Source organism: Pyrus communis, chromosome 11 (genome assembly GCF_041283825.1).
Source record: "Pyrus communis isolate YQ-2024b chromosome 11, ASM4128382v1, whole genome shotgun sequence".
Taxonomy (NCBI): Eukaryota; Viridiplantae; Streptophyta; class Magnoliopsida; order Rosales; family Rosaceae; genus Pyrus; species Pyrus communis.
In genome coordinates this window covers 21,962,016-22,032,248 of record NC_142575.1, presented here as the reverse complement: position 1 = coordinate 22,032,248, position 70,233 = coordinate 21,962,016, and the positions used below count along the sequence as shown (strand labels likewise).

The window sequence follows — 70,233 nt, the reverse complement described above, 5'->3', positions numbered from 1 at the left end:
AAGATGACCTGCATCCTCAAGTATTTCAAAGGCATATTTTCGCTGTGAGAGGGTGATCCCCTTGCTAGAACGAGCAATTTCAATGCCCAAGAAATATCTTAATTGGCCAAGGTCTTTCAACTTGAATTGCTTCACAAGAAAAGACTTGGTATCTTCAATTGCTTGTATGTTATTTCCTGCCAAGATAATATCATCAACATAGACAAGGAGGGCAGTGAATTTACCATCATGGTTTCGGACGAACAATGAATAATCTGCCTTGGATTGTTGATAACCGGCCTTTCTAAGAGCACAAGAGAGTTTGATAAACCATTGACGAGAGGCTTGCTTAAGCCCATACAAAGATTTATGAAGTTTACAAACTCGTGTCTCCCCCTTTCGCCCGAAACCAGGAGGCAAGGACATGTAGACATCTTCTTCAAGATCACCATGGAGGAAAGCGTTATTAACATCAAGCTGGTGGAGGTGCCATTGTTGGACCGAGGCAACAGCAAGGAGTAGACGAACTGTAGTCAATTTTGCAACCGGAGCAAAGGTCTCTCGATAGTCTAAGCCTTCAATTTGGCTATAACCTTTGGCAACCAAGCGTGCTTTATATCTCTCAATGGATCCATCGGATCGAATTTTGATTTTGTAAACCCATTTACATCCAACCGGCTTCTTGCCAGGGGGCAATGGTTGCAGAGACCATGTCCTATTCGCAGCAAGGGCTGCCAGTTCTTCTTCCATAGCGAAACGCCAGTAAGGGTCGCGTATAGCCTGTGAGAATGAGCTGGGTTCTATGGCAGCTGAAATGGAAGTGGTGAAAGCACGATGTCGAGCAGATAAACGATCGTATGTGAGGACATCAAACAAAGGGTAAGGAGTACCTAGTACCTTGGTCAACGCCGAGTGAGATGAAGGGACGGACCGAGAAGGGAGGTTGATGTCGATGTGATATTGTTGAAGATAACTAGGTGCATGAGTGGGTCGTTTAAGACGAGGTGGTGAGGTGGAAAGAAAAGGAGATGAAACCGAAACAGGACTCACCGGCGAAGAAGAGGATGGATCGACGGAATCCTGCTCCAGTAGAATGGACGGATGAATGATGGGATCATCATAGGCAATATCTTGAGTATGTGGAAACACAAGTGGTGAAACTGCAGCAGAAGATGAAAAAGGGAACACATGTTCATGGAAAATAACATCACGGGTGATAAATATTTTACCCGTGTGAAGGTCGTAAACTCGATATCCCTTTGTGCCATATGGATACCCAAGAAAAAAACACCGTGTGGCTCTTGCATCAAATTTTGTGGGACGATGGTGGTGGGTGGAAGAAAAACATAAGCAACCAAACACTCGCAAATGTGCATACGCTGGCTGTTTGTGGTGAAGTATTTCATAGGGTGATTTGCCTTGAAGAAGAGGAGTGGGAGTCCGATTTATGAGATAAGTGGCAGTGAGGATTGCATCACCCCAAAATTTCTTAGGAAGATGAGATTGAAAAAGTAAGGCTCTAGCAACATTGAGTAAGTGGCGGTGTTTGCGCTCTGCTACCCCGTTTTGTTGGGGAGTAGAGGCACAACTTGTTTGATGGAGAATCCCCTTATCTGAAAAAAATTGGGTCATAGAAAATTCTGGACCGTTATCACTACGAAGAACCTTGACTCGTCTGGAAAATTGTGTTTCAACAAGGTGGATGAAAGTGATGAGATAAGATCGTGCATCTGATTTATGATTCATTAAATAAACCCATGTGCATCTTGAGAAATCATCCACAATAGTTAAGAAATATTGTGCCCCTGTGATAGTGGGAACATGGTAACCTCCCCAAATGTCAACATGAATTAACTCAAAAGGAGCCTTTGTGGTGATAGAACTCAAAGGAAAAGGAGCACGTGTTTGTTTGGTTAATGGACAGATCAAACAATCATCAATGCTACAAAAATTCAAATTTTTAATGCAAGTAGAGAGATGCCGTAAGGTCTTGTTGGAAAGATGGCCAAGGCGTTGATGCCAAAGCTGAGAAAAAGAAGAGGCAACAATTGACGCTGAATTGCACCTGGTTTTCATCACATTATCTAGGTAGTAGAGTCCTTCTCGTTCAGTTCCCATCCCAATCATCTTCCCCGATCGTTGGCCCTGAAGTAGACACATTTTATCAGTGAAGATGACAAAGCAAGATGAGGTATTAGTGAGTTTGCTGACAGAAATTAAATTCAGTTTAAATGATGGAACACAAAGCACGTTGTGAAGGGTGAGATCATTCGAGAGATGAACTGTGCCAATATGTGTGACATCGGCAAGTGCATGATTGGGTAAGTGCACTTGTCGATTGTATACCGGAACACTTGTGGTCATTAAGCTTGGTGAGCAGACCATGTGGTCTGTGGCGCCTGTATCGAAAATCCAGTCTCTTCCCTTATTGAGAGCAGAAGCACAAAAAACTCTACCTGACAAGTTATTCATAGTAGAGGTGGTACCGACATGATTAGATGTGGAGTTGGATTGACTCTTATCAAGGAGTGCAAGCAGATTGTGATATTGCTCGGAAGTGAGGCTGTAGGACGAAGGAGATGTTGCTGGAGGCGTTGGCTGGGTATCAACATGATTAACCTTGTAATTGGAACCCCTGCGATCTTGATAATCTCCCCTATTGCTGTTGTCTTTTCCCTTTTTCAGTTTGCGGCATTGATCAATGGTGTGACCTCTCCAATTACAGTAGTCGCACTTGAGGTGTGCACGACAGGTATCTGAAGTGTGTCCAGTTGCATCACAACGACCACATTTTAGATGGGAATTTCTTGGAGAAAAATTCCTACCAGAGTTTCGCATGTTATCCCTCACGGCGAAAGCTGCGGTATCGGTGACTGAGGACCTTTCAGGAGCATGCATTGAAATTGTTCTTTGCTTCTCATCTTGAATAATAAGTGAGAAAGCTTTGTTGACAACAGGGAGGGGATCCATAAGTAAAAGTTGCCCACGAACCGCAGCGTAGGATTCATTGAGGCCCATGAGGAACTTCATGGTTTTCTGACTTTACTGAAACTGCATTAATTCTTTTGCAGCTCCACATGTACAGGTTGGGAGAGTGCACATGGCATCACGTTCATCCCAAAAACTTTTCAGTTTGGTATAATATGCACCAATGTTCAAATTTCCTTGAACACTTCCATGTATCTCTTGTTCAATATGGAAGAGATGTACACTGTTTGTGTGAGAGAAACGTTCCTTCAACTCATTCCAAATATCAGCTGCAACATTGTTGTAGATGACACTTGCTTCGATATCTTTCGAGACAGAGTTGAGCAGCCAGGATTTCACGAGGTTGTTGCAACGAGTCCACTGTTGGAATTCACTTGTGGATGCAGACTCGGGCCTTTTAATGGATCCATTGATGAATCCTTCCTTGTTCTTGGCATTGAGGGTCATAGCCATGGCTCGGCTCCAAGTGGAGTAATTTTCGTCATTCAAAAGGTGTGTGACGAGGATCGCTCCAGGCTGATCAGAGTGATGAAGATAAAGAGGATCGCTGGGATCTTCGTATTTGGTGTGTTTGCTGGAAGAGTCAGTTGCCATGTCGGCAGGCAGTGTGCAGTGGCTGTGCTTGGCTGTGCTCTGCGGCTGTGCTTAATGGCTGTGACAAGTAGAGCAGCGACGATGGCTGTGTAGCAGCTTTGCGACGGCAAGGCAGCGAGTGTGCAGCTTGCAGTGCACTGGTTGCTGCAGTAACAGATGTCGCTGTTCACAGTATAGCAGCGGAAGAGTGAAGGCAGAGCAGAGCAAAGGATTGCCTATGCTCTGATACCATATTAAGTTTAATATTTGGTTGTGTTATTCATATATCTGTTGTAATGGCAGTTGGTTGTTTTATATACATCTTACACACACGCATGCAATAAACAAATGTTGTAAAGGTGGCGTGCTTGCTGCCCATGCTGTAACACATCAGAGCACATGAGCTGAAACCATGTGGTAGTCTGCTGACAAGGAATATTGTACGCACGTGCAGTATTCCTTCTGTCCAGGTTAGTAGGGCAAGTTCTCTCAACATATATTGTAACAGTAGGACGTATAAGAAAACAAAGTGAAGGTGCATGTATAATCCATGTTTCCCTCCTTTTTCATCTGCTCTATCATATAAATGTGAGTGCTAAATGCGTACATTTAAATTAAAAAGAGTTGACAAAGGCATAATTGGAGAAAGAAAAGGTCTTTATAATTGAAATCAATGGACGCGTATACTGAGATGCAAAGAGGGCAAAAGATTGCATAATTGGAAGGAAGAGCTTCAAGATGAGAATTGAATTGATCAGTATACTGAGATGGAAATTGTAAGGATTGTGGATGTACAAATCAGATGAGAATTGACTTACGTGATAAGTGCACAGTAACCAAAACCCTAAAAAATTATAATACGCAAACAGAAAAATCTAAACGAAAAAAACCAAGGAGATGGGAAAATGAGGATGAATCATTATTTAACTGAAGAATACAATTCTTAGAACAATAAATAGTACATAAAACGAAAGCAGCAATGTAAAAGTTATAGGGCTACCTGAATTCTGAGGGCTAAGGACGATAGCTTAATAGCACCAAGTTCCACTTTCAATCAGAGTTTGGAAACTGAATTCAAGACGCTTCTGGGTTCCTATTAACAAACATAACATGGCAGACCAAATTAAAAACAGCTTTAAACTGAAAACTAAAATCTGAGTTGTTCGAGTTCTTTTTGTAAGAATTCTCATAACCCTGAACAAAAAGAAAAGTTTACCGCAAGCTTGGAGCTAATTGGGGTCACATTCTCCCTGCTCTGCAATCACACATCACAAAATTCGAAGTTGAAAACTTCTTAAAAATATATATGGCAACTTGTCCTACCAACCTGACTTTAAAAAACAACTTCACTAATACTTTTAGATGGATGTGGTTTCTTACATCACAAAAATGATATATAATGTAAACTAATGAACTTGATTCTCCGTGGAGGGGTATGTGTATCTTTTAGAACATCTATAGCTGACAAATAGAAAGGTACAAAGCCATTAACAATTACATAACTCAGACTCTTCATACCAGGACTTTGCTCACTACAATCTCTATTTTAATCTTGGCGACAAAGTTCTCTTCATATCTCATTACTTCACTCTTCTTTCTTCTTCATTACCAAAATGATTTTCTTCATGTAGTATCTGATCTATTCAGCTATTCTCCTCAGACAACAAATTGATAGCTGGGAAGAAAGAAGAAAACATGCATCAATACAATTTCGAATTTTTAACCACCTCTAATTTATAATTAATCTAAGTAAATACACAGCAACCATAACAATAAGAACTTTCAAATAGAAAAGTATCTATCAACTACCATGCATAGGGTCTCCCTAGATCCAACTTCCCACAACCCTATGTCCCCCATATTGATACCAATTGAAGCATATATAGAGAACAATCAACAGTCAATTATGAGCAGCAAGCATCTAGGGAAAAAACCTAATTAGCAAACACAGCTGTAGAGCCGAAGGTATACAAATAAATATAGGGAATTTTAACGAAAAGCTCCCGACACTGTTCACTTTTACGAAAAACCATATTTTTATACTAAAAAGTCAATCTTGGTACTATTCACTTTACCCTTTATTTTGTCCTTATTATTAAAACTCAAAGTTTTCAAGCCATTTCATTAGTTTTCCTATAAATATAAGGAGCTACTTAAAAAAATACAAACCAAGAAGCAGAGTCTGCTGTGAAGGATGAAAATCCATGCTCATGGGAATTGAGCCCTGATTCTAAGTCCATGTGACATTTTTAGGCAAGTCATCAAGTGCATTCAAAGCTTGCCCTGGACATGTTACTGACAACATGTTAACAGGGAGATTAACCCTAATCCCTGATTTCCATGATTTCTTGGTATTCCTGCACAAATTGATTATGGCCTGATTTGTTAAAAATCATTCCATAAGCTGCAACCACAGCAATAAGAACTTTCATGAACTGAATCTAAGCTTGCAAAAAGCATTCCATGAGCTGCAAAACACAAATGCACCTGATTACCATGCATACCTTTGAATTTTCAGATGTTTCTTTAGATACAGTTCATTGGAATCCAGTGTAGGTGGTGGTGCTAAAAGCATACATGTTCTTTGCTTCTTCCAATTTCTACATAAACACAAATTAACAGATTAATCTCCCAATTACAATATAACTTGGGCTAGGATTCTCATGTTGGACTTCCTAAGCTCCAAACCGGTATTATGAGACAGATAAAGGGTAGACAGTGTGGATAGCTTTGAAATTTCAGATGGAATTTGGCTAGAAAATGCAGACAATGAAAAGCTGAGATAGGATAGACTGGAAAGGTCATGGTCCAATCTCGATGGTATTTCAGAGGAATTGAAGTTGTTATCTAAGAGCTCAAGCATTTGCAAGTGAACAAGTCAAAAGAGAGTGCTGTTGGAATCGATAGAACCCTAGAGACAGCCTCTTCAGGTCAAGGCCAATGACACGGTGACATGCCCCAATCCCGATATTCCCCAAACACCAGGATAGGCACGTGCTGGCCGACACCCGAGGGTGACGAAAGCCATTTATTGAATGCAAATGCTGAGAATTAAATATGAATAAGATAATAGAAATTTAAATATAATTAATATGCATTTAAGGAATGTGTTTAGAGCATACAACTAACTAGAACATTAAAGGAGACAATATAAAATTGAACGAACAAATAGATGGGTCCTACACCGAGAGGACTCGAAGATGCCGATGCAGAAGTGCATTGACGCCGGGATTGTATGCCTAGATTCTAAGTCCTGAAAGGGGCGCAAAACAAACATGAGTGGACTAAGTTGATATATTATATATATATATATATATATATATAATAAAACAGTTATCAACATACTAATCCCCAGATTTTATGAAAACACATACACCATGATAAATAAAAATAGGTTTTCCGAAACCTAGCATGTCGTGTAATGTCTCAAAATACATCTCTTATATATAGTAATCGCTAGTGAATATCCAATCTCACTCCAGGCCTCGTGCCAACTCCCTGTCCCTGTGCCAATTGCCAGAGGAAAATCACCATCAAGCCCTGTGCCAGCTTCCAGTGTCTCTCAGCCCATAGCTAGAGATTATTTCTTCAGGCCCTATGCCAACACTGAAACCTCGCCCATGACGGAATCCATCCCTCACCCCGTAACGGAATAGGGACCACTAGGTAAATACAAAACCATTGAACATACATATAATTGAAAAGCAACTTCATAGTATAAAGTCATCCATCATCTATACTATAAAGAGGTGTTCGAAACATGTTCGAAATATTATATCGTCATCCATCAGATATTCTATAAAGAACACGGGTTATAGGAAAAATATTAATAATTCAAACTAGTCTTAATAAGCATGTTATCTCATAAAATGTAATCATTAAATCACGCTTTTCATGTATGCATTTCTACTATTAAAACATGCATTTTAGAAGGGATTCACTCACAGATACTTAGCCGCCGAAGAGCCATGCAAACTAACGAACACGGAATCGTCACAATATATGCACCTAAGCACATAGAGGATCCAATTAATAAAACTCTATTATAACAATTGAATTTGAGAAAACGGACGTCAGAAACTGATTCAGGATGTCAAATTACCCTAAGTAGGGTTCCGGGTAAATTTCATAAAAGTCAACGCAAAGAATATTCCAAAGAATATTCCATGAATATTCCAAAGAAGGGTTATTATACAAAATGGGCCCTAAGATTTGCATGATCAATAGAAATAATCCCTGACATTAAAAATCAATAGAAATGGTCCATGAGATTGTCTACCATCCATGATTTTGGTCATTCCGTTAAAAACTCTTTGGGCAATTTTCAAAGATTCGTAACTCAATCGATTTTTAACCAAATTTGACCCATAATATATCAAAATGAAAATAAGAAAGTGTAGAATAAGATTATACCTATTTGGAAGCCCAATGATTGCTCGAGTGGCTGGAAAATAGGCTGAAAGGTGACTGGTCCACAAGAAAACTAGAAAACTCGCCGGAAACTGGGTAAACTTTAAACGTTCATAACCTCTTCAATACTCAACAAAATCGAGTGATTCAAAACGAAAATCATACTTCTCAACAAATGTTTGGACAATTTTCAAAGCTTAGTAACTTCTTCGTTGTTTAACCAAATTGAGTGATTCAAAAGCCAAAATGTAGTTAGGAATGTGGAGAAGAGAAAGTGGGGACTGAGTGATGGCCGGATTTGGCCGGAAAATGGCCTGAAAGATGGCCAAATGACCATGATTTTGAAGTTTCCAGATTTTTGGAAAATGCCCCTCGTGTTGTTTTTCGTGCTAAAACCTTCACCAAAGCTATTTTAATCACTAACCAAGTAATGCAGACTACAAGAAGGAAGATCAAAGGAGTCTCGAAACTTACCTACGTCGGAAAATCCCCGAAAGTCACCGGAGTTCGTTGAGGAAGTTTGCACCATGGCTGTCACGGTGGAGGGCCGTGCTTGGCCTAAGGTTCTTGAGGTCTCAAGCCCAGGTGCTGGTGGTGATGGTTGCTCTATGTGTGTGTGTGTGTTTTCAGAGAAAAAAGGGAAAGCTGTAGTGAGACAGATAGAGAGAGTGTTACAAAAATCAGAAAAGAAAGAAAAGGGAAAGGAACCGAGGGGACAAATCAGGGGGTGGGCCCCTTAGGCTCACCAAGATCCTTCTTAAATAAAAAACCAAAACTATTTTTAAAAACGGGGATGGGGTTTTACACACGGCCAGACTCCGCACGGCACTCAACACCATCCCACGAAAAACAGTTACTCTTATTCTTATTTTGATCTCCTTCTCGAGTCCAAGATGCAACTTTTGGATAACAAGAACGAGTGCTCGTCAGCGTGGCAAAGTGTCTGTATCTACGTCTACACAAATGAAAAACAGTGAGTAGCACTGAGTAATAGCAAAAGAAGATGATGTAAACAGGTAAACTTGGACAACCAAGATTCCATTTTCATGTCACAGTGTTTTTCTGGTTGTAGGAAATATTGTTTTATAGCTCTCGGATAATTAAGAGTGGAGAAGTAAACTCATTTTATAGACACAACTCATGCAAAGCATAAATAAAAAAATAAAAAAAAAATATGAGTCGATCGATGAGTGATGGATTGATATGTCGATCGATTGAAGACTTGGAAGTCATGAATTATTTTTTAAGATTCTTCTTCTTTACCTTGCGGCCAGGAAACGTTTGTTTTGGCTTAGAGTAAGACGTTTGGATGTAACAGCTCTAGCTAGCCTAGCTACTATAGGGAAGCTTTGCGTATTTATTAGGCAAACTCATTTGAAGTCAAGCGATTAAGGACAAGGGTATTAAAAATTCGGCAAATTTAGTTTCTAACATTTGATCTGAACACTAACTTTTGAAAATTGTTATAAACGTCTTAAAAATATCATTTTGCACTTCTTTTTCTTTATTTTTCACTAAGGTCTTGTTGTCTGGGATCGAATTAGAACATGAAACTCTTGAAGGTAGAATATAAATTACTCATTAAAGAAACTTATCCATTTCAATCATTCCGCTCAAAAAATGAAAGAATTAGTGTCACGCCCTAATCCTAAGAATCCTCTACAAACATGGTGACATTTGGAACACCAAAACGTGAAGGGAAAATCAATAAACAAGGAACCACAAAGTCCACATTAGATAATCAGCGGATAGATAGTTTCTAATAATTACAAGTTCACTATTGAAAACTGAAAACAATTACCAATTAAATTTCCTTTATTCAATCCTTCAAAATAAATTTGAAAATTGAAAACCAAAAATTCAAAGAGAAATGATGTCAACACTCCAGTACACATCTATTTAATCTTGGTCATGGTTTTTGTTTCATTTGTTCATGCACTGGTTATATAAGAATGACGTGTGTGTAGTAGGAGAGACAAGTGTGTGGTTATTATTTCCCAAAAGGGCTGTGGAATAAATTGGTATCGAATTCGTCATTCACGAAATTTGAATCTAAAATCTCTTATTTACAATTAAATAGAAATATCACTAAACCGCATTACTAAATGATTTCATTTCTCAAAATTAAAAACTAAAAATTTAGGTTGTCAAACGGACTCTTATTTTTTTGAATTATGCTGTATGTTTTTGTTTTTATTGTTTTATGTCCGGATTAAATATGCTTAGGATCTGACATAATTAAAGGTGGAGAAATCGACGTCCCTTTTTTGTAGACAGTACATACAAAGTTGTTTCTTTCAATGAGCTCGGGGAGCTATGTACTACAAAAGAATCCAAAAAACATAGTCATTCTAAACATACAAGAAGTTAAGATGGTGGAGAAATGGGCGGTGATTGTGAACATAATAATTTGCTCAGACAACCAAATGGATGGTAAACAATCGTCTTTTAGTAGTGCCCGTGATTAAAAAGAGGTCTCTTGCATGAGCGTAAATGATATGGAAAGGATAGTTTATATTTATATATTTTCAAAATGGGGAAACACTTGAAATACCATAAGTTGCCCTTCAAGAATTTCAAAAATTACAATTGAACCAAAAAGAGTTAAAGTAATTCATTACATTTTAATTTTAAAATGAATTTAAAATTCAAAATTTTGGGAAAATGAAATAACAAAAACAAAAAACTCCCACGGTAGCGGATGATTTCTTGGTTTGCTTCATTTCTTTTTTGAATAATTTTTAATAAAATTATAAATGAGTTATTTGAATAATAAATTAAAAGGCCAATTGGCAAAAGGCTAGTTTTTTTTTTTTTTTTTTTAAGGAACTGTGCATCGCTCTTCTCCGTCCTATTTTTCTCCATATACTTTACTTATTCATAAAAAATAAAAGTTAAAAACTATAAACAAAATAGATGAATCGGTATTACAGTCTGGTGATATTCCTCATCATTTGGAAGTGAGAGGTCTTAGGTTCGAATCTCATGGATGACGAATTCGATACCAAATTAGGTTGCCAATTGTGTGAATATGACAAAATAATTATTGAGTTTTGCAAGATCTTTTATCTGTGAAGTCAAGAACATGTTGTAATCCATTTGAACCATCTCTTTAATATATAGGTGATACTTGCATGTATTGTGAATTATACATTTATTTGAAAGATGATTTAGATATGGTTTACGTAATATGATTTCTATAGCTTTATTTTTTATTTTTTTTGAACTGTTATTAGCACTCTAAAAATCTCATTTTACACTCCTCCCAAGTGTATTTTTATTTCAAATTATGGAAAGTTTGGAATGCCAAATGAGATTTTTGGAGTGCAAATAACAATTCTCTTTTTTTTTTTTTAGAATTAAAATGTAGTCCCTCTAGCCTCACTCACATAATGGTGCCAATTAAAACCAGGACCCTCTCGGAATCCTTTTGGTGAGGATCTTGGGGATCCGTAAATCATATCAATTCATCGTACATTGTGTGATCAATTTTTGTCAGGTACTGTTTGTGTTTAATTTTAAATAAAAATATTTAAAATGATTTCTGACCGCACAATGTACGATGAATGGACATGGTTCATGGATCCCTGGAATCCTCACAAAGAGGATCCAGGGAGGACCGGATTCCAATTAAAAACTGCGACCATCACTTATGTGGGTCCAGTTTATTAACCCTTGTATATATGTATATGGAAGACTTTGGATGCGATCCCTGATTGTCAATGTTCTTTAACTAAAACCTTGTTGGTATTCAGTTTTTTATCGAAGTCCCTAACATTAATGTAATAATGTTTTTTATGTAGGTTATTATATTTTTTTAAATTAAAATTTGAAATTTGTAGTTGTTTATATTAATGAGATTTTAAATAAAAGCTATAATTTATGAGAAAATATTAAAGGATAATTATACTCTCCAAATATATTATATATGGGTACATTCATTAAAATTAATCAAAAAATTATTGTACCAAAACATGTACCACCACACCAACAAAAATAGTCATTAGGCTTAATAACATTAGTAAATTTCCTTGATTAAACTTCATATGAATACATTCTCAAATCAATGTAAATGAATGTAATCATATCAACTTATAAAATGGATTAGAAAAAAAAAAAAAATTGAATGGATTTTAGACAAAAAAAGAATGTGCACATTTTATATTAATAAAATGTTACATTTTACATATAATAAATTGAAATATAAGAATGGTTACATTTAAGATTAAAAAAATTGAAAAATTGAAAATATTTTTATAAAAAATTAATGGGCACAAACCACGAGCTAGTGACCCAGTAGTAAATGACGGATTGCGAGGCTTTCTTCAAATTAAAAATTGGAGGTCTTGGGTTTGAAACCCGCTGCTGGTGCGAAAGCCAAACTTGTGGCCAAGGGAGGCTGAAATGCCTCTGTGTCTTCCCGGCTCCCAGAATGGATGGATAAGTTGTCCCCGGTTTTTTTTTTTTTAAAAAAAAAAAAGTGGGCACAAACTTATTCTAATTTTTTTATTTTGGAAATGTTTTGAATTGAAAATTAATTAAGAGTTTAATAAAGGTCTAAGTATTAAAACCCTAAATCAATTAATATCAATTTAAAAAATTATGCAACTTTCATGTAAATTAATTCATTAATCAAATAAATTAATGCTAGAGACTTCGATCAAAATCTGAAAACTAATAAGGCCTCAGTTAATGAATCTTAGTAACTAAGGACCGGTTACTAATTTTTCATATATGTATATATATCCTTGAAGATCATTTCTGAATGAGTCGCTGCTGTGCTGGGTCTTTTGGGGGTACTGTTAGAGGTGTATAACGCTCCGACTCGGATGACTGGATGAGAACTTGCATGATAATTCCAATAAGAACCAAGAATGTTGCTGAAAATGCAATGCCTTGCCATGAGGTTAGGAGGGCAGACCACTGCACAAATTTGTAAATTCCATAGGCCTGGAGGATCGACCAGAATACGACGACCTATATAGTTGTAACAAAAAAATATGGAAGTAGAGCGAGAAAGAGGAAGTAATCGTGACTTAGGCTAGTTAGTCAAGGCAGTGTATCACATCCACCCCCTTGCACACTGAGTTTGAAACCTCCTCCTCCATGATTGAAAGAGAGTAATAAAGAGAAAAATGGTAATTTAGTCAGTTGAAGAATCTTACAATTAAGGACTTGATAGGTCTGCCAATGTTTTGAAGTTGCTGATCACTGAATGAGCCTTTGGCAAAGTTCTTCTCTAATAAGGCATCCTGGTAGTTGGAAAGTTGAAAAAGAAGAAAAAAACATCAAATATATAGTCACGAGGAAGGGCATTGTGGCTCAAGTGGTTACGATCTGCACTTGAGGTTCGTTGTTCAGTTCCCCTTGTAAGACTAAACTTATCGAAAACATAAGTTAAAAGATTAAGCTCATGAACCACAAATTTATACAAGCATTAAAATCACAATACAATAAACACAATAACAAACTAACCCGTGAAAGCAATAGAAGAAGAAGCCAAATCAGACTTCTAAACAGTGCACCTTCTCTCTTGCAAAACCAAAAGTACTCAAACTAACAATAGGTCTTAGTTCAATATTGAGCGTATATTTTGTGAGAGCAGTGGCCACTTTTTATTATAGATTAATCCTAATAATTCTCCTATTAGAAACATCATAGGATACCAACTATGAATCCAAATCATATCTGAATTACAATCCTACAAGAATTAGGATAGTTTTAAGCTTTCTAGCAAGACTTTTCTATATCAATTGAAACACTACAACCAGCTATAATATTCAGTTTCATACTCATATTCTAACACCCCTTTCACCAAATATTGCTTGTATGAGAAGTTTTCAAGCATAAGAAAATTCCAGATAAGAAGAGAAAAGAAAAGAAAGGTTGTATCAATGACCATACTATACCTTGGTAACAAACACATCTTTACACCACTGTCCAATTCCATCAGCAGTTTCTGGCAACTCCCGCATTGAGTGTCTCCTGATTTGTAATTTTACCTGCAACAATCGGAACTCCTTATAGTTAGTAACATTATTTTGGAACCTTTTCCCACAACTGTTGGCCTTAGCTCTACATGCAAAATGGATACAGTTTTTTTAACATAAGCATAAACACCATAAGCAGGACCATGCAGAAGGATACATCGACATGTTCAGGCCATTTTTCATGTCTGTACTGCTTAGTTTTTGTATATCCATGAGTACTTTGTATCTTCCTTTCTTTTCCTAGTTTTGTTGCATCCTTAAGTGTTTATTGTGGTTATATACTAATAACCATTTCACGTCATGTATGCATAAAATTCATATAATTTCAATTCATTCGTCCAATTACATGTTGTGGTTACAGCTCACAAGTACGTCCTACATGACCCGATTCAACTAATGTGGTCGTATACTGAAGGAGTAGTTTGAAAAGAATCTTAAAACAGATAAAATGACATCGGAAGGTAGATTGATTACCGAAAGTGTGATGTTCTCCACACGAGATTAATGTTGCAGTAGCAACAAATGGTTAATAATAACAACTAATCACAAGTTCATAACAAGTAGCATATGCAGAAAGAGTTATGTTGCCCTACCACAGAAGATTGCCGTCTTAATATTTTCAACAATGTAGGTGGTGGCTGATTGTTGGGGACGGCCACTGTACAATCATAAATTGCCGGAACAAATGAGCGCATGTTACTTACTGATGAAACAAACCCCTGCAAGTACGAAAATTAAAATTCAGAAAAAGAAAAGATAATGAAGCTAAAAACATACATCTCAACAGTTCTGCATGGCAAGGCATCATCTTTGCATTATTGCTCTTTGATTTATTTTAACGCTCCGTTAAAAGTATCTGGAAAATAGCAGTTCTGCCAAACTTCACTTTTAAACACATTATAGTTACCTTCGTCCGTGGAAGCAAGACGTTCCTAGGAATTGGCAACCCCCTGGAAGCTGCAAACTCTTGAGCTACCATTAGCTTTGCCTGTGTAAATCGCGTTCCTTCTACAAAGAGAGCCAACCAAAATGGGACGGGGAAGTCCTCTAGTCTTCGGAAACCTGACTGTAATGAAGAACCCGTGAGTTATACCATGAGAAAGAAGAAGACTGTGTCAAATATATGCATATAAACAAATTTAAATATACCTTCAACGTGTTTTCATCTTTCGTCCATCGCCTTTCCAAGAAGACATATTCAGAAAACCACATTGACCAACCTATGACCTGTGTGCATGTACCATTTATCAACCCTTACTAACTTTGCAAAATTACATTAATGAGTAAAAGAAGGGGAATTGCAACAAGTTGATAGCAATTGGATTGAGGAGAGTGACAAGAATTCAACTAAATAACCGAATTCGTTCTATCCAAAAAAAAAAAAAAAGTTTATAAATCATAGTTTGCAATGAAAATAACTTACTCTGGCCTAATTGATACTTCAGCCCTTATTCTGGTTTTCTTAAATCCCAATTACAAAAAGCATAACTAAATACATACAACATAAATCCTTCACTAACTTCATAGGAACGGAAAGATACATACTGAGTAAAAACTCACTGGGATGAACATTATCTCTTTCTTCATGATGGCTAGTGTGCTACCAAGGCAACCTGAGCGCTGTTTACAACATATTAATACAGATAAATGAACTAGAAATAAAAAGACGCAAGAGGTTAATAAATTTCTAACTCTGCCAACTTAATTTACTTGAAATCCATTTTCATGATAAGGGTGAGGTCTGAGGTGTTTTGAATAAGGAAAAAGAACAAAAAACACACAAGAGACAGCGTGAGTAGATGGTTTTGTGGAAAAGTATTTTGAGGTTAACAGATGAAGTACAACAAAGGGAGGCAGGAAGATCGCAGACCCTATGATGGTATCTTGCTTTTTATGAAGCCAGAAAATTATATGCTTTAAAAATACTGTCAACAGCTGAATCAGATTATTACTAATCCATTGTGAAGTTTCGTCCACCCTCCTTTCTCTTAGAGTAGATAATATTGTTTGTTAAAAAAATTAAATCAATACTGTCAACAGTTAGTATGCTTGTTTAACATCATAAAAGTGACTGCTAGTGATATATTTGGAAAGATAAGCACCTGAGCTACAAGCCATCCGACAAGCCAATCAATGTCACTTTTGTGATTGGAAATGAGAAGTGCGTGTTCTTTACCTGGAAATTCCTCAAACAAGGCAACAGTCAGTCGACGTGAGAGATTTGTAAATGTAAATGCCATCAAAATATTAATAATTGTCACCTCACCCATTAATTGAAAAGTTTCTGAATCTACATACAACTCAACCTGTAGCAGAAGTTCCAACTGTAGTTAGACCTTGATTAAAATCTAAAACCCAAGTACACCCATTAAACACGGGAATGCTTAATGCTCGCAGGGTCAATAGGGTCAACCCCACAAATTATAAGCATACTAAAAAAATTTCCAAAGATGAAAATTTCCAAAGATGTGTATGTATTGATTTCGACAAGGTTACAATTGACTAAAAGATACATCCGTTATATGGTTGAGAAAATGAGACATAAAGGGCATGAACATAAACAACTAGAAGAAAGAAGCACACCTTGATGCCTGCCCACCAATCAATGAGCCATATGAGTTCCAACCACAGCAATTCTGCTACTACTTTGTTGATCTTTCTATACATACTCTTTGATACAGGACGAACAAGGATGGAAAACACTATCTGAAAGCGCATATTGAATAATCAATGGAAAACACCGTTAATTAGTTTAGTGAGGTAAAAACAATGTTATAAGCCACTGGATAAATGGGACGATCTATAGAGCATGTAAGTCAATGACGAGTTTTTTTTTTCTTTTTCTGTTTTTTTTTTCTTTTTTTTTTTTTTTTTTTTTACAAACTATAGTTGTAGTGGGTTAAATTGTTATTACATATTAGTTGCAAAAGGGAGGGGGATCAGTGACAATCGAACCCACACCAAAATGCATAGACTTGATTGCTTTTTATCATTGCGGTATAGTGTCATCTGCAGTCAATGATATGTTTGTAACTAACCACTGGATTTTTACCCAGCAACTTAGAACAGTACACTTCCGTAAAATTACACAAAGCTACATATTTGAACATTCTTGTATGCGTCTATGTGTGCGTGTAAGTTTGGCATGGAAGTGGAGGACCTTAATTATGCAGCAAGGATGCCATATGTTGAGCCAAAAGTCATTCTTTTCTGATGGTGATGAATAGATAGAAGGTCTAAAGCACTATGGAAAATTTTCTAATTTAGATATAAATAAGTGTTCTGATAATTCATCCTTGCAACTTTTTCCAGTTAAATTAGAAAACTTTCCATAGTGCTTTAGAGCAAATTGATTAATGAATGCAAATTATAGTCGGTTCTTGAGATCCCAGCACTAACATCAGTATTACTATTCACCCATTTTATCAAAATTATGTGACGGGTTGAAACCTCGAATTTCTTTGTTACGTGATGAAATAAAGCCATTGAATAACCACAAATTCTTATTTCACATCATGCGTTGTGGCATATGTTAGGCTTCAAAAATCTCAACGTTCTCCTTAACATGCAATTGGGTCATTCAATATCCATGCAACAATAAGAAATGATGGCAAATTTATTTTCCTTGTGAAGCAAGTTTTAGTTATTTAATTAATGTCATCAGATACGTACCTGCAAGAGATTAACAATGAGGCCCGAGAGTACCAAGAGAACGCCGATGGGGACAATCGCAACTATAGCTGGGATGGCCATGGATTGTGAGGCGCTGCGGCGGCAGCAGCAGCTGCTAATGCTGTTTGGCTTTGAGTATGGAGACGAGACACAGATGCAACGGGAGGCAGAGAGGAGACCGTTTTGGGGTCACAACGAAACGAGAACACAGCGTGAGAGTCTGAGAAGCGAACAGGAAGCCGCTTCAAACGCTCCATGTGGTGCTATTACAAAGGGAACTCATCATTACATGACGTGCATGCGTTTTGACATTTTCTAATGGTCACTATTCTTTTTCCAAACGAAAAGAGAAATATAATCACGTTTCTAATAAGAGATTAACTTACATAGAACAGATTTACCGTCACACGGTGTTCCGGTCTAATAAAGCATTAATATATGTAAATTCCTCAACATTTGGCTTTGTAGGATTAGATCAGGATATCACATGACAATGAATTCGTTTCATGTAGATTGTTCTCTCTCTAACATAGATTATATAATCACAAAAAAGGAATCTAATCACTTATTTATTTTATCAATCGTGGTCAGATTGGATTTTTTTTTTTTTTTTTTTTATCATTCAAAATTTAATTTAACATTAGGTTATAATGAAAATTAAATATTTTTCAAAGACGGTAATCTAGTTTTCTATATATTATATTTTAAACACATTTGGTATTAACTACATGATAATACTTGCATTTTTTTGTGCGGGGATGAGATTACAAATAATGTATCTTGACTATACAAATTTCGTAGTCAAAACTCACTACTACAATTAACACGTTTTGCGACAAAGCAAAGTTTTTGTCGCAAAAGGACAATTTTCGTCCATTAATAATTTAAGCAACGAAGGCTTTGTCACAAAAGTGTTGTCACGCAAAGCTCATGAAAAAAGCATTTGCACGACGAAGAATAGCTTCGTCGCATAAACTACAAGGGAACGAAAACATGTCATTGCATAGATTTTATGGTGACAAAGGCCTTCGTCGAGTAAACCTCAAACAAAAGTCAAGTAATTTTAATGTTATTTAATTATGAAATTGTTTTTGTTTAGAAATCTGCACGACGAAGTAATTTGTTGCTTTTAATATTATGCAACGAAGTACATTGTCACGCAAGGTTTAGAATAAAATGTTTTTAGTTTATTTTTTTTAGGCTTATTAGTCGAAATGCTCCTTGAAATTACCATTGAGTCTCAGTTTACCTCTTGAAACTGGTTTTGTCTAATTTGCCCCCTAAAATTGACATTTTCAACTCTTTTGTCTCACTTTACCCACTTCTGTTAATGGACTGTAAATTTAAAGGGTATTTTAGATATTTTAGTTTTTACACATTTATTTACCTCTAGCCTACACACTAAACAAGTCTCAGTTTTATTTTTGACAACTCTACTTCAAATGCATAAATTTTGGGCATTTTTAATAATTTATTCAATCAATAGAAAATTTTCGAGCAACAAAATCATTGTATCAATCAAAATAATGGTTACATTTGTTCGTAAAGTTATTTCACTTGCAAGACATCCATGTATTAGCTCGAAACTTTGCAATTGATAAATATTCATACAATAAAATCATTATACCATGAAACTATCCTACCAAAATACTTTCCAAACCAAAAAAATATTTAAAGCAAATGTGCATAATTTGAACAAGCTCATGCCTAGTGGAATCAGTGCTCAACAATGTGAAATTTTTTGTTTCAAACTGTGCACATTTGCTGTAAATGATTTTTTAGGTTTGAGAAGTATTTTGGATAGGATAGCTTAATTGCAAAGTTTCGACTTTACAAACAAATGTAACCCTTATTTTGGTTGATACAATGATTTGTTGCTCGAAAATTTTCTATTGATTGAATAATTTATTTTTTTTAAAAAAAAACCCAAAATTTATGCGTTTGATTTAGAGTTGTCAAAAATAAAATTGTGACTTGTTTAATGTGTAGGCTAGAGGTAAATAAATGAGTAAAAACTAAAATATCTAAAATACCCTTAAATTTAAGGGTCCAGTATTGGAAGTAGGTAAAGTCAGACAAAAAAAAAATGAAAATGTCAGTTTCAGGGGATCAAATGAGGCTCAATAGCAGTTTCAGGGGACATTTCGACTAATAAGCCTTTTTTTTAAAAAAAAAAAAAAGAAAACAAATGAAAAAGGCTTCAATATTTTGAATTTTATTAAAAATACCATAGAATAACTTTATTTAATGGTTAGGACAAAACACAATATCAAACCAGCCCAATAAAGACTGGCCCAAATAAATAATTTATTGAGCTTCCAATTTTACCCTACCGTCAGTATTGGCCGTTTATGTTCTCCGTTTCCATCACGGGTGTTCTTCTCATCTGGAGATCGTCTGCTCTCTCCCTGCCTGCACTCCTCCTCTTCTTCCATGTCCGCCACGACGTCATCTCAGTACCTCATAAACCCACCGTCTCTGCAACCACAAAAGCCATCCACGTCTTCCAAAGCGCTCGCATCCACAATCTCCGGCAACCTCAAGATCAAATTCAATTTCCTGATATCCACAGGCTTTCACTTGTCGATGATGGCGTTGTATTTCAGATCCCGCAGGATGCTATATTACTATATGGACGGGTGGACAGATCCATGGTTGAACTAGAACCACGTTTCGAGAAGACCTCGTTAGGTTTGAGAGCACAACTTGTTTTTGTGATTATTATTATTATTTCTCTTATATATGTCAGTCCACCATCAATATCTAAAGTTCATCAATCTTTCCTATGGCCACCAAAATTAATTGAAAATTCAGAAAACTTTTGTAGACACCGAAATTTCAGTGAAATAAATGTTAACCAATGTATTAAAATTACAACATTTATTCATTTCACCTACATCACACATTAATTTCACCTACAACTTCCATTTATTTCACCTACATCACACACTCATTTCACCTACAACTTCCACTTACTTCACCAACCTCACATACTTACTTCACCTACCAACTCTATTTATTTCACCTACAACATCTACTCACTTCACCAAAAAAATGGATGGTGGTGATTCACTCTCAAAGCCTATAAATAGGCTTCTCCATCAAGAGAAAAAGGAGAGGAATTTACATCACACCAAAACCTTGAAGCCTTGAAACTCTAAAGCTCTCAAGCAAATCCCGAAGGATCAAGAAAGCACTCTTCGTTCTTCGTCAAATCCTCATTCAAGATCAAGCCCCAACGGCCCTTGAAGAACTTTCACCAACTCAAGATCAAGCCCCGACGGCCCTTGAAGAAAGTGTTCATCGTTCATCATCCGTTCATCCTAAGATCAAGCCCCAACAGCCCTTTGGATCAACAACCTCAACAAATCCACGTATCCAATCATTCTTCAAGATTAAGCCCAAAAGCCCTTGAAGATCCGCTCATCCATCAACCTTCAAGATCAAGCCCAAAAGCCTCCTTGAAGACCTGTTCATCAACCTTCAAAGATCAAGCCCTGAAGGCCCCTTGAAGAAACTTCCCTCAACCTTCAGGATCAAGCCCCAACGGCCCTTGAAGAAACTTCAAACTGTTCATCCAAGATCAAGCCTCGACGGCCCTTGGATCAATCGCACATCCACAAATCAACACCTTACAGAGATCGAATCAGAGGATCAAATTACAAAGAGATTGTAACCCCAAAATCATTAATTAATACAAAATATATTTTGTACACGTGTTCTTGTTTCAGGAATTTTTCGTGTTTACAACCTTATCAGCTTTACCTTTGGTTGTGAATTGTTATCTCAAAATTGCCAAGAGCTATTTGTGTGCGGCACGGCTCTACATTTTGTTTTTTGTTTTTTTTCTCTCTATTTGCGGCCTTTCGAGTTATCGAAATCGAAGTTTTGAGTTTACATGCATTAGGGTGACAGAGCTTGTACTTGATTTTATATATTCTGTCAAGCTTGAGTGAAACTTTAACCAAATAAATATTATTCTTTAAGCTTTGGTTTGGATATTTCTTATTATTTTGAGTTTAGACCTTCAGCTAACTTTGGTTTGTCTTGCTAATGTCATTGTGTTTAGTAGTATTCATGTTTATTTGTAAGTGAAAATTACGGGCAACAAGTATATTATTTTAAAGGTCTCAATGGTGCAATAGATAAAATTATCATGTGTTTATATAGTACAATTTGCCCATTATGTACTTATCAGGTGGTGTCACCGATTACAAGATAGTTTTCTCGCCTCTTATAATATTTTGGTTGTGAAATTTTTGTTTCTGGTTATTTGAAGTTTTGGTTGAAGTTGCCAAGAGAGGAGGTTCATGTTATTATAAACTTTGATTTTTATGTGCATACATTTTATATTGATAGTACCAATATTCAGTTTCAAAAATAGTATATTACTTGAGTTCAGTTTCATAAATAGTATAATACCCCTATTTAGTTTCAGAAATAGTGTAATACTCGCAATCAGTTTCATAAATAGTGTGGTACATGTTTTCAATTTCATAAATAGTGTGATACTTGTGTTCAGTTTTAGAAATAATGTAATACTCGTGTTCAGTTTCAAAAATAGTGTAATATTCGTGTTCAGTTTCAGAAAGAGTGTACTACACGTGTTCAATTTAGAAATAGTGTAGTACTCGTGTTCAGTTTCATAAATAGTGTAGTACTGTTTTAGTTTCAGAAATAATGTAATACCCGTTTTCATTTTCAGAAATAATTAGTGTTCCGTTTAAGAATTAATGACCGGTAGTAACTTTTTAAAACCCACAACAATCTCAATCTGGCTCTTTGTAAATAAAAAATTTATATTAATCTTACTTTGATTCTATTATTTCAATAAGCATTTCAACACGATTTTGATATGGTATTTTATGGTGGATGCACATATATTTATAGGCCTGATTATAGTGCTAATAAATTTCAATGGCAGCATCATATATTTCTTTACCATTTAGCACAAAGATGAGGTTAAGGAGTCAGCAGATGAGGTTAAGGGAGTCGGACTCCACAATTACATGTTCCCTTCTCAACGTAGGCCCATAAGGCCTCCCTCACCGCCATAGATTCGATGGTTAAACTGGAGGCTGCCCTCACTCCACCATGACCTCCTCCCAATTGGAACCAACCACTGCTGTTTTTAATCACCCAACCCGTACCACCAATCGCCGTCTCTTCTCTCTATGCACCAGCATAATTAACCTTCCACCAACCAAATGCCAGTTTCCTCCACACAACTATCTCCCTCCTTGTATTCTTTTCCTCCACACAACCAAATGACAGAGATTATGAAAATGTCACAAAATTTGGATCGGATTGAAGCACCTAGGTCTTAGCCCTTCCTCTTATGGCACTCCCTCACAAATCCTCAATGTAAAACCCTAGCTTCCCCAAAATGGTGGAGTAATTTGGGAAAAACAGTACAAACCCACAACGGCGGCGTCAACGCCATTGGATCTAAACAAAATGTGTATGGGTCGTCGATCAGGAGGTCCAGATCGAACACCTAGTCCCGCCATGACGCCATATCCTCCCATTCTCGCTTTTCTATTCTTTGTCACTGCTCCTCTTGATGTTAGAGCCGGAACCGCTCCCGACGGTGCTGTCATTCCGTCTTCGGTTTCGTTTGTGATGGGGTTTTGGGGTTTAGAGGATTTGATGGGGTTGTGAAATGGAGTAGGAGTAGGAGGGTGAGGGTAGAGAAGACGAATCTGGAGGTGGGTTTTGGTATGAACATGGTTTTGGGGGATTTTACAAAGGGAAGTGGTGTTCTTGTGGATCTTGAGCAAGTGAGATGAGATTTACGAGGAGGAAGAGGAGGATGTGCTGGGAAAGAGGGAGGGAGAAGACAAAAGAATTTTTTTAATTGTTTAATATTCACGTTGGTCCATATTAACACGTGTCATCCAGTCATTATCCACATGGGCGTCTCGTTATAGGTTAACGGTTGTTTTAACAGATAACTTAACGAATGTATGACTTTAGGTACTAAATTAAGACGAAAAAAACTTGACATATGAAATGTTGAAAATAAAAAAACTTCAAGATAGTAAACTAAGATTAACCTTATTTTATTATGTGGGTCTGACTAATTTTGAAAATTTATTCCATTTATTTATTTTTTTTAAATAAGTCCTACAAATATGATTTAAAAAAAAAAAAACATATGGGTTGGAGGAAGAAAAAATTCGACATTGCCACGTCAGTCGTCAAATTAACATTTAAAATTTATCTGTTGACGTTTCCATTAGAAATGCTAAGTGACTTACTTAATAATTTATCTCACTTGTCACTGAGCATTATCGCTAAAGGTGGTTCGGGTTGGGATCCCAAATCAAAACCTCCAACTCGAGTCCCAAACCAAAATATTTCAGGTTGCGATTTTATATCTTGAAACTGAGCCAAACACTTGGGATTCCCAAAACAAGATGCTCGAAAAAAATTTAAGATTTCGAGTCACTTTAGGATTGGGCTTGACTTGCAACCTAAACCCTGAAACCCTCCCAAAGATCTGCAACCTTAAACCCAACTTGCAACCCTAAACCTAATTCAAAATCCACCCAACCCGAAACCCTATCAAATCACAAATCCATAAATCAACATGCAATTGGACTGCAAATGAAAACAACAAAAACCCACCCAAAATCAGAAACCCTTACTTGGAATTTGGGACTCAATTTGTGTTGGATTCACGTCATAGAAGGTGTGCTTGCTTCTTTGTGTGTGTCGGAGAATCTGTGCTTACTTCTCTATGTGTGTCGGAGAAGGTGTGCTTGCTTGTGGCTGGCCGGATTCGCATCGAAGAAGGTGGACGGAGGAGCGGAGCCGAGATTCGAGAGAGATGAGAGGGTTAGGTACTTAGGTTTAAGTTTGAATGGAAGATGGATTCGAGAGTTAGAGAGGTCTGAGGGAATAGGTTTACAATGGACGATTGAGATTGAATCTTAACCATCAACAATCCAAGTAATTTGTAATTATAAAGTAAAAATATATATATATATATATATAAAATTTTCGGTTCGGTTTGAGATTACTAAAAAATTACATAGATGAGTTTGAATCCTAAATCGAAACTTTCGGGATCGGTTCAGCTCCGCGTACTTAAGGTTTCGAGATTTTCAGTTCGGGCATTTTTCGATCTAATTTTGGAATGAGAGTGATGCTCATCCCTTTTAATAAGAATTTAAATTTTAAAATTTGTATCTTAGATAAATTAAACCAAACTAATTCAACGGAAATCAATGACCACCACCCACGGTTGAGCAAAGTGCAAAAACGGAGTGTGTATTTAGTCGGGGTAACAGAACGCTGTCGTAACAGTTGTTATCCCTGAGTGCTGCTGGGTCCGTCTTTGTTCTGGTTGCCGGCAGAAAAGCAGTGGTTCCAAGTTAGCATAGTTTCAGAAACTAAGAAAAATGATGAGCGCTCAGCTTCAGCCGCTGAGTAGTATGATGGCGGCGGCTCCTACGATGGCGTCTCAGGGGTACCAGCATCATAATCAGCCAACTTCAGTGGAGGAGGTCAGAACCCTCTGGATTGGCGATTTACAGTATTGGGTCGACGAAAACTACCTCAATACCTGCTTTGCTCACACCGGAGAGGTCTGTCTCTCTCTCTCTCTCTTCATTTGTATACTATCCGTTAGGGTTTTACGGGAAATTTTGAGTTTAGTGACCATAATCCACTTGGAATAAAAAACGTATTTCCCTCTTGATTTTGCGTTTTGCTTACTGCATCGTGTCGTTTTGGGTTGCCTGGAATTGCTTTCTTCTAGGGATGAATATATATGTGTTACAATGAGTCAATGACAGACTGAACTGATGTAGGACAAGTCTTTGATTGATATATTATTGTTTGCTTTGGTTATTGATAAAGCATGAATTTTGTGAATACATATTTTGGGCTAATTTATAGGTATATGGTGGGTAGGGCATTGAGCAGCCTACAAGAAATGGAAATTTATCGCCTTTAGAGCTGAATATTGTTGTTTTGTTAGCGCAAGTGATGAGGGTGGGTGGGAAATGGGTTTGGATTAGGCTTGGGTGAAGGGTTTGATTCCCTTCCGTTGTAACTCAAACAAGGGGAAAAGAAACTACTGTGTAACTGGACAATTTTTTAGTGAGGATGACGATATGTTGGATGTTGTGACTTTGTAATTGGAGTCCTGTGACCACTAGATGATTAATAGTCCATTTTTTTTGTAAAGACCAATTGAATTTGCGAGTATGATTTCCACTGTTCTATTCAGTTTACTAGATTATATTTGTGGTTATTTCTAGAAGAGTTAAGAAAGCAAGGCCGCTCTTCTGATATTTAACTTGTTGGCCCGTTGGTGGTTTATTAACTCTTTGGGATATGAAATGGAAGGGCGTCTTCTGCCATTCCATAATCCCTGGTGAATGTGAAATTATATTCCTAATTCATGATATCAAGAGAAATTGCCATCTATGCTAGCTGACATCTTCTTTATTGTTTACTTTCTGGAACCTAGATCAATCTTTGCTCTGTGTTTGGACTTGATGATATAAGGAACTTTGATTTGAAATACTGTGTGAAATATGACTTGGACCAGCGAGTGGGAGAAATGCCAATATTCAAATTCATAGACTTCATTTATGTTTACTTGCACTAAACTTCAGTTGGGAAGATATTTCAAATGTTGATTCATCTTTCCAATCTGTGGTCCTTTACTTATATCAGTTATGTATGAATTTTATAATAAAAATGAGTAAAAATGAATAGGCAACTCATCTACACCCTTTATTGAGCCCTTTCAAGCAATTTGGAAGGCCAAGGTACCTCCCAAGGTATGGCTGTTCACTTGTGATCTGGTTAAGAGGAATCAGCCTTACTAGTATCTCTTACCACACTGGTGTGTGATGTGCAAAAGTGCTGCTGAGAGCTCTGATCACTTCTTGATTTTTTGTCCTATTGCTTTGATCCTTTGATCTTGTGGATGTTTAGGGAAGCCAGAAGCCCATTCGAGCTGCTTCTTGTACTGTGAGAGGTATAATCTCTCTAGTGTTAGGAGATGTGGGGTCACGGTACTCTTTTGTGTGGTGGGGATGGAGAGGAGTAGAAGGATGTTTGATTGAGCAAGGGAGGAGAAGGCTGGATCTTCATGGGATAGACTTCGTTGTTGGGCTTCCCCTCGACCAGCAGTCCTGAGTGTTCATAATCTACAGATAGTTATTTTCAGTGCTGTACACTAGTTTTTTTATGTTCGTCTGCTCCTATGCATCTCTATTGTGTAGCTAAGCTTTGCGATTTGACATAATTACTGATTACTGTTCTTGCTTCCTTTCACCTTCTCATGCATTTCTTGGAACATTCATTTAGGAGGAACTTGACATAGAGAGTTTCAAAATTGTCAGGTCTACTCATGGCTTAGTTAATATTTGATTGATCCCGGGATGGACTGAAAATTTTAGCTTATTCATTAAGTCTTTCCTTGCACCCTTTTCATTCTTTGTTCCAGTTAATCCCATTCCAGAGCATATAAATTGATTTTGAAATACTGATGTACCAACTAAAGTACATATTGTTGTGTGGTTTGTAGTCACCAAATAGACGACATTGTACTTCTTTAATTTGCAAGTTGGTGTATCCTATGCGAAGTAATGTAGAGAGTGCTGATCATATTTTTTTGGCTTACTACCAAGTCTGGATTAGGTTACTGAAAGTACTTGAATGAAGTGGGTTTGGGCAAGACTATTTTTTTCCTGGTTGAGGTTTATTTGGGAGTTGGGACAAATAAGAGGGTGATACCCTTTGGCGGTGTTTCGTTTTGGATTCTGCTTAAATTTGTTTGGATGAAATAATAGTCTTTGATGATAAGGTGCTGGCAGTGGATATTGTTTTTGAAAGAATTAAGTTTTGCAGCTTATACATCTCATCCATCTTTGGTTGTATTTCTTATTTATATGGTTTAATTTAAGTTTTTGTGTCCCTGACTCCCATCCACAAAAAAGAAAAAGCAAGCTTGATAGGTGGCTTAATTAAACTAATTATGCAATTCTATAGCAGTCTGCTGAAAGGAGATGCTATTACGTACTTTTATATGATTACTTTATGCAGGTGATTTCAATAAAGATAATACGTAATAAAATTACTGGCCAGCCGGAGGGCTATGGGTTTGTAGAATTTGTTTCTCATGCCGCAGCGGAAAGGGTTCTTCATGCTTACAATGGGACACAAATGCCTGGAACTGAACAAACTTTTAGGTTAAACTGGGCTTCCTTTGGTATTGGGGAAAGACGTCCTGATGCTGCGCCTGAGCACTCTATTTTTGTAGGCGATTTAGCCCCTGATGTTACAGATTATACCTTGCAAGAAACCTTTCGAACTAATTATCCATCAGTTAGAGGTGCCAAGGTTGTGACTGATCCTAACACTGGACGCTCAAAGGGATATGGGTTTGTCAAGTTTGCTGATGAGACTGAAAGGAACCGAGCTATGTCAGAAATGAATGGTCAGTATTGCTCAAGTAGACCAATGCGTATCAGTGCAGCAACACCGAAGAAAACCACCGGTTTTCAGCAACAATATGCTACTGCAAAAGGTAAGGGCATTTCATATATCGATATAGAAATAAATTCAAGTTGTGGACAGAAGGGCGTGCTCCTACTTGGTTTCACGTATTAAGTTTATGTAGTATTATTTCTATTGTCTCCACAATGCTCTCTTGAAAAAAGTCAAGTTAACCTGATCCTATGCACTTACCTGTGGATTTTTCTGGCAGCAGTATATCCTGTTCCAGCATACACTACACCAGCAGTTCCAGTGCTTCCAACAGCAGATTATGACGTAAACAACACTACAGTATGTCTGATGTGCTTAACTGTATTACTTTATTTCGTTTTTGTGTCTAATTTATTATTCTTATGATCTACATGGTTATGTTCAATGCAGATTTTTGTTGGTAACTTGGATCCTAACGTGATGGAGGATGAACTCAAGCAAACTTTTATGCAGTTTGGAGAGATTTTCTATGTCAAGATTCCTGTGGGCAAAGGATGTGGTTTTGTACAGTTTGGGACAAGGTTCGTTTAGCATTTTAGCCTTCATTTGATTGTTCCATTTTCTTTATTTTATTTTTATCAAAAAAATGGTTCGCCATCCATCTTGGTTCCAAATACATAGCTGATTAGAGTTAGAATGTTGGCTTATTTATGTTAGCCCCTGTCACGTGTCTCCTTTGCTTGAACAAGGGGCATTGCATGAAGGAAAGAGGCAAGAAAATGTTTGCAATGTTTTTCTCAGGCCTTTCAACTTCCCCAAGAAAGACAAAATGTTACTTTTTGTTGTTTATTGGTTTCACTTCTGTCCATACAGGGCATCTGCTGAAGAAGCTATCCAAAGGATGCAGGGAAAGATGATTGGTCAACAAGTAGTCCGTATTTCTTGGGGCAGGAGCCCAACAGCGAAACAGGTGATTACTTTTTTGGATGAGAGTGTTGTTCTCCATATATTTCTTCTTTCCTTGATGTACGATGCATGAAAGAGAACTCGAGTTTGTTACATCTTCTCACGGATGCATAAAAAACAATTTATAGTCAAGTATAACCTGAAAAACTGTCATATCGTAGGATGTACCTGGTAGCTGGGGTCAGCAAGTAGATCCAAACCAATGGGCTGCATATTATGGTTATGGACAAGGCTACGATGCCTATGCTTATGGGGCTACTCCTGATCCATCATTATATGCATACGGTGCATATGCTGGCTATGGTCAGTATCCTCAACAGGCAAGTCTATAAATTCAGTTTCGCATGTATCCTGATTGTTGCTATTGTTGGTTCAAAGAACTTTCAACTTGTAGTCTTCCATATTGTTCAGTTAGCTAGCTGGTACTAGAGTACTTCATCTACAACTTGACAAGGAATTGACGTGGGAGTTTAACGATTGCAACTTCTTTGCTTTTCTTTGAGTGTATTTTTGGATTTTTCTGTTTTCAGGTTGAAGGAGTTCAAGATGTTGCAACTGTGGGAGGTACTATCCTGTCTGTTGAACAGAGAGAAGAGTTGGATGATCCCTTGGCAACACCAGATGTTGATAAGTACATCTTCTCACCTTTTTTGTTAATGTAACATCTTTTAACTGAATTATATTTAGTAAAATTAAAGTTGAACGAGTTAATAAATAAAATTATATGTTGTCGGTTTGTATCTTTTAACCATGCGATAAGGTCAGCGTATCAACTATCAACCATTGCGGAATTATTCATGAACTGTTAAAAAATGGCCTCACATGACATACAAACATAGTTTTGGTTGAAGCATTGACATTTTTATTTTCTATTACGTTACCCGCATTAATGGTTCTTCCAAGGCAAGAAAGAACAGAACAAATACTCCCTACTTTCAAAGATCGTTGTTGTGAATTGTAATATTAGATTCTCTCGACACCATTGGTGTACAGAGGAAACCATCATACTATGTAATATACATAACTGTGTATTGACTTGTTTGCTTCTCTTGGTTGATTGCTAGGTTAAATGCAGCTTACCTCGCGTGCCACGAAAGGGCCATTTTGTGCCGGCCCTTGTGGTTGAGAACATCATCGTTTACGCAGCAAGCTTAGTCATGGTTCGCATAGTGTTTATACAGACCGCCCTTATAAACACCGGAGTGAAACTGAGGCCGGGAAGAGTACAGCGGTACACTGCACTTTGATCTAGTATTCCGTAGGATCTAATCATAGGCTGTCGATATGAAATTGTGTTAAAGTTTGAGACCCGGTGGCTATGTCGATACGGGACCCCTTTTTGAGTTAAGTTTGGGACCCTTATTTTTCGCATTAAGATTTTTGAGTTATCAAACATCCATCCTCATGAGCTAGGATGATTGCTAAGTTTAAAACAGTATTAAGACAGGTTTTTATGTTGTTGTTGTTTGTTTGTTTTTTTTTTTTTTTTGGTTTTTTTTTTTTGGTGTAGTTTGAGGAAAAAGGGATTAGTTTTGAGTGGTTACTTTTTTATACAAGTATGGAAAATTTGATCCCCAAAATAATAATACGGGGTGGGTTAAATGGGGGTGGAGGGTGGTTTGAACTCGGATGCAAAGGGCTGACACAGCCGCTCTAGTCAACGTAACTACTTCCATGTGAAAATAATGAACCTTTTGTATCAATTATTAAAGAGTAAACTGTCGATTTTCCCCTCTGAACTTTCATTTAACTTCCGATTTTCCCTTTAACTTTTTTATTGGAAAATTAAGGACTTGAACTAATTTTTTTGGCCAATTTCCCCTGCTATTAGTTTTTCATTTATTTCATCCAAATTTTTGTTAAATGGAAGCATGTGTACAACATCTGAGGGTAGTTTGGTCCCTTTGTTCTTTAAAATAATTGAAAACCCTAGATTTCTAGATTGTCAACCTATGGCAATCTATGTGATTCTGTAGTTTTTTTTTTGTGTCTGAAGTCTAACGAAGTGACACTTTTGTCCTCAAAGAAGGGTCACGTGGTATACATGTGATAAAAGTTAACGTTAATTTGGATGAAATCTATGAAAAATTAACAGTGGGGGGAAATTGGCCAAATAAATTAGTTTAAGTGCTTGATTTTCCAATTAAAAAGTTTAGAGGGAAATCAAAAGCTAAGTGAAAATCAAAGGGGAAAATCAGCAGTTTACTCATTATCAAATAAAAGACCTTTCAAAATTTGAAAGAAAAACCATTGTCAACACTATTAAAAAAATGTTTTTGGATATTTGGTTGATGTTGTTGTTAATATTTGATTGCTATATGGCGACACTTAATTAATATATCGTCGATAGTTGGCCAATATATTGTTGATATTTAATTATGATCCGTTAAATAATTCTGATTTTTGATAAACCGTTATATCGTTGAGATCATGACCGGCTAAACAATTGAGATTTGATTTATGATCATTTTAGTTGATATATAGCATTTATATTTAATTTCTGATCACGGATGAGCCATTCAGTACGACGGTCTAGTAATATTCATCTTCACTTGAAAATAAGAACTAAAAAAAACTCTATGACGGAGGAAATGGGCCAAGTAGAGGTAGTTGGGCCATCTGTGAGCAGTCCTATTACCGTATCAGATTTCCCTCCACAGCAATTTTCCCGCCATTTTCCCCCCTAAATTCTCTTTCTCTGTCCGTCTGGAATGTTTTCTTCGCTAATTACTTTCCATCGTTTCTGCACGCTCGGAGTCGGAGCTGCAATGGCAGAGACTCCGAAGAGGGTCCTGCAGTCCCCCAAGAAATCCAAGCGTTCTAACTCCAAGCCACCGCCGTCTCTCACTCCCGCAACTCCTCTAACCCCGACTCCCCGCCGGTCAGCTCGCCGGTTCCGCAACTCCCCAGAAACTTTTTGAAGGTTCGCCGATGAAAGACGCGACAACTCAACACGAATTGCGAAATGATTCTGGAAAAACACGAACAAAGGGGGGAAATGTGGGAATTGCTAAAACCCCAAAATCTGCTGAAAGGGCAAGAAGTTGAACGCTAAAGACGAGGGAGATTTGATTGAGATTAAAAATGCAATCTCTCCGGTGACTCCAGGGCAGTCGGAGACTAAGAAGAAAAAGGGAGCAGAAAAGCACGGTGGTTACGCGATCTAGGGCCTCGAAAAATGTCACTTTCGAGGAGAAAAGAGCGTTAAGTCAGTGCCAAAAAGACGGGCTTATTACAAGAAGGTTGTGTATGATGGGGGTGAGTTTGAGGTGGGCGATAATGTGTTTGTGAGGAGGAGAGAGGATGCGAGTTCAGATGAGGTATTGGTTGAAGTGGAGGAATGTAGGGTTTGTTTTAAGTCTGGGAAGGCTGTGATGATTGAGTGTGATGATTGCTTAGGTGGGTTTCATTTGAAAAGCTTGAAACCTCCACCGAAGGATGTTCCTGAAGGGGATTGGATTTGTGGGTTTTGTGAGGCTCGCAAGTTGGGTAAAGTGGTCCAGCTTCCAACACCTCCAGAGGGGAAGAAGCTGCTTAGAACATTGAGGGAGAAGCTTCTCTCCAGTAATTTGTGGGCTGCCCACTTTGAAAGGTAGATGTGTAATTTGATTTAATTTTGTGAATGGTGAGATGTTTGCTGTTGGTTTGGTTGTAATGTTTTTGGACTTTGGTACTTTGTGTTTTTTAAATTTTGCAGCATATGGAAAGAAGTAGATGGCAGCTATTGGTGTCGGGTACGTTGGTATTTAATCCCAGAAGAGACTGCTGCTGGAAGACAATCTCATAATTTGCGGAGAGAAATTTATCGCACAAATGATTTTGCTGACATTGAGGTGAAAGATACTATCTAACCTTGATTATTCTTTTTAGTAAGAACAATTATTATAGGAAACTAACTAAGCCAGAAAGATTTCATGGCATATGTTTAACTCGAGAGAGAAAAAAAAAGCCAAAATAAATTAGCAAAAGCATATTAAGCCAACACCAATAAACATAAACTAGGATTAATTCTTAGATCAGGAGTTGATTGCAAGGAGTTTATAAATTGAGTGATATGCACACAGATTTTAACATTAGTTTCCAGTAATTTATTTTCCCTTGTGACTATGAAAAAGACTTGCATTTGAAAATTGGGGCAGGTTGTGCTGTTTTGACTACTTTCATTGGCAGGCGTGTTCTATTAGTATCTTTTTAGTTGAACATTTTCAAAATAGTGTAAAATTGAGTATACCTTCATTTTTCCTTATGGAGAAAGTTAATCCAGTGTAAAGTTTTAACATGCGGACTCAATTTATAATGTTGTGATTAATGAGTGAAGAAAGTTGAGGTTCCACCATAAAATCAATTGACAATATGTGGAGTAGCCCAACTACTTAAAGGCACATTCAAGGTCCTTCCTCTCATCAATGTGTGATTCATTCTCAACAAGCCCTCTCACGTGTGGCGAATTTTCAAGCCTAACACGTGGACAACACAATTCAGGTGACGTGGAGTCCGTGTGGCCATTAGGCTTCACAGGTGAGACTACCTACTCAGATACCACGAAAGAGTTGAGGTTTCACCATAAAACCAATTGGTAATACGGAGAGTAGCCCAATTTACTAATAAGCCCATGCAAGGTCCCTCCTTTCATCAATGTGGGATTCATTCTCAACAATAAGTTTATAGAATTATGCTGATTAAGTTCATAGAATTGTGCTGATTAAGTTTATAGGATCATGCTAAATAAGTTGAAAAAACTTGTGAAGGAGAAGACGAGTATCATATGGCATTAGTAATAACTTCTCTTGTTTAGGTGGTAACTTTTAATTTTGAGTAAGGAGAGATCTTGACATTACTAGGGTCTCAGGGAAAGGATTGACTGTGCGGTCTTGGTAAAATTTAGTGTGTTTTTTTTTTTTTTTTTTTTTTTTGGGAAGTTGATAGGCTTTATACCACCAGTTTTCTTTCCTTTAGGTAGCTGCTAAAGATGTTGAAAGCTGGCAGAACATGCTAAAGGTGGGGTTCTTACCAGATATCAACTCTAAAATTATTTTAGGCTTTTCTAAGAGGAAAGGCTAGTATATAGTCATTTTTATTCTTGTATTGGGAGCTTAGAAAGACATTGGAAAATTGTAAGGTTAGGAAAAAGGTGCAACTTTTAGCAGAGGTCTTAAAATTTACCGAACTATTGCAATTTAACAACTCGATATGAGAATGAAACGTATATCTTTAACTGGTAACTTTTTGGTGAAGTGTCTCTTTCATTTCTGGAAGTCTTCGAGTCTTCTCATTTGCATGCGGCTTTAACTGTCTTTGAGTCTTCTCATTTGCATTCGTTTTTAACTGTCTAACATGGAATCTATTCTTCGACATTTTTTGGTAGCTACTTCATCAACTTAGGACATTTGTATGATGAATTCATAATTTAACAGATGGAATCTATTCTTCGACATTGTTTTGTCATGAGTCCTAAAGAATATGCCAAAGCAAGCAATGAAGGGGATGACGTTTTTTTATGTGAATATGAATATGATATTCATTGGCACAGCTTCAAGCGTCTTTCAGAAATTGATGACGGTGAAGGGGTAAGTGTTTCAGGCAACGAGAACCAAAATTGAACATACTACATAAATCCCAAACAGATTGAATGTGAGTTGGAATTTTTGGGTTTTAACAATTTGGTAGGATGATGATGAAGCTGGAAGTGATGAAGATTGGAAAGTTGGCAAAGACTCAGACTTTGATTCAGAAGAAGACATGGACTATGACGAGGAAAGCATAAAAAGTATAATAGCTAAACCATTTCGAGCTCATGAGTTGGCTGCAGTATGGACACTACCTTCTATCTCATACTTGTGGATTCAGTATGTTTTCTCCCCCAAATTAAACTATTCAATTGTGTATCTACAGAATTCACAGAAGAGGTGGTTCTTTGGACTTCAAAAGAGAGGAATGAAGAAAATCCCTGAGCATGTAAGATGCCATAAGTAGACTGATCTTGAAATAGCAAAGGCAGCACTTCTGCTGTCATCATTGCCTAAATCTTTGCATTGCAGGGATAAGTACGTGAGAATCATTCATTACAGGTTTTTTATCTTCTTTTATTTGTTACTGTATTGTTTGTAATAATGGAGACCTGCTTGCATGCAGAGAAATGTTGGAAATAACTGCATTTATCAAAGATTCAAGATGATAAGTGTTTGGGACGTTGCCTGTACATTCATGGTGTTCCTGGAACTGGAAAGGTACGATCTGTTGAACTATTTATAAAGAGATAGCTTTTATTTCAGACAGCCTATACATTTCTTTTATGTACTATTGATGCATGAAATGGGTTTCACTTCTTTTTTGTATCTTTCTATAACTGCAGACAATGAGTGTACTTGCAGTAATGAAGAATCTGAATGCAGGAAGTATAAGAACCCACTGTTTTGTGGAGATAAATGGTCTAAAATTGGTGTCACCAGAGAATATCTACAGGGTAAATTACATTTAGATTTGATGCTATACCTTATCATGCTGGCATGCCATTGTTGCCTTGTAACACCTGTTGTGTTTTCACAGGTTATATATGAAGCCTTAAGTGGGCACAGAGTTGGTTGGAAAAAGGCTCTCCACTTGCTAAATGAGCGGTTCTCTGAAGGAAAGAAAATTGGTAAAGAGGATGACAAGCCTTGTATTCTTCTCATTGATGAACTCGATCTCCTTCTGACCAGAAACCAGTCGGTAACCATTTTTTCTCCTTTCAGTTGGCAACTTTTGTATTTTGTGATGAGAATATTTGTTAATAGTATTCCAGTCATGCATTATATATGATATAGATTGTTTTTACTATGAGTATTCTTGAAATATACATGTCCTTTTTTGGTTTCAGGTTCTATAGGTATACTTTATCTCCGGTACACATCCTTGTTGAAAGATGATTGCATTCTTATCTCACAGTGATCTTTCTTTTCTGGGATTAATGGATTCTCAAATACAAAAAGGAAAGTAGGAGAAAGAAAGAAAAAAAAAAAAAAAAACAGTTCTAGTGAAAATAATGACGATGACTATGAGATTTTTTATGACTGCAGCATTAACCTGTAATAAAATACCTGTTCAGGCATAGCAAATACCATGGATCTTCCTGAGAAGTTGCTTCCTCGTATTTCAAGTTGTATGGGAATCCAAAGGCTTTGCTTTGGCCCCTATAATTACCAACAACTTCAAGAAATAGTTTTGAGCCGCCTTAAAGGAATTAATGCATTCAAACAACAAGCTATAGAGTTTGCTTCAAGAAAGGCCAGTTTTTTGCTCTGTGTTTCGTCATAAAATTTATAAATTCATTAGAGGATTCTCCACTGGACACTCAGTCTCTGATATTATTTGAAAAATACATTCAGGTGGCAGCTATTTCAGGGTATGCACGTCGTGCACTGGAGATATGCAGGCGTGCTGCAGAAATCAGACTATAGACTGAAGAAACTAACCTCAACTCCTAATGATGCTTATCGAACTTTAATAATTGATTTACCAGACTGGCTTTTTCATAAATTGATGGTGCAAGGAAAACAATGAGGGACAGCCCCTTTAAAGTAGGAAACTTGAACTGAAAGATCCTTGCTTTGGTATTGTTATGGTAATATGTCCTATACTCTCTGCACTACCATCAACTTCTATCACCATGTTTGATTAGCTTCAATTCCTGAAATCATCTAGTAGACAGAAATATCTTAACTTAGTTGTATCTGTCAATGGTCATGCAAATCTTGGAAAAATGTTCTCTCTCAATCATATTCCACACTTTTGAACTCTCAAGTTATTGCTATCATTTAGTTCAAACTATAATTAATCTCGGCTTTTAGTTTCCTCCACTGATCACATCAATGGAACATAGAGTTGTAAATTTGCCTTGAAATATAAGTATAGTATTTCTATTTCAGGACTTCTTGATTACTAGAAAATGAGAACCAGGAAGTATATCGAATATTCATGCACAAGAGTTGTAAATTTGATTTGAAACTTGGTATGAATGTTTTGATTTGCACCATCTTTAGCTCAAGGACATGAAACATTTGATGTTGATGCATTGAAGTGGATAATTTGGTTCTAGAGATATACAAGCTCTTTCTCAAGGGAATTTTTATTTGCCTCTCCCCTCCAACATGGCCCCAGATTGGGACTTCCTCAGAATATTGTGATGTTGAACAAGTAACCAGGAGACAGTCAATACAAATAATACATAAATGAACTTAAATATTCCTAATGCATTATTCTGGATATTGAATAAGCAGCCTTTTAACCAGTAACCTTGAGGTAATTCAACCAAGGAATTGAAGTTATTAACTTTTCTTATGAAGCTTTTTATTGTCACTTACGGATTTATATGTTTCCACTTTGCAGGAAAAACCCTTGTTGGTATGGCAGAGGTTGAAGCAGCCATCCAAGAAATGTTCCAGGCACCTCATATTCAAGTGAGTCACATTATGTCACATTGTTGATAAACAATGATTTGTACTGTTGAAACTTAATCTGTATAGCTGGTACATTACTTCTTAGACAGGGTATCAATGCTCTTGAGTGATGTAGATGATACAATGATGACTACATTAATGTGCTTTTCCTAATACTTGATGAATGAGGCCTAGATAGCTGGAAAATTTTCAGGTAGATAAAAAAATGAAAATGGAGGCAGTTAAGAATTGATCTTCCTGCATTTTGAAACTGTTGCATTTGGAGTTTGCTAAATCTTATTAGTGCCATTCTTATAAGGAATGCAGCATGGGAAAAAATGGCTTATACGACCACAAAATATCAAGTGTGGGATTTAAGATTTTTTTACGTTTATTTATTTTTTTGTGAATTTCTGCAACAGTAACAATTAACTTGGTACTAGTTTAGCTGCTGTATACTATTACTGGGTTGACAGGAAGTTTTCTTTACTTATGTTTTAACTTGTAAAAGGAAAATAATTTTCTTTACTTTTGTGAGAGAAATTTTTGTTTTTCTCCTTGCAGGTGATGAAATTTTTTTTCCAAACTGAGTAAAATATTTCTGCCTGACTGCTGTATTGCAGCTCAAGTAGACACTGTTTTGTTTTGGTTTACCAGTCTCATTGATGTCTTCACGGTAGACTTTAGCAGCGGTGGTTTAGGATTGATTTGTATGTCATAGTGTTTTCATTGTAATTATGTTTTGCGTTGCAGTTGGCATTGACAGTTTCATGTCTCTGTACCAGCAATAGAGAAGCATTTCCTGGACATGACACACTACTAAAAATAGGGTAAGACTTGTTATGATGTTAATTTTTCTCTACATACATGCGTACGTAGGGACATAATTGTCTATTGATCTCCTCCATTCCTTATTGTCTTGTCAAGTGGGAGTGTGTGTCCAACTGCACCAGTTTTGGCTTTTGACTCCGAAAGCATTGAGAGTTCAAGGAACCTTTTAGTCCAGTCCCAAGCTTATTTGTAGTCGTATGCATTTCATTTGAAAGAATGGTCAAAATATAATCCGTTTGGTGGCAGTTATGACAAGTGTTTTCATTTCTATGTGTATTTTGGACGTATTTTATGACAGACATCGTATTGCATGTTTAAAAGACTTTACTTTCACACGATGAGGCCCTTTATTTTTTACTGATATTTGCAAAGCATATAATTTGCATCTGCAAGTGTGATTTGAAAGAGTAGCATTGAGATGGAACGATTAGAGGATACTTTCTGGAGTAGATACCAACTGAAGTTTTTACACATGGATTATGTGATATATCTCATTAGTATTGTTTGGCAGTTGTAAGCTCAGCGAATGCAGAATTATTCTATGTGAATCAGGAGCAAAGCACAGGTTGCAGAAGTTGCAGCCCAATTTCCCAAGGTCAGTACTTGTCTATCCAGTCATTGCATTGCAACAACCGATCAGACTCTGGTTGTCCGTGATCTTTGTAGTTATATTATCATCCCTCTCCTAAAATAGCAGCAGCTTTCCGATGAATTGTGTGTATTAGCTGGCTCCTTAACCCAAAGTTGCAAGTTGAATTTTCATGTAAATGCATTACTTAACATCCGATAACCGTTTCAACGAGCATTCTGTTGTGTGAGCTGCTGATATGATTTTGAAATGGCTGCGTTTCAGCGACAATGTGGCGTTTGCACTCAAGGACAACCGTTCGTTAAGTTTCACCTTTCCATTGAATTAACAGGACAGGACAGGACAGGACCGGAGAAGCAACAATACTCCGGCTTATCGCATGCTTGTATTAGGCTTGAGACGGAATCTGATGGTCATAATTTTACAGCCTGGAAGTAGAAATGCTCTATTTCCTTTCACCTTAAGACCCGTGGGTTCAGAGATTAGGCAGCAGTTGTTGAGACTCGAGAGCGCTTGAAAGCTTGACGAGCAAGCGAAAAGCTCCCTTGCTCATATAGACAAGAAACAAGCAGAGGCTCTTGTTACAATTCCAACTTCCAAGATGCATCGGCACTTGTTAAAGTGAAGGAAAGCAGTTATTTGGATCGGGTTATAGCAACCCTTGGAAGCCATAAATTACATTGATGTTTAAATGTTTAGATACTTTAGAAGGCGGGATCAGGAGGAGACAAGATTTTTTATTTACATTGATTTCAAATTACAATTCAAAGGCCTAACAAGTTCTAAGCCATCAAAATTTGGTTACATACATGAAATTACAGTCCTTTTCCGTAAGTCTCAAGCACGAATTGGAGAAAGTTTTAAATCAACCACATTGCAAGTTTACCTTCAGCATCTGATATTAACTAGTTTCACCCGTGCACAAAGCTTTCCGAAAACAAATGCCTTGCTGGTTATGTGATGATACTGTATATATTCCATATGCTTTATGTAGCCAACTCCAATTTTCTCTCACGTGGCACAAGATTTGCTTGTGCTCTCGTTGCAGCTCTGCCTGCAAACGTGTGAAATTTATGTAGGCATGCATGCATGAAAAATGTATGTGTGAGCATTATAACAGGCTAGAGTAAACTGACCTTCCTCTTTTTCTGTTTTCCTCCTGTTAGACCATAGAAGCCGAATTGGAGTGCCCAAAAACCCAGCATCTGAACGCAGTTGCTTCTCCATATAACGCCGGTATGTCTCAGGGAAAAGTTTTGCATCATTGACAAAGAAGACAAATGTTGGTGGCCTTATAGCTGCCTGTAAATTATCCAAAGTAAATACCAATGATTTGCCATGTTCATAAGAAAATACTGGATGCGCAGTTTACATGCAAGTTCAAAAGAACAGATACTACCCTACAGATAGGCATGCATGGAAAATAGTCCGTCGAGTGGGTATGTAGCACTGAATCATCTAAAATCTTATAGTAGTTACGGCTGTATGCTTTCAGGCATTAACAGATAATAATTTATGTTTATTACAAGAATTTCTCGTAATTTTGTGGACGCTAGCATCCAAATTTCGCATAGACAAGGATGTCACTTGCAAAGATTTATAATCAAAAGGAATTAAAGAGACATAATCACCAAAAAGGGAGAAAAATGAGTCTTGCATAAAACAAGTACCTGAGTGCAGTAATAAATGCGGCCCCTTTTGCCACCTCGTGTCCTCGGTGGTGATTTAAAAGCTAGTGCTTCCTGGACCACTTGGTTTACTACAGAAGTACTAAGCCTTCTTGATCTTTCTTTCTCAACTGTGCTAGCAGCATCGATAATCCTAAAACCAAACAAGACAGTATTTCCCTTAATGTACAAGAGGTTTTAGACCATGACTTGTCATTTCAAATTGCTTGCACATCAAAGTAATGCATTTTGTCATATATATAATCATATCGATATAATTGGAATCCTCTGGCACATTTTTTAAGTTGTAATGGACCTTCGGCTTCCTAAAAAGCAAAGTAGTTGTCAAGGGTGCATTATGAAGTTCCTATAACACTTCGAACTATTCTGATAGTGAATGTAGAAAATTATGCATAGGATTATTGGGAAACTCCATCCATAACCTGCATAGTTTTCATCGGTACCTATATAAAAAGTCAAACGCATATAACTCATAAACTAAAACCCATATTACAAAATGGTTTAAGCCTAAAATACGCTGAAACCTTATAAGAACCATCTGCATTTTGCATCATGCAACTTCTTTCTATAGGGGCAAGAATAGCTTATATACACAACTGTACAGCATACATCATCTTAACAAGAATCTAAAGCTCGAGACACATTTATTAGAAGATGCAGCACATCAAGCTACTTAAAAATAGACCCACATCTCAATCAATATAACGACAAACAATTAAAACTTCTTCCAGTTAGAGGTGTGCATTTTATAAATAAATAAATATATATATATGTATGTATGTATATATTATGGTGTCAATGGAGAATATGGGTTTCTTGACATACATGAAGTTAGCTAAAGAATGCAACTATGATGCAAGTGAAGTTATAAAAGAGATGATGTTAAACACAGAACATACTTATCGACACTCTGACCAGCTATTGCAGTTGAATATACAATAGGTGCCCAACCAAGAATACGAAGCTTCTCCCTAACATCCTCCTCATAATATGTTGCAGTTTGCTGGTTTTTATTCGGTATGGTATCCCATTTGTTTACAACAATCAGGCAACCTTTGCCTTCTCTTTCTATCCTTTCAGCAATCTTGCAATCCTAGAAGACAATATAGAAGGAAACATAGTTAAGAGAAATCTACTTGTGTAAAGTAAATGTGATCAATGTATAGGAAACATAAATGTCTTACATATAAAGACATAAAACTGTCGGCATGTTCTTCGGATCTTTAAATGATAACTCAAAAAGAATGGACAAAGTACCTGTTCTGTGATACAAGCCAGGGCCTCAATGACAAGTGCCACAACATCGGAACGACGAATGGCACGAAATGCTCGATTTACTGATAAAGCCTCCGTCATGCTACCTGATGAAGCGACAACTGCTCTTCTTCTGATTCCAGCAGTATCAATTAGCCGGAACTTCTGCAAGATAAAACAAACCAAAAACAAATGTTGCAATTATATGTATCCAAGTAGGATGTATAACCGTGAACCAATCAAACCTGTCCATCTGGTCCAGTAAACTCCATATCAATAGCATCACGGGTCGTTCCACTGACTGGGCTAACAATTGTCCTGTCCTCTCCAACCAATGCATTCAAAATGCTACTCTTACCAACATTTGGTCGGCCCACAATTGCAATTGCAGGAACATAGTCTTCCTGTTCAGCAAATTCCTCCGGGTCCTATATAAAAGCATAATAAACCAAATCATAAAGAAATGAAAATATTCATAAAACATGGTAAGAACATGACTTTTTGGGCTTAGTAAATGACAAAAAGCACCAAAAAAATTCTACTATTGAAACTGAAAAGTTCACTAACAGGCTCAAAATAAGCAGCTTTGAAAATTGAGTAATATAAGGTAAAGTTAAGCTAAAGCCAATTGCCATTGCCAATTGAAATTCAATATTCAACAAAAGACAGTCAAACTTGAATACTGATATACCAACAATAAAATTTCTGTGATTACAAACCTCATTCTTTTTCAGCCCTGAACACAAAAGATCAAGAAGCTCTCCGGTTCCAGTTCCAGATATAGCAGATATAGGAAGTGGTGAAAACCTGGTCAACCAAACAAAAATCGTACCTTTCAGAAATTAATATTAGTATACCATTCTGTATCCACCAGAAACTTGAAATGCATCTGAGTTTTCTTTATCAGAACAATAAAATTTACCTAGCACTAGTTCTTGTTTTTTCTTATCAAGACAGTTCAATATTCGCAAGCCTAGTTAGAAAAATAAACATACTAGTACAGCTTGAAATTCGTGACATATGTTGAAATTTTTTTTTGATTATCAGATTATTTACCCTATTGCTTGTGTCTTTAGTGTCTTGTCCAAGTTGGTAATAAAGCAGAGCTAAATTGAAATATTTACCAGACTACAATGGTGAAAAGTGTATCAACATAACAAAAAGAGTGTATTTACCCCTAGGATAATGCTATCATGCATCACCTTAGCACAACCCTACACCTATAATCCTCACAACAGGTGTAACAAGACTATAAGAGAGAAATAGAGATATTTACCATCCAATACTAGGAATATTATGTATCTGAAAAAACCAAGGTACCCTGAATGTATAAATTCATTAGGCTAACAGATACACATTACTATTTATCAGTTTTTACAAGAAAATAAAAACATTTACCAGAACCCTTTTCTCAAAATTTAGTAAGGTAACATACGTGAACAAAATGGACAAGAGTTTAGCTCACCCCAATGACCAAAATTCTGATGCTTGCATGATCCCTTTACGTGGAGATTCACACTTGTTAACTGCAAGAATGATGTACTTATCTGAGAAGTTTTTACGTAGCCAATCTGAAATTTCCTCATCTGCTGCAGTTAGACCTGCCTGTTTAGCACTGTCAATACTATATACTAATATCATTACTATGTAAAGTTATAAACCCAGGCTCTATTCAAGTTCACAGTCTTGGCCAAACTATGTTTTAGTTTAAAAACCTTCAAAAGTTCAATTCAAATACATAATTGTACAAACTCAATCATTTGTAAAAAATTGGTTATCAATTGAAAACAGAGTTTTTATAACTTTTGGAATCATATTACTCAACCTCATGGACTTTTTTTGACAAGTTCAAGTATTACTGGGAATATTCAATATTTATTTTGTAAGAAACACAAACTTTAATTTTTTTTTTTTTTTTTTCATCAAAAATTTGAATAACAGTATAAGTAGCATGTATGGGAAAATCTATCACAATCAGATTGACATCACTCTAGCAAAAACACATTGCATTCAAATCAAAAGTCCCACCAATCAAAATTGCTTTAAAAGAATATTTTTGAAAGTCTTTGACAAAGATCCCTAAAACCAAGCTGTAAATTTAATGATTTCCAAAAGCAAATTCACTTCCTCCACCTTATTATTGTAAACCTGTATGTTTATATTTATACTATTTTACAATTTCTATGATCAATTTTGTTTAGTATTTCCAATATAAATCATAGTTGTTGACTTCGAAAGTTTCCTGAATACCAGCATCATATCCCACTGCTTGAATATGACTATCGTTAGAAGAATAAAAGAGTTTAACCTCATACTCTTCTATAACACAATGAAGCCGAAAGCTGGAAAACAAAGGCACATTGCAGTGGTCCTGCATCCATTTACCAAAAGCTGTACCTGGCCATCAACGAGGAATATAATGACAGATGATTCTTCAACAGCTGCAGTAGCTTGTTTCTCTATCATTGAGGGCATCCTAGCAACAGCTGCCTCCCTAGAGGCAAGTGGGATTCCATCCATACCAATGGTCGTTGAAATAGCTAATTCTTCCATGACATTTGCCTGGGACTTTGAAACTGTAAGAACACCACCGGTATCCACCACCATAAACTCATGGTCACCCCAAAAGGATCTACCATACAGGCGATCCCTAGTAACCCCAGGCTCATCCACTACAATTGCCTTGTTCCCCTGAAATACATAACATATATAGAACCAGGAAAAGGAAAGCAAAAAGGAAGTTAATTTACGAAGTAAAAACTCATACATTTTACATCTGGAAGCTTGAAAATGTACTCCTCAGTGTTAGAAGTATTGATGGTAAATAGAAAACAAAAGGCCACATTCTTGTTACATACCGAGACAAGACGATTAAATAATGCTGATTTACCAACATTCGGCCTTCCAACAATTGCAACCCTTGGTAGAAGATGGTCAGGGATCTGCAATTGAAATTTGAATGGTTTAGAGACTGAATTTTCTTCATTCCAACACAAAGAATCCCCAACTTACATCATTGGACATAATAGTCTGATTGCATCATAGAAATCAACGTGCACTTAGAAAATAAAAAGGAAAGAAAATATAATAAAAGTTTTCCAGAAGCATAAGATACACAAAAATGGGGGCATATGCAAATGCAAAGTCGACACACTCCAAAAAAGTGTTCATGACACCTAGTTGCGGAAACCGATTTAATCAAAACTATGGCTGCAGTAATTTTGAGAAGACCCACCAATCCACGGTCCTAGTTATAATCTTTTAACTACAGCGTATCCATTTTCAATTCCTAAGATAGCCTAAGGTCCTAAGTGGAAAAGATGACGATAACCACTGTAATGAGAAGACGTTGAACTCATTTACGTTAGCTTGGATATGCACCGGAGACCTTGGGACCAAACATGAACTTTCAGTAGTTTCATATAAATAGATAATATGCCATGATAAGATACTCACAGTTTTAACGGTACTTGTCAGCCTCCTTTGCTTTCGACTAACTTTTTCTTGGTCATCATTGTCATCTTCGTTGATGCAAGACACAGTAGAAACTTAGCCATCAATAATCCCAAAACAAAATGGGAAAATTCCACCAAACACAAAGTTAATTATTTTAGCAAACATTTAAAGGAGTAAAAACCTGAAGGAAAATCTTTTCAATAAATTTTTTGACACCCATTGAAAAGAAAGAGAAAGTTAATGCAGCCTCATTTTTCCCTGAATTTTTTTACCTTTCGGAAAATTCAGCAGCTTTTAGAATAATTTGATCAAATTACGAATTGGGTTTTGCAATTACAATCAAATTATGAACTGGGTTTCCCATTGACAAGAAGGAACACACCGATTCTGAGTTGGGTGGACAAAGAGGAAGAGAACTCTTCAACTACATAACGAGCGTCTTCTTCGAGGTCATCGACGTCGACCGTCAATAAATCGCCGCCGCCGTCGGACTCATCCACGAGCTCCCCCTCTTCTTCTCCGTCGTCTTCTTCTTGTAGTTGGTCATCTGCTACGGAGGATATATTGAATTCATTGGCGGAGTGGCGGGAAACGAAGCGAGGAAGGGAGTGAAGAGAAGCGTGGAGCGAAAGGCAATGAGTGCGGAGAATCGGAGAGAGAGATTTGGGGATTGCGAAAGGGGAAGAGAGGCGGGAGAGAGTTTTGGAGAGAGAGGGAGAAGAACTGGTGGTTCCTCTGTAGCACAAGAGCTCCAGTGGAGCTGCCATTTTTTGTGTGTGAGTTTTCGGGGTTTGGCGGGTGAGGGGTTTATCCAGTTCCATCTTGTTCGGGGGTTTATGCGTCTTTTAAAAAATGGTTAATCAAAATCATTTGAACTAAGAGTAATATACACTTTACTGCCCTCAAATTTCCCATAAATCAGACTTTACTACGCTTATTGTTTTTCGTTTACTTTCACACCTAAATTTGTATTTAATTTTTTGTTACTTTGACATTTTCGTCAGTCTAACCGTTATCTTTTCTATTAACTAATGATGTGGTAAAATCTTAACTCACTAATTCATGCCACATAAGGCCAAAAATTTAATAAAAGAAAACTACTAAAAAGGATTTCAAAATTTTAAATTTAAGAAGAAAAAAATCATCTAATAACTTTATATAATAATAAAAACAAAAGAAAAAAAAAACAAAAAAACACCTAACTAAAGGCGCGTGCAAGGAACTTCGGGCCAGGAAGACTTCTTCCACGCTGCTGCTTAGTTTTGTTCTTTTGTTTTTTGTTTTGTTTTTTTTTTTTTTTTTTCATATGGGAAATTGGATATTTGCCTTCTCTGATTTGTTGGCAGGTTGAGAGGACTTTGGAGTGCTCTTCATTAATAACAATACCACAAACCAAATGGGAGGACTTTTGGACTTTTGATGGATATTTTTGTATTCAATTTGCATTATTTTTTTATTTTGCAGATGGAGAAGGTGAGATTGTAGGTGGAGGAGGAAAGGAAACCGTAGATGTGCGGATAATGGAAAAAAATTAAGTAATTAGTGTAGAAAACTAAGAAATTGAAGATATTCAAGGAAAACAAAAAAAGTTGATGAAAATTGAAGAAAATTAAAAGAAGAAAAGGTGCTTGGAAGGTGAGTAAGTGTCAAGAAAATTCAAAAAGAGAAGAGAGAAGAATGGTGGTTAGACTTCTTGAAAGTAAATAATTGATTTGTAATATTTATTTATTTTACCACTACACATAACATATTGGATAGGGTAAAAACTATGACACTTCATCAGTTAACGAAGGAGTTAACTAAAAGACTAACAAAAGTATGAAAGTGGCAAGAAAATCAAATTATAGGTATGAAAGTAAGATGAAAAAAATGTAACGTAATAAAAGTGCGATTTTGACGAAATTTAAGGATAGTAATATGAGAATTACCCTAAAATTAAATACGAACACAAAATATATATGTAAACAGAAGCCCAATTACAAGTGAACCACATAACAAAACTATGGACCTCCAAAGTAGTACAAACAAAGAGCCCAACACGAGTTTTGGAGCCCAAAACAATAAAACACAAAGCAAAAAGCCCCTAGCATCTAACTGTTTTTGCGGCCGTCGGGGCACCATCTACCTTTCTAAACCCACACTTCGCTAGCATTCCTCTTATTGAGGCTGTTGAGGGATTTGATATGAATGGGAAAAGTTCTTTCGTATCCAGGCTGGACCACGTGTCTATGTGTCAAGAGAGAGATAAAATCACGTTTATATCTAACGGTCCACACTTCTTGATCATGAGGATCCTCATCCTTAGATCAGGAGAGGATCTTGATCCCTCCACCACAATTGATTTTTCCAAGTTCACCCAACCTTATTTTGTGTCTCCCTCTCACACCGCACCTATGGTCCATCATATATGGTGGTCTCACACAAAAAACTCTTCTTGAATGGGGATGACCTTGCTGATTTGTGATCAATTTGCACTCAATACGACGAATCTGATACTCCTTGTACTGATAATCTAATATACATTGTACAGTGATTTGATATGAAAAAAAACTGTTAATGGATCAAATTTTGACTCATATCTGATCCAAAAAAATTAATAGGATGTGGATCGTGACTTCCAATCCGATTATCCGAAAAAGATCTGAATTCGATAGTCCAATTGTAAATGGATCTGAATATGGATTGAGGATAATTTGATCCAATAATTATTTGACCCGAATTTGTATAACATATTATTTATACTTTTGTTTAATGATAATTTAAGTTTGTTTTCTTATTATTTAACATGTGAAACTTTTAATTCAAAGTAGAAAAATATAATTAAAAATGAGACTACTAATGATATTTCGACAAATCAGATTCGATAATCGGGAACAGGTACCGAACTTGTTAATCTGATTATAAATGAATCTGGATAGATTAAGGATGATCCAGTCCGAATCCAAACTCGTTTAGAGGTCTAGTTCCAAAGCTTATAAAGTACCAATAAAACATCTTCAAAGATGTAAGCAAATAAAATAAAAAAATTGTACTATAATAATTAACGTGACAAATTACCTTTTAATTTTCTTGTCAAAAAGTTACACCGAAGGAATAGACCAACTAAGTAGGTATAATTCTATTTTATTATTTTCTCTCACCTTCGCTATTTGCTTTTATCTTATTATGTTTCTCCACACTATTCACGTATTCCTTTCTCCAAATTTTGCCAAATTGCTCTCCTCAGGAATGCTCACCTTGTGAGGTCCTATTTCATTTAAACACTTAAATTAATGAAATAATCAATAATATGATATTATCCTTGTTACATCGTAACAAAATAATAATTTTTTTAAAAAAAAGGGAGTGAATGCCTCTATCCCCTTCATCCCCTCTATCTCCTACCTCAGGGCAGCGAGTGTCTCCTTCAGCCAAGCCCAGCACCTGGGCGCTACAAGCCGACGACGCCGCCCTTCGTTGAGTTCCCAACTCTCTGCAACTGCCGCCACCGTGCCCAAGAAGAAGACACAAACCACCTCCGTCGATTTAAACACTGTCGACGTGCTCAAGCCCAACCTCGCAGAGCAGCCCATATGCCTTATGAGAGTGATTGGGAAGGAACAAACCGAGATGGGTCTTCAAGGGCAAACGAGATAGTTGATTGCAGCATCACAAAGAAATCAATGGAGGGTAATGGGTTTAAAAGTTGGGTTTTTTGGTATGTACTGTCTGAGGACGAAGATTTGGCGGCGACGATGTTGGGACTTTTGATTGGGATTCAATATGGGAATGCTGGTGATAGAATTGAAAGAGGCTGAGGGCTGGTTTGTTAGGTATGAAAACTTGGAGTTTTAATGATAAGGAAAAAATAAAACGTAAAGTGAATAGTACTAGAATTGACTTTTTAGTGTAAAAATATGATTTTTCGTTAAAGTGAATAGTACATGATTGATTTTTTAGTGTAAAAATGTGGTTTTTCGTTAAAGTGAATAGTACCGTCGGCTTTTCATTAAAACTCCCATTGAAAAAAAAATTGTTTCTGCTGTGCTATGAGAATAAGCAGCTGTGAAATAAAGTAGTAGAGTGTTTGGTAAATTTTTTTGTAAAAGTGTTTTTGAAAAAAAAAAAAACAGTATTATAGTGTTTGATAAACTTTTATAAAAAAAACTGATTTTTCAAAGTTGGGTTTTGCAGCTTTGTGTTTTTGGTTTTTTTTCATCCAAAATTGTGAAAAAAAGCTGAAGCCGAATGTTTACCAAACATAAAAAAACTCTTAGTTTTTTTTTATAACCATTTTTTTCAGAATCACTTTAGTACTAAACTATGGCTGATTCACGTCCCCAATGTTTGTTAGAGTGATAGAATTGATTAATTCACCTTCAGATTAATCGAAGGGTGTAAAAAAAAAGAGGACCTTAGGTGAGCACCACTGTTGTTCTCTCGGCTAACTTTCTTGTTAGGTTGAAGTTCCCACCTTCTATTAGCATTTCTTTTAGTAACAAAATGAATAGTTTGCAGGGTCTATGTACATGTTTTATCCGTTCGTAACGTAACCCATCGAAATCTCTCTTCCTCATGTCGAACGGACCTCGGAAAATTTGTATCGTGTGGTTCGTGTTCCAATTCCTCAGGTCTTGTAGAAGATGTTCGGTCTTCTTTGTCATTCAACATACTCAAGTAACTTTGCTCCATTATAATTTATGAACGGGTACCTGTGAGCAATCTAATTATATACAAATGGCTCATTGCCTCGTTTTCGTCCTCTTGTTCTCTTCCATCATACCTACAAATCACATCCCCTTCTCCTACAGTTGGTGGTCTAACAATGAAGGAAAAAATACAACAACAAAAGTTGAATAACCAACCGTCATTGGATTAAGATCAAACGTGGGTGACCACCATTTCAGGCCAAAACATGGGCTATCGCTTTTGCCCAACCTAATGGCCAAGGGTTGAGAAATGGCCTAGTTGTCCCCTTTTTTGTGGCCCATCCCTCTATTAGAGTTGGATTTTGTCTCATTTTGGGCCAAAACATGGTCTATGCCCCGGTGACCCTATGGTGCTATGGCTCTACGACCCGATTCATTATAAATGACCTAACAGAAGTATGAAAGTGACAAGAAAATTAAACTCTAGGTATGAAAGTGAGAAGAAAAAAATAAAATGTAATAAAGTGCAATTTTGACAAAACTTAAGGATAGTTAAATTGGGAATTACTCTGAAATTTATTGCTAGCACAAAAAACAAAAACATAAACAGAGCCCTAATTACAGGTGAAACACACAACAAAAATATGGATCTCCAAGGCAGCACAAACAAACGGCCTAACACAAGGTTTGGAGCTCAAAACAAAAAAGCACAAAGCAAAAACCCTAGCAACCAACACCATTTACCTACCCTCACTGATTTTGCTAGGTTCACTCGACCCTATTTTGTGTCCCACTCCCTCTCATACCATACTCATGACCCACCACATTTGGTGCCTCACACAAAAACCTCTCCTTGAATAAGCACGACCTTGCTGACTTGTGATCAATTTGCATGTAGTATGACTGTACGAGGAATCTGATACTCCTTGTACTAATCATCTAATATACAATGTATAATGATTTTACATGGAAAAAGACTTGTTAATGGATCATATTTTGACCTAGATCTAATTCAAATTAATAGGATATGGATCTTGACTTCTAATCCAATTTTCCGAAAGGGATCTGAATTCGATAATCAATTGTAAATAGATCCGAATATGGATTGAGGCTAATTCGTTCAGATAATAATCTAATCCGATTTAATATAAAATATTATTTATACTTTTGTTTAATGGTAATTTAAGTTTATTTTCTTATTATTTAACATGTGAAACTTTTAATTTAAAATTGAAAAATATAATAAAAAGTGAGATTTCTAATGGTATTTTGACAAGCTAGATTCAATTATCTGATAGGTACTGAATCCGTTAAATTGATTATAAATGAATTCAGATATAGATCAAGGATGACCCGATCGAATCCGACGCTTTTACAAATATAGTTCCAGAGCGGGTAAAGTAACAATAAAACATCTTCAATGGTGTAATATCGACAACCTTGTACAGTAATAGTTGACGTGACAAATTACCTACTCAATTATCTTATGAAAAAATTTCCCTGATGGAATAAACAAACCAAATAGGTAAAATTTTATTTTTATTGTTTTCTTTCACCTTTGATATTTGCTTTTATCATCTTAAAGAAAACTAATGAAAATGGCTTCAAAACTTTGAATTTTAACCAAAAGCCATGTACTAACTTTATTTAATGCTTAGAACAAAACTCAATACCAAATCAGCCCAATAAAATTTGCCCAAGCAAAAAAAATTTATTGAGCTTCTGAATTTACCCCTAACGTCAAGTCTTGGCCCGTTTATTTGGTCTATTTCCTTTATATCTTCTTCTCCGTCAAACTCTGAAATTGGGGGAAAATTGTCTTCTTCTCCGTCCAAATACCAAATCCTACCTCAATCATCCTTCAACCAACCAGAGCCACCTCAAGATGCTCAAACTGCAAACAATCCTTCACCAAATTTGCAACCCCAAAACTTAAGCTGGACCATCTCCATCCCTTTCTCCGATATCGCAAAGGTAAGCATTTGCCATCCTTCATCTTTGTTCAAAGAATTGGAATGAAAAGCTCAATATATTACTCATGCATGTTGTTGCTGTGTAGGACCTGTTGTGCCTTGGCTGATTATCTTCACCAACATACAAACCCACAGTTGAATAGTTTAAAATATAAGAAATAAAGACACCGAGAAATTTACGAGGTTCGGCAAAAACCTGCCTACGTCCTCGGAGAGATATTGCTCTTCACTATGAGAAAAAACAGTACAAGTTACACATGAGTTAAATCGACATAACTCAATCTCATATCCCTTATACACCCACTCACAGAATTTTTCCCAAGAACCTCACTCTACCCCCAAGAGTTCTTTCACAAGAGACCTTTAACTCTAGCTCTCTAGATTTCTCTCTGCAACTCTCTCTTGCTCCCAAAACTCAAATGAGCTCCCTCACTTTTCTCTACTCTCGGTGCTCTCACAAAAGGAATGCTGAAAAACAAATGGTGCCCTTCCTTCTTTTCCTCTCCACTCGGCTGCACCCTTCATTCCCTTTTAAAAACAACCAAATACAAATAAAATAATAAGGCTACTAGCTAGCATTTTCCTTTTCTCCTCAAAACAAGGAAAACAACAATGATTTTATCCACCTTATTATTTTATGAGCCGAAAGTGAATGTGAGTTGGCCACTTGGCCACATATTCCAACAGGACCTTGATTTTAGGCCATGGCTTCAGATTGGATGAACAAACAAACAGCGATGATCTCGAGGTTTGCAAATTCATGAATGATAAGGTAAACAGAAAAACTTCATCCCTTCCTTCTTTTGTCAGTGCTGTAGCTTTGGATTCACTTTTGACTTTGTCATGTAATCTCTGTAATGTTTGTGGCTGAGAGAATAAATGCAAAATTATCAGTGCTTCATTGATGTAAATTCATCCATGCTTCTAATGAATTGTTTGTGGTCTTTGTGTATTTGTGCATCCATGTATTTTTATTTTATTTTATTTTTGGATAAATGGGGGATTGTATTTTTTTTTTTATTTTTTTTTATGAATTGGGAGTGCATGATTTCTCTTTTCTTCTTACGATGATTTTTTTTTTTTTTATGGTGTGAAGGCTTGATGGGTCTACCAAATCCAATCAAAACTTGAGGGATGATTTTCAAAAACAATAAATAAAAAAATACAATACTATCTACGTTTCTTTTTACAAATTTCGGTGAGGTGTGAGTTTTTAGCTCAAGTTTTAGTCCATTGAAGTTGAAATCGACTGCGAAGTTGTCAAATGCATATTTCAGGCTATTCGACTCCAACATGTTCATCAACAACATCATGATAGTGATATGCTTGGATGTTACCATTCCCTAGACAGACCGGGGAGGAAGAAGAAAGGAGCGAAGACTCTAGACCTAAGAGCTAACGACTTTGATCTTACACTAGACCCAATAGCCTACCTGTTTTCAGTTTCATAAATAGTTAGTTTCAGAAATAGCATACCCATTTTCAATTTCATAAATAGTGTACTCATGTTGAGTTTCATAAATAGTCAATTTCATAAATAGTGTACCCATTTTCAGTTTCATACATAGTGTACTCATGTTGAGTTTCATAAATAGTGTACCTGTTTTCGATTTCATAAATAGTGTACCCGTGTTGTCAGTTTCGTAAATAGTGTACTCGTGTTGAGTTTCATAAATAGTTAGTTCCAGAAATAGTTTAGTACTTGTGTTTAGCTAACTAGATTAAAGCATTTGTGATATTTGCATGTCTTTTTTCTTCTTCGGCATCCGTTAATTTCATTCTCTTTTACTTTATTCAATCTAAAAATTAAAGTTTTTTTTTTCTAGCATTCTATACTTTCATTCTTCTTAAATTTATTCAATCTAAAAGTCAGAAATAAAACCGCAAATTTCCAATTAAAATAGAGAAAACCAAACCATTTTCCTCTCCATATAACCTTGACAAATACGTTATTTTCTGTTACAAGTGTGCATTTGTCATGTCGCACTAATTCACAAAAAATATATCGAGCTAGAGCGCCACACCAACAATCAACTAGGATTGCTTACCATTCCCTGTCAAAGCACCTAACCTCCTCTCTCTCCCCTCTCTCTAGGTGAGTCTGAGAACAGACAGGACCCGCTGCACGGTTGCATCGCGTACACACTCGGCAAAGCGGCCTGCCTTTGTTTCAAGCGGAAGCGGGAATGTCTGCGCGCACGTCGGTGAGAACGGAGAGCTTGATTGCGGGAGATCCATAACATACTGCAAACTCAAATCCTTCACTCCTGCCATCGATCCTGCAGAGGGTCCCAATTTCCATTCCATGTAGTTTACTTTCATCCTCATCTGAGATCTTCTAGTCCCAATTTTCATACCCTTTATTTTACTTTCCTCCGAATAGGATGAGAGCATGAAATCGAAACAGATTCGAAATTTCCTTTATTTCCATTCCATACGCTTCATCTGAAACTGCCCAGCTCCTGCATGACACCTCTTGGTCTTGGGTTTGAAAGTTGGTGTGCTTCTGCTGCTCTCTTGTTGCCCTTCAATGTCATTAACAAAACCAAAACAAATTGCCAACGGAATTGGCTGACGGAATGGGATTACGATTTAAAGATTACAAGTTTCAATTCAGAAAATTCAAGAAGCTTTGATCAAGTAATCAGGATTCAATACATAAACACGAAAGAAAACTACGATGCCGCCCTTGGCAAAGGACTCACATTAGAGACTGCTTGAAAATAATTGCTGCACCAAGGGCCAAAACTCCTTATGACCGATGCAAACTCTGCTGAACAAATTTTACTACTACTACTCCTAACATATGAACAGAGGATCATCGCAAGACCGAAGCACTACATTGAACAGTCATTTGTAAAAACGCTAGAATATGTGCAACTACTTCTCTATAAGTTCCGCAGCCAATTTACAAGGAATCGGGTTTTTGCTTCTCATTGAGATACCTGCATTGGTTGTTTAGTAGCAGCAATTCCAGGATTTTTCAGTCCTCCGCAAAGTTCCACGCCATCTACCTCACCAGACTCTCTTAAAAGATTCTCTGGCTCTACTTTTATCTTAACTGGTTTACCGAGAAGTGATTTATCTTCCATTCTTGCAATTTCATGGGCTCTTGCACACACGGGAAAACCTTGATCATCCCAAGACTCCAAAATTACACCGGAGCCCAAGCAGGTTCTTCCTTGGTAAAAGGCCGCAAACTGCCCAGCTGCCAGGCCTTGATCATCTTGAGACAAGTGGACAACTGCAACATCTTCATGACCATCTTCACCAGGTTCCATTATAAAGCTGCACTTACAAAAGGCAGGCCCATGCCTAACCTGAAAGGTTTAAAACATTTCAGCTTCTTCCGACTTGGATTCTAAACAGTAAACATTAACTACAAACCATACAACACGATTCAAAGCTTTCCTTGTACAACCCATCCTTGTGAGACTTGTGGACATCCAAAAACACACATAACAATTGGTCTACATCTAACTAACACAACTTGATTTAAGACTTTATTTGATGGATGGTGATACAATAAGTTGTAAGCGCTTCCAGGTGCAAGTTCTGACTTTGATACGGAGTACAAGACAGAGAAAACAACTAAAACTAGTGGTAAGTTTTCTATGCCACAGTCAAAAGTCATTACTTATGAGACTGCCACTAACATAAAACTGTCTTGTTTTCAAAACTCAAAAGAAAAGACAAGATCAACTAAAAAGCAAAGAATAAAAACCAAACGAAACGTAACAAAATCGTGTAAAAATTTTAGGCTAGAAACATGTACTTGATACATTCATTTGTACGGATAATTTTTTTCCCCTTTTGTTTTGAATCATGCTGTATGGTCTGTAGTTAATGTTTACATTCATTTGTACACATAATTTCTTATTGTAGTAGCAGTGGACCCACAATGTGGCCACTATGCATGTTGTGCATTAATTGATAATATTGAAAGTATGAGTTCAAGATTAATAAGGAAATTATTTATAAAAGTCATTTTAGAGTTAGACCAATATTTACTCAACAAACAGTCATCGGGAAAACAATAGTATTGCATTCTGAAAACTAATATAAGGAAAAACCTATAACGTCCTTGTACCTTGCACTCTAGCTGATTGATCTGGTTTGGGGACAAACCATTTAGCCATTTCAAGGAGCCTACACGAAACAGGCGCCTTCTTTTGTCAACTGAAAAGTAATTTCTTGACACAAAAACGACATTGTTTTTTATATCCTTCTCAACAACATACCTGCAAAAGAAGATACAGCAGACAGTAAAGCTGAAACCCTGTTTGAAGTGGTACAAGTAGACCCAAACATAAGCTCATACACTGATTCTCAATAAACAGGGATACCGATAATGTGCACATATGTCTCAACCTTTCCTACATGGTTGAGTTTCTACAGTTGAAAAATGTAAGGAAAAATATTTGGTATCATACAAACATGCTTCAATATCATAATGTAGTCTCATGTTTTCAACCAAAAATTGCAAACCTTTGCTTGCAATGAATTTTACCTTTCAAAAGTATTCGTGCTACAAAGGCACAATCACATTTTGTAGGAATATTTGACAGGATTTTAGTAGCTACTAGCTACGTCAAAGGGAAATAATGATATAGAAGTCATTATCATCCTATATATCATATACAGTGGAATACTGATGTTCAATTTAGAACCATATAGCAATTTAAAACTATTGGGTAATATAACAAAGTTAAGTCTGTTAAACACTGTAATATTCCAATTATTGATTCCCAAATGACCAGTTTTAGGATTAAAACGACAACAACACAGGTACCACCAGAAAACCTTAGAAGTGGTCCAACAATTACAATAAGACAGCGTACCAGGGTCCTCCAGGGAGGCGTAGACCTTGTCGTTGACCAATTGTGTAGAACCAAAACCCCCGATGATTTCCTAGGAAATCTCCTGACTCAGCTTCCAATATGACACCTTCCTTCTCCCCTATGTGTCTCGCTATAAATTCACTGAACTTAATCTATTAAAAAAAAAAAAAAGAAAGAAAGAAAAAAAAAAAAAAGGCTGAGTGAATGATGTTAGGAATTTTAAATGTCCACTCCACGTGCTACCATACAAAATTTTGGCATCTATATAGGTAGTTGTGCCATTCAAAGGATGAAATTATTTTCTGCAAACGGGTAGGAATGTTGGGAGCTCCACAAAACATACCTTCCCTAGAAAGCATATTCCTTGTGAATCCTTTCTGTCTTTGTTAGGCAGATCAAACTTTGTTGCAAGTTTGCGAACTTCATCCTACAGAAATATTCATAGAAAAGGAATCGGCATAAAGAATTACATGCAAGAGTGAAGACTGAAGAGTCTACAGAGTGGAAAGAAAAGTAACAAAAAATGAATTAAAAGGATTACAAACATAAAGAAAGAATACAACGAAGGAAAGACTACAAATTACAAAATAAAAGATTACATATTTTCACAAATTCACAACAATAATGCTATTTTTGTAGCAATGAGAAACCGTGGAAATGTTTGTTATTGACAAGTTAACAATTCACTTCATTTCAACGTGTATTATATAAGATTATTGGAGAATTTAATACAGCAACAGTGAGCCTTTTCAAATTTTTGTAGACAATTTACTCCCCAGCTGAAATTTGTGATTCAAGAAATATTATGTGCACATTTTAGAATTAGCTAAGGGAAGTATCCAATGAAGTATTGCATAGCATTCAAACTATAGCACCCACCACTGACCTTTGACAGACAACCAAGTGGGAATATTAATCTCCTAAGCTGGGCCTGAGAAAGATTTGAAAGGAAGTATGTTTGATCCTTCACCTACAAATTCAGAAGGAAAAATCAGCACAAAAAAAAAAAAATATAGCAGGAAATGAGATGCAATCCCATGATGTTTCAAGGCTTATCATAACAGAGAGACATATAAATGATGATGTATGATGACAGCAAAACTTACATATAGGTCTACATAGCAAAAAACCCTATTTGAATCAAATGAAATAATCTCAAACTTAACAAGTTTAACAAGCCAATATTGATAATCCAAAATGACAAAAAGATGAAAATATAAGTTGTCAATGGTGTATCATATATAGGTACCATATCTTGTGAGAGTTCTAGAACAGAATCTTTGTCCGTTTGACTTGCAGATGGGTGGACAACATTTGCGTAATGCCCAGATGCCACATAGTCAAACTTCATGCTGTTGATGGAATCCATGAATGCACCTGAAAAGTAACATAAACTTGAAGAAACAAAAAACTAAAAGTCGGATTCTGCATCACAAGAGTCAGAACTAAATCTTAAATTCAACTCATTGCATACCAAATTTTATTCTTGTATTGCAAAGAACATCGGGGTTAGGAGTTCTGCCACATTGATACTCTTCAATAATGTAGGAAACCTGAAACATGATGGGAAGAAAAACTTCAAAAGTTTCTTCCGGTTACCCAATGAGAAGGCAGCTGATAATGAAGACTGGCCAAAAAAATAATTATCCATTTAAAGATTTTTTGTTGTTTTTGTGACATGGCAATAATCTAAACTACAGGAGGGTAAATCAAACTTGGGTGCAAGGGTTGAGAACACTCTGCTGACCAACTGGCCTAACCCACATATGCTATTATAAAGTTTTAAAACTGAAATAAATAATAGAATATTAAACAGTTGTGAGATATAATCATCAAGGATATAACTACTAAAAGGCTACGTACAGAAGTGACTACAATTGGAACATAACCTACGATTGAAGCACAGGGAAAGTAATGAATACCACATTCTTCCAATATTCATCCGTCAAATGCACAACTTGTAGTGGGACCTCAACCTGTAGACAGACGTCATTAGTTTCAGTTGTTAAGAGCCACCGCTTGCATAGCCTATACCAAGAAAACCATGATAAACTTCTTGTATCACAAACAATAGCAAGAGGTTTCTGCCAAAAACGTGTACATATGGGATTCTTTACTCATAAATGTAAGGCAGATGGATGAAAAATGAGGATAGAGAAATTTAAAGATCAAATGTGAACACTCATGTCTGTGTTTATAACTCATAGCACCCCACAAAATGTGAACACTCAGAGTGAAGCCTCATTTGGAAACATAAGATTAAAGATCAAATCACTTTCACCCCACTTTATGTTGATAGTTTAGAAATTAAAGAAGATTGCAAGTGAAATAAAGTGACCTGATTGCAGACAGCTTTTGCATACTTCAAGTCTTCTTCCCATGGGCATTCTGACCAAAAGTTCTCAAAGTCTTCCTACACAAAACCACACATCAGAAGCAGCTCAGCTTTTTTTTTATTTTTTTTATTTTTTTATTTTTATTTTTTAATTTATATTCTCAAAATAATCAAAATTTTAACAAAGTAGCAGAGGCAGCTGAATCAGAACACCCGAAATACGAAACGAATCCAATCAATAACCCAACAAGTCCACATTTTTATCTGTTTCTACACTACCCAATAGAAAATATTTCCCAATTCTTCTAAAACTGTCAAAATGGGATTCATTCAAACATACTTGGAACCAAATTTTGAGGTAGAAGGCGGTGCAGGAGTGACCGGCGGCATGGAGGAGGCGGAGGGCGACACTGCTATCGACGCCACCGCTAAGCAAGACGGCGACTTTAAGGCTCTGATGGGGCATAGAACAGGACAAGTAAGGGCCAACATCTCCATTGAAGCTGTTTGGAGAGCGCGGAGTTTGGGGGACGGAGAAGCAGTTGACGGAGCGGGCGGAGAGAGAGAAGGGTCTGAGGAAGAGGAGAGTTGTCGGGGTTGGAGAGCGAGGAAAAGGCCAGAGATAGGGTTTGAGAGGAAGAGTGTGGGAGGTGATGTGGGGGAGTAGAGAGGCTGCCATGGCCATTGGTATTAATCTCGCCATTGGTTTCGTAGCATACACATTATACAGTAAACGACAGCGTTTCGGAAGGTGGAGGTTGGGGGAAGAGTGCTGATTTGAAATTGGGGTTTTTGGTTTTGGAGGGGAGGAAATGGCTGTAACACTGGATGACGAGGAGGAGCTTCCAGATAAGACGGTGCGAAGCAATTGCCATACGACCATGGCAGCTGCGTTTCTCATTTCTTCTGTCATTAATGGGCTTAAAGACGAGTTCTGAGTTTATTGGGCCAAGGTTAGCAACATTTGGGCTGCACAAGTGTTGCATACTATTTTGGACTGGACTAGTTTTAAGGATTAAACTGGACTGACTTAGTGAAACATTTGGTGCAATGTTAGACTAAGAAACGGGATAATGAAAATAGTACTGTCACTAGTTTGATGTTTGCTCGGACTAGGACTAAATTATTGTTCTATTTTAATTTTTTTTTTATTAAAGACATTATCAAAATTAATAATATTGGATGAAAGTGAGACTCAATAAAAAAAATACAAAAACCAAATTTCTTGCCAACAAAAGAAACATACATGTTTCAAGAGTAGCTTTTGTGGATGCAAATTTCTGCCGTCTTCTCCTTTAACGAAAATGCCCCACGCGCCCACGATGAATGGGTGGGGCTTTGGCTGAAGAATCTTTGATGCCAAAGTTAGAACTCTGAAAAGAATGTGTTTAGGAGTTTGTGGATAGCTAATAACTTAGCTTTTTAGTGGGATAATAGGGATATTTATAGGGGAGTGGCCGACCATATTTGGAGAATAGTGGCCTGCCATATATGGAGAAATTGTGTGAGTAATTGCAAGATATTATGTGAAATAATATCTTGCAATTAACATGGTAATTAATCCTAAATTAAATAAGAAATTTGAGAGTTACCTTTTGAATAAGGATTTGATGAGGAGTGATGAGAGGGATTTGAATAAATACCATTTTGATCACCTTTGACTTTTCCTTGATTGAGCCGTTATTGTTCGTTGCATGTGCGTGGGAATCCCGTTGTGCCTCGAGGGTAATTTTGTCCTTTCAATCCAAAAGTCCACGTGTCACCTCCATAATTTTCTTGATTATTTTTTGCTCCACAGATGCCCTCACACTTGTTGGGCTGCTCGTAGGAAAAGGCAGCAGGTGTAGATATCTTCCCTTGCTTTAGGAAACATAAGATTGTTTCCTATTTAGGTGTAGATTCCGACATTAATTGAAAATTAAATCCTTCTAGGAAAGGGAAATAAATCACTTCCAAAGTCATCGAGGATGTGTGAAAAAATTGGCTGGGGATGACATGGTCATGGCTGCTATCGGTTTGATGCGGCGGCGGCTTGGCGCTGACCGAGGTCTGGGTGCAGTGACGTGGGTCACGGAGACAGGCTGAGGATCAGCTTGGATTCGGCTGGCATGCATCAGGGGCCATTTGGCTTGGGCCAAGGCTGGTAGGCGTTGGGGCGTGAGGTTTGGACTCGGGCCCGTGTAATTAGGCCATTGGGTTGGCCCACATGAGAGATGAAAGAGGGATAGGGAGGCGCACGGCCGTCAGCCCCTCTCCAATTAAGTTGAGTTGTGAGGCCTGCTGGGCCGAGAGAAAGAGAAACGGGAGCTAGTGGGGTCTGGGCTCCCTTGGTTGCTGCTCTTAGGCTGTGAAGCTTGCTGCACTTTTTTTTTTTTTGGTGCATCCATTTAACAATTCTTCATTGCATCTTTGTAGAATTTCTTCGAGCATGTATTCTTCAAGCCACAAGAGTGATGATGGTGTATCGCCGTTGTATCGTCAAGGCGGTTCTTTGAGTAAACTAGGCTACTTCAAGGCTGCTTACTTCAAAATTTATTCTGATGACTCGTTTAGAGATTTCCTTGAAGCATATAGGCATGCCATTCCATCTGGGATGCGTGTGAAGCTTGTCAAGGAGGGTAGCAGCTGTGAGCCATGTAATGGGGCTCGAAAAGCTATCAAGTTTCACCCCTACTACTTCGTGTTGGAATTTACTTTTCTTATGCTGTGTTTTTTCCAAGAACTGCTTTGCTCCATGAAGTGTGCCCCCGTTCAATGTTTTCCAAATGCGATCCGTGTGATGGTGAGATTCCTCAATCTAAGCTAATTCTTTGACTTGGATCTGACCGTCAATGAATTCTGGTACTTATTTGACATAGGTCATATTGATGGAGTTGAGCAGCTGCAATCCCGCCATAGTCTCTTCAGTCATTCGAGCAAAAGACAAGTGGAGCAATGAGACTTTGGAGACAAGTGGAAAGTGGGAGTCTGATTCTTCCCCTAAGCTGCGTGTTCTGACGATTTTTGTCACTGGTAAGTAGATTGCTTGGTCTTTAGGCTACTTTGTGCTTTTGCTGAGTTGCCCACTAATTTGTTGATTATCCTCATCTATCTATGTAGATTTAGAATTTGGCTTAACTCCCAAAACTTCTCCAGATATAAAGAAGGTGTACGCTGCTTTAGGTATCCCCGTTGAGTACCGTGAATGGTGCTGGTTGCTTAGTCCTCTTCGCCGAGAGAAATGTGGGCTGCCCCCGAGAGAAGAGATCTTCCCTGCCTGCTCAAGAGATGTTAGTTGAGCAAAAACCAAAGGCTTTTTCCGCTGCTCGTGAGGGTCCACGCGCTACCAAGAGGCTTGTGATCAACTTGACTTCTTCCAAGAGGAAGAAGGATGAGGTTGCTAGATCTGAGCCGGCGACTTCTATCATGCCAAAGATAACTAGTACAATTGCTGATAGGATTGCTTAGCATAGAGGTTTCATCTTACCCCTAGTGCCGAAGTCTGTGCCAAGACGTCCGTTGGGAGCTAAGTTAGGCTCACATTTGGAGAGGCTTGCTATTATGAAGAGCGATAAGGTAGACCCTACTAATAAAGTGGCGCCACAACGTACTTCTCTTACTATTGAGACTAGTTCGCCTGCTGAGAAAGAGGAGACTGCTCACGTAGGCAGTTGTGAGAAATCCACCAAGCTTGTTTCTGGAGAGGTTGTTGAGATCTGTGCACTTTTGAAGCCAAATATGCTTGAAGATATGGACGCGTGTACCAATCTTGTTGATGGCCTTAGAGGGGTTGTTTGCCTAGGTTCATTTGCGAAGCACACAACTCAATATATGAGGAGTGCTCTGCTTGCCATGATGCAGAAAATGGCAATTTTGGTAGCTGAGTCTATGCTTCTTGACCAAGAGGATACCAAGGTTGCTAAGGAGATAACAATGACTATGGCAGCTAAGGCTTATTCTTATGCCGAGAAGATCAAGAAGTTAGAGTCTGAGCTCGTCACTTTGAATGGGTCCAATATCTCTGCAGCTTGAGACCGTTTGACAGGGGATTGTTGACTTGAAGACTATGCTTAACGTGATCCAAGTTAAGTATGAAAGTGTAGAGAAAGAGATTGGTTGTTACATACCTCAGATTCAAGATCTTGAGCATGCTGTTTCTGTGCTTCGTTCTACTGTTTACGCAAAGGATGAAGAGTTGATTGCTACTTATAATCAAGTGATCCACTTTAAGAAGAGCGTTGATAGGCTGAACCTCAAGTGTTGGAACTTCAAGGTGCACTGAAGATCAACGAAAATCTGAACAAGGAAGTGGATGAACTGCAATGCGTCCGTGTTGGTCTGCTCGAGGAGAACGAGCAGCTGAAGGGGAAGAAGGCTGGGCTCGAGGCTTCGCTTGTTTAGAGTTAGGTCGATTTCTACAAGCTGGGTTATGTAGATCATCTTTTTGGTAGGCCATCTGACTTTGAGTTTGCTGGGAAAGACTTCGAGACCTTGTCTATTTCTCCAGAAGACTTGTTTGCCTTTAGTGATTTTTTTAGGTTTATGCAACCATAGATATCGTGGTTCTCGCAATTTACATTGAATTGTAAGGTGAGGAACGATCCCTATGGCTCTGATACCATTGTTGGGAATTAGTACAAATAACATAAGAAATTCGATATAAGATATACCTTGTGGAATTAACAAATTCTAAATCGCCATCTCGTTCCTACGAACCGTTGCACGAACCACGAAGGAGAGCGTTATCCAAGGAGGATTCTGTTGCATCTAGTCTCGTTAGATTGCCTACGTGCCTTGTGCCAATGCACATGGATCAAACTGCCATAGTTCGTAGTAGCTTCCTAATCCTAGGGCCAAGGTGATACCTAAAGGCTAACTTAGTGAGAAAAATATTACTGAGAGTGGAGAGCATGTTGTGATGACCCGTCCCTAATTTTCTATGTAATTTCTCCCCGAGTATGTGAATTGACATTTATGCCCTTGTTGGCAAGTGACGTGGATGTGATTATTGTTCTTAAATTATTTTTCTCGCTATCGTAATTAAATAGTATTCGTTGATACGATGGTGTGAGCACGAGTTTGACCCGAATCGGATTCGTAATGAAAAAGTTATGTCTCGTTAAAATACGTAAACGACAAGTAAGATTGTACACACATGTGTGCTAATTTATCAGTATTAGAAACACTGTTTTGGATAGATTTTCTGAGCACTTTTTATTGTTTAAGTCTGAAAACCCTATCTCTTTTTTTCTTTGAAATTGGACCCGTGCCATTTGCTTTTTCACCAATCAACATATGTTCCTCTCTCACGCAACTAATCAGAAATCCACTCCCATTTCCTGTCACCCAATCAGAATTCACCTTACTCTCTCTCTTTTCTTCTTCATTCTTTCTCTCTAACCCGATCTATCTTTCCTCTGCAACACTCAAGAACGACATCAAACACTCACAGATCGAGACTCAAAATACCACCATCGTGAGTTTTGAGTGGTCAACGCAGAGCAACTCGGAAGCTCCGACTTGGTCGAGTTGGTATCATCATGATCCTGACTGAGTTACAAGATTTTGGGATGTGGGGAAGTTTCTACTCAACTCCCTAAGGCCTTTAGTGAAGGTTTGAGGAAGCTTTGACGTGAAACAACCCAGTTTTGAGAAGTTAGAGTTTTGATCGAACCTTGCGAAGCTTTTTCAGGCAATTTCCCGTCTGTTTTTGGACCTCCAAAAGGTATAGATTTGTTCCCCTCGTCATGAGCTTCATTTCCATATAAATTTCGTGAAAAATGGTTAAGAAATGAGCAAGATATTAAGGTTTGAAATTTTCCCCCAGAAGCTGATTGGAGAAGACAAGGAATATTTCATCAGAGTTGACAGAATATTCTAACGGCATCGGGTAACGCCGTTAACATCCATTAACTGTTTAACGGAATATTCCGTCAAGCCTGACGAAGTATTCTTGGATTCCATTAGGGTTCTGCTGTGCATGTGCCTGCGCGTGGCCGCCCTTGTGGCTGTGGGTTGGAAGGCGCGTGAGGTCGCATCTAGCCTCTGGCCGGCGAGTGGTTGACACATGTAGGTCCGTGACTTCGAGTAGAACATTTATGTATAATCAAACCTTCCGTTTAAGCAAATTATGGGGAGTCTTTTCGAGCTTTTCTGTATATGTATTAGTTAAGTAATTTTTATTAGTTGTTTCGCATATAGGGGAGTCTTTCCAATGAGTGGGCATTTTGTTTATATATATATATATATATTGTTTAGTTTCCACAAATGCTTTTAAGTTGATTTATGAATGTTATGCCACGTTTTACTTACTTTTATAATCATGCCGTAGTGGTTGAGATTTACATTTGATCATGGCATAATCATATGCATTTTACTTGCTCATAAATACTATGTTATTATGAAATGCTAAGTAATTCTATGGGACGCGCAGGTAAGTTCAGGTGAGTTTATTGTGTTGTTTGGAATGTTTGAGTTACGGCATGCTCATTTTCATATAGTGGCTCATCATTGCTACACCCAGTGTTAGTGCTCTCGCCCCGGGCCAAGGCTAGTCCTTCACGTGATGTTCACTAATAGAGATTTTACCACTTGCAAAAGTAAGGATAAAAACACTTAAAAATACTTGCAAGAGTACAAGGTTGTCGTAGTATAGCTGTAAACACGAAAAATTCCTGAAACAAGAAACAAGAATACGTGTACAAAATATATTTTTTGTATTAATGATTTTTTGGGGTTACAATCTCTTTGGAATTTGATCCTCTGATTCTATCTTCGTAGGGTGTAGGTTTGTGGATGAGCTGTTGATCCAAAGGGCCGTCGGGGCTTGATCTAGGGATGAACAGTTGATGAATGGATCTTCAAGGGGCGTTGGGCTTGATCTTGAAGAATGGGTGTATAGGTTTGTTGAGATTGTTGATCTAAAGGGCCGTTGGGGCTTGATCTTAGGATGAACGGATGATGAATGATGAACACTTTCTTCAAGGGGCCGTCGGGGCTTGATCTTGAGTCGGTGGAAATTCTTCAAGGGCCGTTGGGGCTTGATCTTGAAGGAGGATTTGACGAAGAACGAAGAGTGCTTTCTTGATCCTTCGGGATTTTCTTGAGAGCTTTAGAGTTTCAAGGCTTTGGTGTAGGTTTCTAAAATTCCCCCTTTCCTCTTGATGGAGAAGGCTATTTATAGGCCAAGAAAGTGAATCACCACCATCCATTTTTTTGGTGAAGTGAGTGGAATTGGTAGGTGAAGTAAATGTGTAATGTAGGTGAAATGAATGTGTGATGTACGTGAAATGAATGTGTGATATAAGTGAAATGAATAAATGTTGTAATTTTAATACATTGGTATTTATTTCACTGAAATTTTGGTGTCTACAAATGCCCCCACTTCAAGGCGCGTCGTATTCATGTGCTTGTCATGTGTAGAAGATGCGTTTTGAAGTCCCTTAATGTAGATGTCAACCCAAGGGCCGTCGAGGCTTGATCTTGAATTGGGCTAGAAATTTCTTCAAGGGTCGTCGGGGCTTGAACTTGAATTCGACTGGAAGATTTTCTGGTTTCCTCCAATCGTTGATTTTCCACAGGCTTAATCTTGAACTGGGCTGGAGGGTTTTTTTTTTTGTGTCTCCTCCGAAGGTCTAAACTTACTCTTCTTATCTGGAGTTGAATTTGATTCAAGGGTGGTGAACACTTGATTTTGAATCGAACTTGTGATTTCTTCAAGGGCCATCGAGGCTTGATCTTGAGTGAAAATAGGACCATGAGCGGTTTCAGGATTCAGACACATGGCAGGCAAGCACGAGGTGGAGGTATGACCTGTTTCTTTGTTCAATCTTTCCAATTCATATTGAAGAGGGTTAGGGGATGAATCAGCGTGTGCAGTTGTTGCGTTTGCCGATGATCCACAAGATTGATGTTTCATTGTCACTTGTCCTAGCTGTTCTCCAAGCGAATGTGGTATCTTCTCTGGAAGTGTATCAACCGTTGAAAATGACTACTCGAGAGCAACGCTAGGTAAGCAACCAGGGAATAGATTCTAGGCAGTCGGTTCCAGATCGGAAAACTGATTCCAAATGCCGGCTGATTGCTCCCTTTCTCTTTGCCCAACGGGTAAGAACAAGGACAAAGGAAAAGACATGGAGAAAGCATGATATGAGATACTTTTGCTTTTGAAGAAGTATTGACGATTTAACGGCGTCGCATGGCAAGGCTTTGCTCTTTGGCGACGGCGCCAGCGGAGGGTTGTTGAGGCCTTTCGAGCTCTCTGATTAGAACAATGATGTCGAGCTTGGATTTGACTTAAACTCCTCTGTCTGGATGGTTTTGCATGGGAAGGTGTCGTGCTCCAGCAGTTTGTTCCAGCTCCTTGTACCGCATTATTCTCTGCTTGTTTCTTTTACATAGCCGAGGTGGTGCGCAACCCTTTGCCTTTAAATGGTCTTTCAGGGCATCACTTCCTAGCAATTCATCTATGCTTGGCAGCTTCAGTGTAAAGAGCCGACACTCTGTCACCTGTCCTGAAGTATACGCTGAGGGAATTCAAGACTCACCAATAGTTGAAGATGAGCACTCGAGAGCAACGCTAGGTAAGCAACCAAGCAAAGGTTCTGGGCAATCAGTTCCAGATTGGAAGTTTAATTTCGGGTTCCGACTGATTGCTTTCTTTCTCCTTGTCTTGGAGGCAAGAGTAAGGGCAAAGGAAAAGACAGGGAAAAAGCATGATATGAGATACCTTTGCTTTCGCCCTTGATGATATGAGATACTTTTGCTTTTGAAGAAGCAGCGAATGAATCAACACATATATTTGTTGTGCTTGTCTCCACATGCTTCGATCTACCGTTTCCTCCTGCCTCATCGGTACTCCAGGCATCTGGTATCTTCTTTGGGGGTACATCAATAGTTGAAGATGAGTACTTGAGAGCAGGGTTGGATAAGCAATCAGGGAAGGGACTCTAGGCAGTCGGCTCCAAACGAGAAGCTTGATTCCAAGTGCCGACTGATCTCTCTCTTTCTCTTTGTCTTTCAGGGAAGAACAAGAACAAAGGAAAAGACGAGGGAAAGGCATGCTATGAGATACTCTTAGTTTCGACCCTAATGATATGGGATACGTTTGTTCTCGAAGACTTGGTTGAATAGGTGTTCTCAAGGGAAGAAGAAATCTGAGCATGTTGAGAGGTTTGGTTGCAGCTACATTCTCGGCCGAGAAGAAGAGTCATGCGTTTTTGGATGTATGCCTTGCCATGAATGTTGACATATATAGGAATTTTAATGGCAAGTAGTAGTGCGGGTGCGGCTTTGTCACCCACGCTTGTCGGCAAAAGTGTGGTAGTTGGGATAATGATCTCCACGCGTTTTCAACTTTGTCAGAGATCTTTGACAAAGTTGCACGCGTTATCTGAAAAGCCGAGATTGCGTCTGAAGAGCGTTGACGAACTTTGCGCTGGAAAATCCGGCTTTTAAGATTTGAAGAGTGGTGTCTCTTCGATTTTTTTTTTTGAATTGGTGGTTGTGTTGCCTCTCCCTTTATAAAGGTATCGATCACATCCAACATGCACACTTTGAAGATTGCCTGCTCATGAAAATCGTCTCCGGCGTATATTTTTTATTTTTTTTTAAGATTTTACTTCATCCCACCGTTTTCCCTTAACATCTTTGAAAATGGCTAACCCATCTAACATTTGCGTAGATTTGAGTCTCAGCAGTGATACAGGTGTGCCGTGTCAAGGTAATATATGGTGCCCATCCTTCTTATCTTCTAATGGCACTCTTACAGGTGAAGACTCCGTGATGATGGATGCAACAACGGCTATGGTAGTAGCTAGGAACCTCCTCACTCTTAGAGATAATAGGCTGCTTTCAAGACGGTCCGATGAGTTGGTCGTTCAAGAGTCCCTAGCTCTCAGTGTTCAATGTGCGGGCTCTGTGTCCAACATGGGCCAACGCCTACTTGCTTGAACCCGTCAAGTTGAATCATTGACGGCGGAGGTGGAAAATCTTAAACAAGAGATCAAACAGCTTAAGCGCGAGAATAGAGATTTGCACATGCTTGCAAATAATTATTCAACGAGCATGAAGATGAAGCTTGATCAGCTGCAAAAATCTGAAGGTCGAATTCAAAGCGACCGTCAAAGGCTTGTGGCTTTCTTCCAGAGGCACCTTTTGCCTTCGTCATCTAGCGTTCAACCAAGTATTGAGGCCTCAAATGATCTATCTTCGATGCCTCCCGCTCCTGGAGTTTTGCCAAGTAGTGGGGCTTCACGTGAGCAACCTTTGTGCTCCATCTTTTTTTTTTTGTACGCATTTGTAATTTCTCGGGGATCAATGAACATACTTTATTTCATTCAGCGTATTGTGTTAAGTACAAGCAAAACATATTAAGATGTGTTGCTTTTTATTTTTATTTTTTTAATGGGATATATGCATGTACGTGCGTGTGAGTGTGTGTATGTTTGTGTGAGTGTGTGTGAGTTAGTGTTTGTGCAAGAGACTGCAACGGGGTTCCGCTGTGTAGTGCCTTTTGATCACAGTTTTCCCTCGGTGGTGCGCTGCCGTGTGGTGCTGTGCAAGAGACTGCAGCGGGGCTTCGCTGTGTAATGCCTTTTGGTCACAGTTTTCCTTTGGTGGTTACGTCGCCATGTGGTGGAAGAAGCTGCTTGCGTAATCGCTGCGGGGTTGCGTAGTGCGATTGCGTGACATTTTGGTTTTCTTTGCCACTGTAGCGTGTCTTGAAGGACCGTTTTGTGGCTGCCCTTTTTGCTGTGCTGCCCAAGTTTTGTGGCTGATTTTGCTTTGTTGCGGTTATGGTATTTTTCAAGTGTTTTAAGAGCAACACCATCACCATTCTTGCGAAGGAAAGTGATTTGCAAGATAGGGGAACAACGCTGAAGATTTACGCCCCACTGACTGGCCCTAAGGCGCTTGCTCTTCCTACAAAAGACAACTCCATGCATATTAAATCGTGGTCTTCTGAAGTATCTTGGGAGGTGGCAGACTTTGTTCGATCAAATACGGAGAAGAAGGCATGCACACTGAGGATTCTTATCTTGAACCTTTCGCACCATGCTCGTGACAATCATCCGGCTTCGTTTAAGCTTCTTGGTGGTCACATCCACAGCGGAGCTATGGCTTGGAATGATGTCTTGTCGACTACTGGAGAAGCTGTTTTTGTTGAGTCTTATTGGGACTGGCTTGAAGATGTCTTGGGCCGATCTAAACATGT

General features: G+C 37.6%; 4 protein-coding genes, 1 long non-coding RNA gene, 1 other non-coding gene and 2 pseudogenes across 12 annotated transcripts; 5 read left to right on the top strand and 3 right to left on the bottom strand.

Moving 5' to 3' along the window:
• Nucleotides 1-12,559: 12,559 nt before the first annotated feature.
• LOC137742938 (1-acyl-sn-glycerol-3-phosphate acyltransferase 3-like) lies at nt 12,560-17,826 on the bottom strand. Its single transcript, XM_068482874.2, has 11 exons — nt 17,613-17,826; nt 16,524-16,646; nt 16,207-16,246; nt 16,043-16,116; nt 15,501-15,560; nt 15,090-15,167; nt 14,848-15,006; nt 14,534-14,659; nt 13,860-13,952; nt 13,116-13,202; nt 12,560-12,927 (listed from the first exon to the last, which is right to left on the bottom strand). Exons 1-11 carry the CDS (start codon nt 17,691-17,693, stop codon nt 12,706-12,708), a joined length of 1,143 nt encoding a protein of 380 aa, XP_068338975.1. The 5' UTR covers nt 17,694-17,826; the 3' UTR covers nt 12,560-12,705.
• A 6,774-nt stretch (nt 17,827-24,600) lies between these two features.
• LOC137742311 (polyadenylate-binding protein RBP47B') lies at nt 24,601-30,483 on the top strand. 4 transcript variants are annotated; one of them, XM_088680008.1, is made up of 9 exons: nt 24,628-25,204; nt 27,681-28,164; nt 28,345-28,424; nt 28,515-28,645; nt 28,782-28,835; nt 28,938-29,034; nt 29,192-29,350; nt 29,561-29,661; nt 30,095-30,483. In XM_088680008.1, the coding sequence occupies exons 1-9, from the start codon at nt 25,019-25,021 to the stop codon at nt 30,183-30,185; spliced, it is 1,383 nt and encodes a 460-aa protein (XP_088536134.1). In that variant the 5' UTR covers nt 24,628-25,018; the 3' UTR covers nt 30,186-30,483. The 4 variants fall into 4 exon arrangements, with proteins under 4 accessions (XP_068338252.1, XP_068338253.1, XP_088536134.1 ...); XM_088680009.1 differs by having other exon boundaries at nt 24,873-25,204; nt 28,348-28,424; XM_068482151.2 differs by lacking the exon at nt 28,782-28,835 and having other exon boundaries at nt 24,601-25,204.
• Nucleotides 30,484-31,717: 1,234 nt separating this feature from the next.
• On the top strand, nt 31,718-39,654 carry LOC137742939 (origin of replication complex subunit 1B-like; annotated as a pseudogene). The gene is made up of 13 exons (XR_015953290.1): nt 31,718-32,622; nt 32,728-32,863; nt 34,445-34,597; nt 34,698-34,838; nt 34,923-35,074; nt 35,163-35,257; nt 35,383-35,493; nt 35,577-35,738; nt 35,887-36,293; nt 36,395-37,465; nt 38,198-38,274; nt 38,787-38,870; nt 39,129-39,654. The product of XR_015953290.1 is annotated as an origin of replication complex subunit 1B-like (transcript).
• LOC137743964 (small nucleolar RNA snoR28) lies at nt 34,505-34,582 on the top strand. Its single transcript, XR_011069569.1, has one exon. It is a non-coding gene; the product is annotated as a small nucleolar RNA snoR28 (small nucleolar RNA).
• LOC137742451 (uncharacterized) lies at nt 35,418-46,099 on the bottom strand. 2 transcript variants are annotated; one of them, XM_068482316.2, is made up of 12 exons: nt 45,645-46,099; nt 45,263-45,327; nt 44,665-44,748; nt 44,204-44,497; nt 43,272-43,411; nt 42,526-42,613; nt 42,052-42,234; nt 41,810-41,971; nt 41,452-41,645; nt 40,535-40,685; nt 40,001-40,166; nt 39,503-39,918 (listed from the first exon to the last, which is right to left on the bottom strand). In XM_068482316.2, exons 1-12 carry the CDS (start codon nt 46,081-46,083, stop codon nt 39,851-39,853), a joined length of 2,034 nt encoding a protein of 677 aa, XP_068338417.1. In that variant the 5' UTR covers nt 46,084-46,099; the 3' UTR covers nt 39,503-39,850. The 2 variants fall into 2 exon arrangements, with proteins under 2 accessions (XP_088535704.1, XP_068338417.1); XM_088679578.1 differs by lacking the exons at nt 39,503-39,918; nt 40,001-40,166; nt 40,535-40,685 and adding an exon at nt 35,418-35,559 and having other exon boundaries at nt 45,645-46,087.
• A 5,560-nt stretch (nt 46,100-51,659) lies between these two features.
• LOC137741546 (uncharacterized) lies at nt 51,660-53,511 on the top strand. The gene is made up of 3 exons (XR_011069315.2): nt 51,660-51,864; nt 52,551-52,635; nt 53,141-53,511. It is a non-coding gene; the product is annotated as an uncharacterized LOC137741546 (long non-coding RNA).
• A 964-nt stretch (nt 53,512-54,475) lies between these two features.
• LOC137742669 (uncharacterized) lies at nt 54,476-59,940 on the bottom strand. 2 transcript variants are annotated; one of them, XM_088680140.1, is made up of 11 exons: nt 59,380-59,935; nt 59,043-59,117; nt 58,627-58,680; nt 58,179-58,257; nt 57,954-58,081; nt 57,591-57,674; nt 57,048-57,131; nt 56,705-56,856; nt 56,105-56,142; nt 55,954-56,012; nt 54,476-55,183 (listed from the first exon to the last, which is right to left on the bottom strand). In XM_088680140.1, exons 1-11 carry the CDS (start codon nt 59,920-59,922, stop codon nt 54,797-54,799), a joined length of 1,683 nt encoding a protein of 560 aa, XP_088536266.1. In that variant the 5' UTR covers nt 59,923-59,935; the 3' UTR covers nt 54,476-54,796. The 2 variants fall into 2 exon arrangements, with proteins under 2 accessions (XP_088536266.1, XP_068338694.2); XM_068482593.2 differs by lacking the exon at nt 56,105-56,142 and having other exon boundaries at nt 55,954-56,104; nt 59,380-59,940.
• Nucleotides 59,941-62,768: 2,828 nt separating this feature from the next.
• On the top strand, nt 62,769-63,419 carry LOC148693090 (uncharacterized; annotated as a pseudogene).
• The last annotated feature ends 6,814 nt before the right edge of the window (nt 63,420-70,233 follow it).

Excerpts from the sequence above, each read along its gene's own strand:
- LOC137742938 (XM_068482874.2), bottom strand. The coding sequence starts at position 17,693 with ATGGCCATCCCAGCTATAGTTGCGATTGTCCCCATCGGCGTTCTCTTG. Across the intron at positions 15,561-16,042 it reads TCGGATGGCTTGTAGCTCAG|CGCTCAGGTTGCCTTGGTAG; the intron begins GTGCTTATCTTT and ends TGTTGTAAACAG. Across the intron at positions 13,953-14,533 it reads TAAGACGGCAATCTTCTGTG|GTAAAATTACAAATCAGGAG; the intron begins GTAGGGCAACAT and ends CGATTGTTGCAG.
- LOC137742311 (XM_088680008.1), top strand. The coding sequence starts at position 25,019 with ATGATGAGCGCTCAGCTTCAGCCGCTGAGTAGTATGATGGCGGCGGCT. Across the intron at positions 25,205-27,680 it reads GCTTTGCTCACACCGGAGAG|GTGATTTCAATAAAGATAAT; the intron begins GTCTGTCTCTCT and ends TACTTTATGCAG. Across the intron at positions 29,662-30,094 it reads GCAACACCAGATGTTGATAA|GTTAAATGCAGCTTACCTCG; the intron begins GTACATCTTCTC and ends GTTGATTGCTAG.
- LOC137742451 (XM_068482316.2), bottom strand. The coding sequence starts at position 46,083 with ATGGAACTGGATAAACCCCTCACCCGCCAAACCCCGAAAACTCACACA. Across the intron at positions 44,749-45,262 it reads TGACAAGTACCGTTAAAACT|ATCCCTGACCATCTTCTACC; the intron begins GTGAGTATCTTA and ends TTTCAATTGCAG. Across the intron at positions 43,412-44,203 it reads TATTCCTCGTTGATGGCCAG|GCAGGTCTAACTGCAGCAGA; the intron begins GTACAGCTTTTG and ends AGTGCTAAACAG.
- LOC137742669 (XM_068482593.2), bottom strand. The coding sequence starts at position 59,940 with ATGAGAAACGCAGCTGCCATGGTCGTATGGCAATTGCTTCGCACCGTC. Across the intron at positions 57,675-57,953 it reads TAGAACTCTCACAAGATATG|GTGAAGGATCAAACATACTT; the intron begins GTACCTATATAT and ends CTGAATTTGTAG. Across the intron at positions 56,105-56,704 it reads CGCCTCCCTGGAGGACCCTG|GTATGTTGTTGAGAAGGATA; the intron begins GTACGCTGTCTT and ends CTTCTTTTGCAG.